The sequence below is a fragment of the Phyllobates terribilis genome, unplaced genomic scaffold (assembly GCF_046119375.1).
Source record: "Phyllobates terribilis strain yellow unplaced genomic scaffold, ASM4611937v1 Scaffold_9__5_contigs__length_417890890, whole genome shotgun sequence".
NCBI classification, from domain to species: Eukaryota; Metazoa; Chordata; class Amphibia; order Anura; family Dendrobatidae; genus Phyllobates; species Phyllobates terribilis.
Window position 1 is genome coordinate 193,232,346 of NW_027362769.1, and position 72,089 is coordinate 193,304,434.

A 72,089-nucleotide genomic window follows, 5' to 3' on the forward strand; every position below is an offset into this window, starting at 1 on the left:
ATCACACAATGTATCACTACTCCCATCATCCCTGACCCCAGAGCTCACAATCTAATCTCCTATCACACAATGTATCACTACTCCCATCATCCCTGACCCCAGAGCTCACAATCTAATCTCCTATCACACAATGTATCACTACTCCCATCATCCCTGACCCCGGAGCTCACAATCTAATCTCCTATCACACAGTGTATCACTACTCCCATCATCCCTGACCCCAGAGCTCACAATCTAATCTCCTATCACACAATGTATCACTACTCCCATCATCCCTGACCCCAGAGCTCACAATCTAATCTCCTATCACACAGTGTATCACTACTCCCATCATCCCTGACCCCAGAGCTCACAATCTAATCTCCTATCACACAATGTATCACTACTCCCATCATCCCTGACCTCGGAGCTCACAATCTAATCTCCTATCACACAATGTATCACTACTCCCATCGTCCCTGACCCCGGAGCTCACAATCTAATCTGCTATCACACAATGTATAACTACTCCCATCGTCCCTGACCCCAGAGCTCACAATCTAATCTGCTATCACACAATGTATCACTACTCCCATCGTCCCTGACCCCAGAGCTCACAATCTAATCTCCTATCACACAATGTATCACTACTCCCATCATCCCTGACCCCAGAGCTCACAATCTAATCTCCTATCACACAATGTATCACTACTCCCATCATCGCTGACCCCAGAGCTCACAATCTAATCTCCTATCACACAGTGTATCACTACTCCCATCGTCCCTGACCCCGGAGCTCACAATCTAATCTGCTATCACACAATGTATCACTACTCCCATCATCCCTGACCCCAGAGCTCACAATCTAATCTCCTATCACACAATGTATCACTACTCCCATCATCCCTGACCCCAGAGCTCACAATCTAATCTGCTATCACACAATGTATCACTACTCCCTTCATCCCTGACCCCAGAGCTCACAATCTAATCTCCTATCACACAATGTATCACTACTCCCATCATCCCTGACCCCAGAGCTCACAATCTAATCTCCTATCACACAATGTATCACTACTCCCATCATCCCTGACCCCAGAGCTCACAATCTAATCTCCTATCACACAATGTATCACTACTCCCATCATCCCTGACCTGGGAGCTCACAATCTAATCTCCTATCACACAATGTATCACTACTCCCATCATCCCTGACCCCAGAGCTCACAATCTAATCTCCTATCACACAATGTATCACTACTCCCATCATCCCTGACCCCAGAGCTCACAATCTAATCTCCTGTCACACAGTGTATCACTACTCCCATCATCCCTGAACTCAGAGCTCACAATCTAATCTCCTATCACACAATGTATCACTACTCCCATCATCCCTGACCCCGGAGCTCACAATCTAATCTCCTATCACACAATGTATCACTACTCCCATCATCCCTGACCCCAGAGCTCACAATCTAATCTCCTATCACACAATGTATCACTACTCCCATCATCCCTGACCCCGGAGCTCACAATCTAATCTCCTATCACACAGTGTATCACTACTCCCATCATCCCTGACCCCAGAGCTCACAATCTAATCTCCTATCACACAATGTATCACTACTCCCATCATCCCTGACCCCAGAGCTCACAATCTAATCTCCTATCACACAGTGTATCACTACTCCCATCATCCCTGACCCCAGAGCTCACAATCTAATCTCCTATCACACAATGTATCACTACTCCCATCATCCCTGACCTCGGAGCTCACAATCTAATCTCCTATCACACAATGTATCACTACTCCCATCGTCCCTGACCCCGGAGCTCACAATCTAATCTGCTATCACACAATGTATAACTACTCCCATCGTCCCTGACCCCAGAGCTCACAATCTAATCTGCTATCACACAATGTATCACTACTCCCATCGTCCCTGACCCCAGAGCTCACAATCTAATCTCCTATCACACAATGTATCACTACTCCCATCATCCCTGACCCCAGAGCTCACAATCTAATCTCCTATCACACAATGTATCACTACTCCCATCATCGCTGACCCCAGAGCTCACAATCTAATCTCCTATCACACAGTGTATCACTACTCCCATCGTCCCTGACCCCGGAGCTCACAATCTAATCTGCTATCACACAATGTATCACTACTCCCATCATCCCTGACCCCAGAGCTCACAATCTAATCTCCTATCACACAATGTATCACTACTCCCATCATCCCTGACCCCAGAGCTCACAATCTAATCTGCTATCACACAATGTATCACTACTCCCATCATCCCTGACCCCAGAGCTCACAATCTAATCTCCTATCACACAATGTATCACTACTCCCATCATCCCTGACCCCAGAGCTCACAATCTAATCTCCTATCACACAATGTATCACTACTCCCATCATCCCTGACCCCAGAGCTCACAATCTAATCTCCTATCACACAATGTATCACTACTCCCATCATCCCTGACCTGGGAGCTCACAATCTAATCTCCTATCACACAATGTATCACTACTCCCATCATCCCTGACCCCAGAGCTCACAATCTAATCTCCTATCACACAATGTATCACTACTCCCATCATCCCTGACCCCAGAGCTCACAATCTAATCTCCTGTCACACAGTGTATCACTACTCCCATCATCCCTGAACTCAGAGCTCACAATCTAATCTCCTATCACACAATGTATCACTACTCCCATCATCCCTGACCCCGGAGCTCACAATCTAATCTCCTATCACACAATGTATCACTACTCCCATCATCCCTGACCCCGGAGCTCACAATCTAATCTCCTATCACACAATGTATCAATACTCCCATCATCCCTGACCCCGGAGCTCACAATCTAATCTCCTATCACACAATGTATCACTACTCCCATCATCCCTGACCCCAGAGCTCACAATCTAATCTCCTATCACACAGTGTATCACTACTCCCATCATCCCTGACCCCAGAGCTCACAATCTAATCTCCTATCACACAATGTATCACTACTCCCATCATCCCTGACCCCAGAGCTCACAATCTAATCTCCTATCACACAATGTATCACTACTCCCATCATCCCTGACCCCAGAGCTCACAATCTAATCTCCTATCACACAGTGTATCACTACTCCCATCATCCCTGACCCCAGAGCTCACAATCTAATCTCCTATCACACAATGTATCACTACTCCCATCATCCCTGACCCCAGAGCTCACAATCTAATCTCCTATCACACAGTGTATCACTACTCCCATCATCCCTGACCCCAGAGCTCACAATCTAATCTCCTATCACACAATGTATCACTACTCCCATCATCCCTGACCTCAGAGCTCACAATCTAATCTCCTATCACACAGTGTATCACTACTACCATCATCCCTGACCCCGGAGCTCACAATCTAATCTCCTATCACACAATGTATCACTACTCCCATCATCCCTGACCCCAGAGCTCACAATCTAATCTCCTATCACACAGTATCACTACTCCCATCATCCCTGACCCCAGAGCTCACAATCTAATCTCCTATCACACAATGTATCACTACTCCCATCATCACTGACCCCGGAGCTCACAATCTAATCTCCTATCACACAATGTATCACTACTCCCATCATCCCTGACCCCGGAGCTCACAATCTAATCTCCTATCACACAATGTATCACTACTCCCATCATCCCTGACCCCAGAGCTTACAATCTAATCTCCTATAACACACTGTATCACTACTCCCATCATCCCTGACCCCAGAGCTCACAATCTAATCTCCTATAACACACTGTATCACTACTCCCATCATCCCTGACCCCAGAGCTCACAATCTAATCTCCTATAACACAATGTATCACTACTCCCATCATCCCTGACCCCGGAGCTCACAATCTAATCTCCTATCACACAATGTATCACTACTCCCATCATCTCTGACACCAGGAGCTCACAATCTAATCTCCTATCACACAATGTATCACTACTCCCATCATCCCTGACCCCGGAGCTCACAATCTAATCTCCTATCACACAGTGTATCACTACTCCCATCATCCCTGACCCCAGAGCTCACAATCTAATGTCCTATCACACAGTGTATCACTACTCCCATCATCCCTGACCCCAGAGCTCACAATCTAATATCCTATCACACAGTGTATCACTACTCCCATCATCCCTGACCCCGGAGCTCACAATCTAATCTCCTATCACACAGTGTATCACTACTCCCATCATCTCTGACCCCGGAGCTCACAATCTAATCTATCACACAGTATCACTACTCCCATCATCCCTGACCCCGGAGCTCACAATCTAATCTCCTATCACACAATGTATCACTACTCCCATCATCTCTGACACCAGGAGCTCACAATCTAATCTCCTATCACACAATGTATCACTACTCCCATCATCCCTGACCCCGGAGCTCACAATCTAATCTCCTATCACACAGTGTATCACTACTCCCATCATCCCTGACCCCAGAGCTCACAATCTAATCTCCTATCACACAGTGTATCACTACTCCCATCATCCCTGACCCCAGAGCTCACAATGTAATCTCCTATCACACAATGTATCACTACTCCCATCATCCCTGACCCCAGAGCTCACAATCTAATCTCCTATCACACAGTGTATCACTACTCCCATCATCCCTGACCCCAGAGCTCACAATCTAATGTCGTATCACTACTCCCATCATCCCTGACCCCGGAGCTTACAATCTAATCTCCTATCACACAATGTATCACTACTTCCATCATCCCTGACCCCAGAGCTCACAATCTAATCTCCTATCACACAGTGTATCACTACTCCCATCATCCCTGACCCCAGAGCTCACAATCTAATCTCCTATCACACAGTGTATCACTACTCCCATCATCCCTGACCCCAGAGCTCACAATGTAATCTCCTATCACACAATGTATCACTACTCCCATCATCCCTGACCCCAGAGCTCACAATCTAATGTCGTATCACTACTCCCATCATCCCTGACCCCGGAGCTTACAATCTAATCTCCTATCACACAATGTATCGCTAATAACATCATCCCTGACCCCAGAGCTCACAATCTAATCTCCTATCACACAATGTATCACTACTCCCATCATCCCTGACCCCGGAGCTCACAATCTAATCTCCTATCACACAGTGTATCACTACTCCCATCATCCCTGACCCCGGAGCTCACACTCTAATCTCCTACCACACTATGTATCACTACTCCCATCATCCCTGACCCCAGAGCTCACAATCTAATCTCCTATCACACAGTGTATCACTACTCCCATCATCCCTGACCCCGGAGCTCACAATCTAATCTCCTATCACACAATGTATCACTACTCCCATCATCTCTGACCCCAGAGCTCACAATCTAATCTCCAACCACACTATGTATCACTACTCCCATCATCCCTGACCCCGGAGCTCACAATCTAATCTTCTATCATACAATGTATCTCTACTCCCATCATCCCTGACCCCAGAGCTCACAATCTAATCTCCTATCACACAATGTATCACTACTCCCATCATCCCTGACCCCAGAGCTCACAATCTAATCTCCTATCACACAATGTATCACTACTCCCATCATCCCTGACCCCGGAGCTCACACTCTAATCTCCTACCACACTATGTATCACTACTCCCATCATCCCTGACCCCAGAGCTCACAATCTAATCTCCTATCACACAATGTATCTCTACTCCCGTCATCCCTGACCCCGGAGCTCACAATCTAATCTCCTACCACACTATGTATCACTACTCCCATCATCCCTGACCCCGGAGCTCACAATCTAATCTCCTACCACACTATGTATCACTACTCCTATCATCCCTGACCCCGGAGCTCACAATCTAATCTCCTACCACACTATGTATCACTACTCCCATCATTCCTGACCCCAGAGCTCACAATATAATCTCCTATCACACAATGTATCTCTACTCCCATCATCCCTGACCCCAGAGCTCACAATCTAATCTCCTATCACACAATGTATCTCTACTCCCATCATCCCTGACCCCGGAGCTCACAATCTAATCTCCTACCACACTATGTATCACTACTCCCATCATCCCTGACCCCAGAGCTCACAATATAATCTCCTATCACACAATGTATCTCTACTCCCATCATCCCTGACCCCGGAGCTCACAATCTAATCTCCTACCACACTATGTATCACTACTCCCACCATCCCTGACCCCAGAGTTCACAATATAATCTCCTATCACACAATGTATCTCTACTCCCATCATCCCTGACCCCGGAGCTCACAATCTAATCTCCTACCACACTATGTATCACTACTCCCATCATCCCTGACCCCAGAGCTCACAATCTAATCTCCTATCACACAATGTATCACTACTCCCATCATCCCTGACCCCGGAGCTCACACTCTAATCTCATACCACACTATGTATCACTACTCCCATCATCCCTGACCCCAGAGCTCACAATCTAATCTCCTATCACACAATGTATCTCTACTCCCATCATCTCTGACCCCAGAGCTCACAATCTAATCTCCTACCACACTATGTATCACTACTCCCATCATCCCTGACCCCAGAGCTCACAATCTAATCTCCTATCACACAATGTATCTCTACTCCCATCATCCCTGACCCCGGAGCTCACAATCTAATCTCTTACCACACTATGTATCACTACTCCCATCATCCCTGACCCCAGAGCTCACAATCTAATCTCCTATAACACAATGTATCACTACTCCCATCATCCCTGACCCCGGAGCTCACAATCTAATCTCCTATCACACAATGTATCACTACTCCCATCATCTCTGACACCAGGAGCTCACAATCTAATCTCCTATCACACAATGTATCACTACTCCCATCATCCCTGACCCCGGAGCTCACAATCTAATCTCCTATCACACAGTGTATCACTACTCCCATCATCCCTGACCCCAGAGCTCACAATCTAATGTCCTATCACACAGTGTATCACTACTCCCATCATCCCTGACCCCAGAGCTCACAATCTAATATCCTATCACACAGTGTATCACTACTCCCATCATCCCTGACCCCGGAGCTCACAATCTAATCTCCTATCACACAGTGTATCACTACTCCCATCATCTCTGACCCCGGAGCTCACAATCTAATCTATCACACAGTATCACTACTCCCATCATCCCTGACCCCGGAGCTCACAATCTAATCTCCTATCACACAATGTATCACTACTCCCATCATCTCTGACACCAGGAGCTCACAATCTAATCTCCTATCACACAATGTATCACTACTCCCATCATCCCTGACCCCGGAGCTCACAATCTAATCTCCTATCACACAGTGTATCACTACTCCCATCATCCCTGACCCCAGAGCTCACAATCTAATCTCCTATCACACAGTGTATCACTACTCCCATCATCCCTGACCCCAGAGCTCACAATGTAATCTCCTATCACACAATGTATCACTACTCCCATCATCCCTGACCCCAGAGCTCACAATCTAATCTCCTATCACACAGTGTATCACTACTCCCATCATCCCTGACCCCAGAGCTCACAATCTAATGTCGTATCACTACTCCCATCATCCCTGACCCCGGAGCTTACAATCTAATCTCCTATCACACAATGTATCACTACTTCCATCATCCCTGACCCCAGAGCTCACAATCTAATCTCCTATCACACAGTGTATCACTACTCCCATCATCCCTGACCCCAGAGCTCACAATCTAATCTCCTATCACACAGTGTATCACTACTCCCATCATCCCTGACCCCAGAGCTCACAATGTAATCTCCTATCACACAATGTATCACTACTCCCATCATCCCTGACCCCAGAGCTCACAATCTAATGTCGTATCACTACTCCCATCATCCCTGACCCCGGAGCTTACAATCTAATCTCCTATCACACAATGTATCGCTAATAACATCATCCCTGACCCCAGAGCTCACAATCTAATCTCCTATCACACAATGTATCACTACTCCCATCATCCCTGACCCCGGAGCTCACAATCTAATCTCCTATCACACAGTGTATCACTACTCCCATCATCCCTGACCCCGGAGCTCACACTCTAATCTCCTACCACACTATGTATCACTACTCCCATCATCCCTGACCCCAGAGCTCACAATCTAATCTCCTATCACACAGTGTATCACTACTCCCATCATCCCTGACCCCGGAGCTCACAATCTAATCTCCTATCACACAATGTATCACTACTCCCATCATCTCTGACCCCAGAGCTCACAATCTAATCTCCAACCACACTATGTATCACTACTCCCATCATCCCTGACCCCGGAGCTCACAATCTAATCTTCTATCATACAATGTATCTCTACTCCCATCATCCCTGACCCCAGAGCTCACAATCTAATCTCCTATCACACAATGTATCACTACTCCCATCATCCCTGACCCCAGAGCTCACAATCTAATCTCCTATCACACAATGTATCACTACTCCCATCATCCCTGACCCCGGAGCTCACACTCTAATCTCCTACCACACTATGTATCACTACTCCCATCATCCCTGACCCCAGAGCTCACAATCTAATCTCCTATCACACAATGTATCTCTACTCCCGTCATCCCTGACCCCGGAGCTCACAATCTAATCTCCTACCACACTATGTATCACTACTCCCATCATCCCTGACCCCGGAGCTCACAATCTAATCTCCTACCACACTATGTATCACTACTCCTATCATCCCTGACCCCGGAGCTCACAATCTAATCTCCTACCACACTATGTATCACTACTCCCATCATTCCTGACCCCAGAGCTCACAATATAATCTCCTATCACACAATGTATCTCTACTCCCATCATCCCTGACCCCAGAGCTCACAATCTAATCTCCTATCACACAATGTATCTCTACTCCCATCATCCCTGACCCCGGAGCTCACAATCTAATCTCCTACCACACTATGTATCACTACTCCCATCATCCCTGACCCCAGAGCTCACAATATAATCTCCTATCACACAATGTATCTCTACTCCCATCATCCCTGACCCCGGAGCTCACAATCTAATCTCCTACCACACTATGTATCACTACTCCCACCATCCCTGACCCCAGAGTTCACAATATAATCTCCTATCACACAATGTATCTCTACTCCCATCATCCCTGACCCCGGAGCTCACAATCTAATCTCCTACCACACTATGTATCACTACTCCCATCATCCCTGACCCCAGAGCTCACAATCTAATCTCCTATCACACAATGTATCACTACTCCCATCATCCCTGACCCCGGAGCTCACACTCTAATCTCATACCACACTATGTATCACTACTCCCATCATCCCTGACCCCAGAGCTCACAATCTAATCTCCTATCACACAATGTATCTCTACTCCCATCATCTCTGACCCCAGAGCTCACAATCTAATCTCCTACCACACTATGTATCACTACTCCCATCATCCCTGACCCCAGAGCTCACAATCTAATCTCCTATCACACAATGTATCTCTACTCCCATCATCCCTGACCCCGGAGCTCACAATCTAATCTCTTACCACACTATGTATCACTACTCCCATCATCCCTGACCCCAGAGCTCACAATATAATCTCCTATCACACAATGTATCTCTACTCCCATCATCCCTGACCCCGGAGCTCACAATCTAATCTCCTACCACACTATGTATCACTACTCCCATCATCCCTGACCCCAGAGCTCACAATCTAATCTCCTATCACACAATGTATCACTACTTCTATCATCCCTGACCCCGGAGCTCACAATCTAATCTCCTACCACACTATGTATCACTACTCCCATCATCCCTGACCCCAGAGCTCACAATCTAATCTCCTATCACACAATGTATCACTACTCCCATCATCCCTGACCTCAGAGCTCACAATCTAATCTCCTATCACACAGTGTATCACTACTCCCATCATCCCTGACCCGGGAGCTCACAATCTAATCTCCTATCACACAATGTATCACTACTCCCATCATCCCTGACCCCAGAGCTCACAATCTAATCTCCTATCACACAATGTATCACTACTCCCATCATCCCTGACCCCGGAGCTCACAATCTTATCTCCTATCACACAATGTATCACTACTCCCATCATCGCTGACCCCAGAGCTCACAATCTAATCTCCTATCACACAATGTATCACTACTCCCATCATCCCTGACCCCAGAGCTCACAATCTAATCTCCTATCACACAGTGTATCACTACTCCCATCATCCCTGACCCCAGAGCTCACAATCTAATCTCCTATCACACAATGTATCACTACTCCCATCATCCCTGACCCCGGAGCTCACAATCTAATCTCCAACCACACTATGTATCACTACTCCCATCATCCCTGACCCCGGAGCTCACAATCTAATCTTCTATCATACAATGTATCTCTACTCCCATCATCCCTGACCCCAGAGCTCACAATCTAATCTCCTATCACACAGTGTATCACTACTCCCATCATCCCTGAACCCAGAGCTCACAATCTAATCTCCTATCACACAATGTATCACTACTCCCATCATCCCTGACCCCGGAGCTCACACTCTAATCTCATACCACACTATGTATCACTACTCCCATCATCCCTGACCCCAGAGCTCACAATCTAATCTTCTATCATACAATGTATCTCTACTCCCATCATCCCTGACCCCAGAGCTCACAATCTAATCTCCTATCACACAGTGTATCACTACTCCCATCATCCCTGACCCCAGAGCTCACAATCTAATCTCCTATCACACAATGTATCACTACTCCCATCATCCCTGACCCCAGAGCTCACAATCTAATCTCCTATCACACAATGTATCACTACTCCCATCATCCCTGACCCCGGAGCTCACACTCTAATCTCATACCACACTATGTATCACTACTCCCATCATCCCTGACCCCAGAGCTCACAATCTAATCTCCTATCACACAATGTATCTCTACTCCCATCATCCCTGACCCCGGAGCTCACAATCTAATCTCCTACCACACTATGTATCACTACTCCCATCATCCCTGACCCCGGAGCTCACAATCTAATCTCCTACCACACTATGTATCACTACTCCCATCATCCCTGACCCCAGAGCTCACAATCTAATCTCCTACCACACTATGTATCACTACTCCCATCATCCCTGACCCCAGAGCTCACAATCTAATCTCCTATCACACAATGTATCACTACTCCTATCATCCCTGACCCCGGAGCTCACAATCTAATCTACCACACTATGTATCACTACTCCCATCATCCCTGACCCCGGAGCTCACAATCTAATCTCCTATCACACAATGTATCACTACTCCCATCATCCCTGACCCCAGAGCTCACAATCTAATCTCCTATCACACAATGTATCACTACTCCCATCATCTCTGACCCCAGAGCTCACAATCTAATCTCCTATCACACAATGTATCACTACTCCCATCATCCCTGACCCCGGAGCTCACAATCTAATCTCCTATTGTAGCACCCCGAGGACTCGGCTGCTACAGGGGTCTTGCACCTCGAACCAGAGGTGCGGTATTCCACTCCCGGGTAAGGATGGAGCGTGGAACAGAGCTCAGTAGGCTGCATACACTACACTCACCCCATTTCCGGGGGACAGATCAACGGTGCTCCCACCAAATAGATGTGCAGGTATGACAGCGTCTGTCCCCGGCTGGAGTGGGGAGGGGGGAGGAACATCCCAGTGGTGTAGGAGCAGAGAGGGGAGGGACTCTGGGCATAGGTAGGAGCCCATTGGGTGCTGGTCACCTGGGCTCGGGTGTCAGAGGGGAGTATAAAAGGTGGGCACCATCTTGGATAGTGAGTCAGTTCAGAGAGGAGCTCAGCCAGAGAGGGCTGACAGGGAGCTGGGGCTCAGTCCGGGCCCAGCTCCAGAGCCAGGCCTGGAGAGGAGGCCTGAGAGAGAGAGAGAGAGAGAAAGAAGAAGAAGGAGAAAAAGGAACACCAGGAAAGGCCCAGAGACGCAAGAAGAGAGGGAACCCTGAGATCCCACGAGTTAACGGGTGAAGGGTTGGCAGAGAAGGGTACCGGATCCCAAACTGGTGGAGGCCAATTATCCTCAGCCAGGAACCGGAGGTCGTGGTCAAGCCTTGGCGCGACCCCTCACCATATCCACCAGGAAGGCATACCATATAGGGTCAGGGAAACCGGGAAAGGTTTCACCACCAGAAGGCCCGAGGGAGCCGGACAAAGGTGGGTCCCTGGTGGGGACGGCCAGTAGGAAGGAAGAGAGGGGAGCCTTGGACCACGCTCCGGAACTGCCTGGGAGTTAGCCGAGTCCCTCACCTGGTGGGCGCAGCACGGCTCGGGTGGTCCTTACTGCGCACAAGTGACCTGATAAAGAACTGTGAGTAAAGCTGTGAAAACTGCAACCGCAAGTCTCAGTGATTCCTTGTTACACCACCACGACCACCAACATTCCTCCCTGCCAAGCCAGCTGCCCTGAGGCTATACCCCTCCCGTTGGGGGTTATACCATCCACGCTGCACCACCGTACCACCGGCCTCAGCGGTCTGCCCTGCAGCGGCGGCTTCATAGCCGCAATCAACGGGTGGCGTAGTCGAACAGAACAACATCTTATGCCAAGCACCGCCACTTAGTTTGACACCCTGGGCACGGACCGGGTCACCGCCACGAGGACTACTACCCCTATCGGACCCGGCTCCGGATATTCCCCGCATGCGCAACGCTGCACAACATGGCCCAGGGGGCGCGTCACTATCACACAATGTATCACTACTCCCATCATCGCTGACCCCAGAGCTCACAATCTAATCTCCTATAACACAATGTATCACTACTCCCATCATCCCTGACCCCGGAGCTCACAATCTAATCTCCTATAACACAATGTATCACTACTCCCATCATCCCTGACCCCAGAGCTCACAATCTAATCTCCTATAACACAATGTATCACTACTCCCATCATCCCTGACCCCGGAGCTCACAATCTAATCTCCTATAACACAATGTATCACTACTCCCATCATCCCTGACCCCAGAGCTCACAATCTAATCTCCTATCACAGAGTGTATCACTACTCCCATCATCCCCCGACCCCGGAGCTCACAATCTAATCTCCTATCACACAATGTATCACTATTCCCATCATCCCTGACCTCAGAGCTCACAATCTAATCTCCTATCACACAATGTATCACTACTCCCATCATCCCTGACCTCGGAGCTCACAGTCTAATCTCGTATCACTACTCCCATCATCCCTGACCCCAGAGCTCACAATCTAATCTCCTATCACACAATGTATCACTACTCCCATCATCCCTGACCCCAGAGCTCACAATCTAATCTCCTATCACACAATGTATCACTACTCCCATCATCCCTGACCCCGGAGCTCACAAAGTATCACTACTTCCATCATCCCTGACCCCGGAGCTCACAATCTAATCTCCTATCACACAGTGTATCACTACTCCCATCATCCCTGACCCCGGAGCTCACAATCTAATCTCCTATCACACAGTGTATCACTACTCCCATCATCCCTGACCCCAGAGCTCACAATCTAATATCCTATCACACAGTGTATCACTACTCCCATCATCCCTGACCCCGGAGCTCACAATCTAATCTCCTATCACACAGTGTATCACTACTCCCATCATCTCTGACCCCGGAGCTCACAATCTAATCTATCACACAGTATCACTACTCCCATCATCCCTGACCCCGGAGCTCACAATCTAATCTCCTATCACACAATGTATCACTACTCCCATCATCTCTGACACCAGGAGCTCACAATCTAATCTCCTATCACACAATGTATCACTACTCCCATCATCCCTGACCCCGGAGCTCACAATCTAATCTCCTATCACACAGTGTATCACTACTCCCATCATCCCTGACCCCAGAGCTCACAATCTAATCTCCTATCACACAGTGTATCACTACTCCCATCATCCCTGACCCCAGAGCTCACAATGTAATCTCCTATCACACAATGTATCACTACTCCCATCATCCCTGACCCCAGAGCTCACAATCTAATCTCCTATCACACAGTGTATCACTACTCCCATCATCCCTGACCCCAGAGCTCACAATCTAATGTCGTATCACTACTCCCATCATCCCTGACCCCGGAGCTTACAATCTAATCTCCTATCACACAATGTATCACTACTTCCATCATCCCTGACCCCAGAGCTCACAATCTAATCTCCTATCACACAGTGTATCACTACTCCCATCATCCCTGACCCCAGAGCTCACAATCTAATCTCCTATCACACAGTGTATCACTACTCCCATCATCCCTGACCCCAGAGCTCACAATGTAATCTCCTATCACACAATGTATCACTACTCCCATCATCCCTGACCCCAGAGCTCACAATCTAATGTCGTATCACTACTCCCATCATCCCTGACCCCGGAGCTTACAATCTAATCTCCTATCACACAATGTATCGCTAATAACATCATCCCTGACCCCAGAGCTCACAATCTAATCTCCTATCACACAATGTATCACTACTCCCATCATCCCTGACCCCGGAGCTCACAATCTAATCTCCTATCACACAGTGTATCACTACTCCCATCATCCCTGACCCCGGAGCTCACACTCTAATCTCCTACCACACTATGTATCACTACTCCCATCATCCCTGACCCCAGAGCTCACAATCTAATCTCCTATCACACAGTGTATCACTACTCCCATCATCCCTGACCCCGGAGCTCACAATCTAATCTCCTATCACACAATGTATCACTACTCCCATCATCTCTGACCCCAGAGCTCACAATCTAATCTCCAACCACACTATGTATCACTACTCCCATCATCCCTGACCCCGGAGCTCACAATCTAATCTTCTATCATACAATGTATCTCTACTCCCATCATCCCTGACCCCAGAGCTCACAATCTAATCTCCTATCACACAATGTATCACTACTCCCATCATCCCTGACCCCAGAGCTCACAATCTAATCTCCTATCACACAATGTATCACTACTCCCATCATCCCTGACCCCGGAGCTCACACTCTAATCTCCTACCACACTATGTATCACTACTCCCATCATCCCTGACCCCAGAGCTCACAATCTAATCTCCTATCACACAATGTATCTCTACTCCCGTCATCCCTGACCCCGGAGCTCACAATCTAATCTCCTACCACACTATGTATCACTACTCCCATCATCCCTGACCCCGGAGCTCACAATCTAATCTCCTACCACACTATGTATCACTACTCCTATCATCCCTGACCCCGGAGCTCACAATCTAATCTCCTACCACACTATGTATCACTACTCCCATCATTCCTGACCCCAGAGCTCACAATATAATCTCCTATCACACAATGTATCTCTACTCCCATCATCCCTGACCCCAGAGCTCACAATCTAATCTCCTATCACACAATGTATCTCTACTCCCATCATCCCTGACCCCGGAGCTCACAATCTAATCTCCTACCACACTATGTATCACTACTCCCATCATCCCTGACCCCAGAGCTCACAATATAATCTCCTATCACACAATGTATCTCTACTCCCATCATCCCTGACCCCGGAGCTCACAATCTAATCTCCTACCACACTATGTATCACTACTCCCACCATCCCTGACCCCAGAGTTCACAATATAATCTCCTATCACACAATGTATCTCTACTCCCATCATCCCTGACCCCGGAGCTCACAATCTAATCTCCTACCACACTATGTATCACTACTCCCATCATCCCTGACCCCAGAGCTCACAATCTAATCTCCTATCACACAATGTATCACTACTCCCATCATCCCTGACCCCGGAGCTCACACTCTAATCTCATACCACACTATGTATCACTACTCCCATCATCCCTGACCCCAGAGCTCACAATCTAATCTCCTATCACACAATGTATCTCTACTCCCATCATCTCTGACCCCAGAGCTCACAATCTAATCTCCTACCACACTATGTATCACTACTCCCATCATCCCTGACCCCAGAGCTCACAATCTAATCTCCTATCACACAATGTATCTCTACTCCCATCATCCCTGACCCCGGAGCTCACAATCTAATCTCTTACCACACTATGTATCACTACTCCCATCATCCCTGACCCCAGAGCTCACAATATAATCTCCTATCACACAATGTATCTCTACTCCCATCATCCCTGACCCCGGAGCTCACAATCTAATCTCCTACCACACTATGTATCACTACTCCCATCATCCCTGACCCCAGAGCTCACAATCTAATCTCCTATCACACAATGTATCACTACTTCTATCATCCCTGACCCCGGAGCTCACAATCTAATCTCCTACCACACTATGTATCACTACTCCCATCATCCCTGACCCCAGAGCTCACAATCTAATCTCCTATCACACAATGTATCACTACTCCCATCATCCCTGACCTCAGAGCTCACAATCTAATCTCCTATCACACAGTGTATCACTACTCCCATCATCCCTGACCCGGGAGCTCACAATCTAATCTCCTATCACACAATGTATCACTACTCCCATCATCCCTGACCCCAGAGCTCACAATCTAATCTCCTATCACACAATGTATCACTACTCCCATCATCCCTGACCCCGGAGCTCACAATCTTATCTCCTATCACACAATGTATCACTACTCCCATCATCGCTGACCCCAGAGCTCACAATCTAATCTCCTATCACACAATGTATCACTACTCCCATCATCCCTGACCCCAGAGCTCACAATCTAATCTCCTATCACACAGTGTATCACTACTCCCATCATCCCTGACCCCAGAGCTCACAATCTAATCTCCTATCACACAATGTATCACTACTCCCATCATCCCTGACCCCGGAGCTCACAATCTAATCTCCAACCACACTATGTATCACTACTCCCATCATCCCTGACCCCGGAGCTCACAATCTAATCTTCTATCATACAATGTATCTCTACTCCCATCATCCCTGACCCCAGAGCTCACAATCTAATCTCCTATCACACAATGTATCACTACTCCCATCATCCCTGACCCCGGAGCTCACACTCTAATCTCATACCACACTATGTATCACTACTCCCATCATCCCTGACCCCAGAGCTCACAATCTAATCTCCTATCACACAATGTATCTCTACTCCCATCATCTCTGACCCCAGAGCTCACAATCTAATCTCCTACCACACTATGTATCACTACTCCCATCATCCCTGACCCCAGAGCTCACAATCTAATCTCCTATCACACAATGTATCTCTACTCCCATCATCCCTGACCCCGGAGCTCACAATCTAATCTCTTACCACACTATGTATCACTACTCCCATCATCCCTGACCCCAGAGCTCACAATATAATCTCCTATCACACAATGTATCTCTACTCCCATCATCCCTGACCCCGGAGCTCACAATCTAATCTCCTACCACACTATGTATCACTACTCCCATCATCCCTGACCCCAGAGCTCACAATCTAATCTCCTATCACACAATGTATCACTACTTCTATCATCCCTGACCCCGGAGCTCACAATCTAATCTCCTACCACACTATGTATCACTACTCCCATCATCCCTGACCCCAGAGCTCACAATCTAATCTCCTATCACACAATGTATCACTACTCCCATCATCCCTGACCTCAGAGCTCACAATCTAATCTCCTATCACACAGTGTATCACTACTCCCATCATCCCTGACCCGGGAGCTCACAATCTAATCTCCTATCACACAATGTATCACTACTCCCATCATCCCTGACCCCAGAGCTCACAATCTAATCTCCTATCACACAATGTATCACTACTCCCATCATCCCTGACCCCGGAGCTCACAATCTTATCTCCTATCACACAATGTATCACTACTCCCATCATCGCTGACCCCAGAGCTCACAATCTAATCTCCTATCACACAATGTATCACTACTCCCATCATCCCTGACCCCAGAGCTCACAATCTAATCTCCTATCACACAGTGTATCACTACTCCCATCATCCCTGACCCCAGAGCTCACAATCTAATCTCCTATCACACAATGTATCACTACTCCCATCATCCCTGACCCCGGAGCTCACAATCTAATCTCCAACCACACTATGTATCACTACTCCCATCATCCCTGACCCCGGAGCTCACAATCTAATCTTCTATCATACAATGTATCTCTACTCCCATCATCCCTGACCCCAGAGCTCACAATCTAATCTCCTATCACACAGTGTATCACTACTCCCATCATCCCTGAACCCAGAGCTCACAATCTAATCTCCTATCACACAATGTATCACTACTCCCATCATCCCTGACCCCGGAGCTCACACTCTAATCTCATACCACACTATGTATCACTACTCCCATCATCCCTGACCCCAGAGCTCACAATCTAATCTTCTATCATACAATGTATCTCTACTCCCATCATCCCTGACCCCAGAGCTCACAATCTAATCTCCTATCACACAGTGTATCACTACTCCCATCATCCCTGACCCCAGAGCTCACAATCTAATCTCCTATCACACAATGTATCACTACTCCCATCATCCCTGACCCCAGAGCTCACAATCTAATCTCCTATCACACAATGTATCACTACTCCCATCATCCCTGACCCCGGAGCTCACACTCTAATCTCATACCACACTATGTATCACTACTCCCATCATCCCTGACCCCAGAGCTCACAATCTAATCTCCTATCACACAATGTATCTCTACTCCCATCATCCCTGACCCCGGAGCTCACAATCTAATCTCCTACCACACTATGTATCACTACTCCCATCATCCCTGACCCCGGAGCTCACAATCTAATCTCCTACCACACTATGTATCACTACTCCCATCATCCCTGACCCCAGAGCTCACAATCTAATCTCGTATCACTACTCCCATCATCCCTGACCCCGGAGCTCACAATCTAATTTCCTATCACACAATGTATCACTACTCCCATCATCCCTGACCCCAGAGCTCACAATCTAATCTCCTATCACACAGTATCACTACTCCCATCAACCCTGACCCCAGAGCTCACAATCTAATCTCCTATCACACAATGTATCACTACTCCTAAAATCCCTGACCCCGGGGCTCAGAATCTAATCTCCTATCACACTGTGTATCACTACTCCCATCATCCCTGACCTCGGAGCTCACAATCTAATCTCCTATCACACAGTGTATCACTACTCCCATCATCCCTGACCTCGGAGCTCACAATCTAATCTCCTATCACACAATGTATCACTACTCCCATCATCCCTGACCCCGGAGCTCACAATCTAATCTCCTATCACACAATGTATCACTACTCCCATCATCCCTGACCACAAGAGCTCACAATCGAATCTCATATCACACAATGTATCACTACTCCCATCATCCCGTTCCCAAGAGCTCACAATCTAATCTCCTATCACACAATGTATCACTACTCCCATTATCCCTGACCCCAGAGCTCACAATCTAATCTCCTATCACACAATGTATCACTACTCCCATCATCACTGACCCCGGAGCTCACAATCTAATCTCCTATCACACAATGTATCACTACTCCCATCATCCCTGACCCCAGAGCTCACAATCTAATCTCCTATCACACAGTGTATCACTACTCCCATCATCCCTGACCCCGGAGCTCACAATCTAATCTCCTATCACACAATGTATCACTACTCCCATCATGCCGATCCCAAGAGCTCACAATCTAATCTCCTATCACACAATGTATCACTACTCCCATCATCCCTGACCCCGGAGCTCACAATCTAATCACCTATCACACAGTGTATCACTACTCCCATCATCTCTGACCACACAGCTCACGATCTAATCTCCTATCACACAATGTATCACTACTCCCATCATCCCTGACCCCGGAGCTCACAATCTAATCTCCTATCACACAATGTATCATTACTCCCATCATCCCTGACCCCAGAGCTCACGATCTTATCTCCTATCACACAATGTATCACTACTCCCATCATCCCTGACCCCAGAGCTCACGATCTTATCTCCTATCACACAATGTATCACTACTCCCATCATCCCTGACCCCGGAGCTCACAATCTAATCTCCTATCACACAATGTATCACTACTCCCAACATCCCTGACCCCAGAGCTCACGATCTTATCTCCTATCACACAATGTATCACTACTCCCATCATCCCTGACCCCGGAGCTCACAATCTAATCTCCTATCACACAATGTATCACTACTTCCATCATCCCTGACCCCGGAGCTCACAATCTAATCACCTATCACACAGTGTATCACTACTCCCATCATCTCTGACCCCACAGCTCACGATCTAATCTCCTATCACACAATGTATCACTACTCCCATCATCCCTGACCCCGGAGCTCACAATCTAATCTCCTATCACACTGTGTATCACTACTCCCATCATCCCTGACCTCGGAGCTCACAATCTAATCTCCTATCACACAATGTATCACTACTCCCATCATCCCTGACCTCGGAGCTCACAATCTAATCTCCTATCACACAATGTATCACTACTCCCATCATCCCTGACCACAAGAGCTCACAATCTAATCTCCTATCACACAATGTATCACTACTCCCATCATCCCTGACCACAAGAGCTCACAATCAAATCTCCTATCACACAGTGTATCACTACTCCCATCATCCCGATCCCAAGAGCTCACAATCTAATCTCCTATCACACAATGTATCACTACTCCCATCATCCCTGACCCCAGATCTCACAATCTAATCTCCTATCACACAATGTATCACTACTCCCATCATCCCTGACCCCGGAGCTCACAATCTAATCTCCTATCACACAGTGTATCACTACTCCCATCATCCCTGACCCCAGAGCTCACAATCTAATCTCCTATCACACAATGTATCACTACTCCCATTATCCCTGACCCCAGAGCTCACGATCTAATCTCCTATCACACAATGTATCACTACTCCCATCATCCCTGACCCCGGAGCTCACAATCTAATCTCCTATCACACAATGTATCACTACTCCCATCATCCCTGACCCCGGAGCTCACAATCTAATCTCGTATCACTACTCCCATCATCCCTGACCCCGGAGCTCACAATCTAATTTCCTATCACACAATGTATCACTACTCCCATCATCCCTGACCCCAGAGCTCACAATCTAATCTCCTATCACACAGTATCACTACTCCCATCATCCCTGACCCCAGAGCTCACAATCTAATCTCCTATCACACAATGTATCACTACTCCTAAAATCCCTGACCCCGGGGCTCACAATCTAATCTCCTATCACACTGTGTATCACTACTCCCATCATCCCTGACCTCGGAGCTCACAATCTAATCTCCTATCACACAGTGTATCACTACTCCCATCATCCCTGACCTCGGAGCTCACAATCTAATCTCCTATCACACAATGTATCACTACTCCCATCATCCCTGACCCCGGAGCTCACAATCTAATCTCCTATCACACAATGTATCACTACTCCCATCATCCCTGACCACAAGAGCTCACAATCGAATCTCATATCACACAATGTATCACTACTCCCATCATCCCGTTCCCAAGAGCTCACAATCTAATCTCCTATCACACAATGTATCACTACTCCCATTATCCCTGACCCCAGAGCTCACAATCTAATCTCCTATCACACAATGTATCACTACTCCCATCATCACTGACCCCGGAGCTCACAATCTAATCTCCTATCACACAATGTATCACTACTCCCATCATCCCTGACCCCAGAGCTCACAATCTAATCTCCTATCACACAGTGTATCACTACTCCCATCATCCCTGACCCCGGAGCTCACAATCTAATCTCCTATCACACAATGTATCACTACTCCCATCATGCCGATCCCAAGAGCTCACAATCTAATCTCCTATCACACAATGTATCACTACTCCCATCATCCCTGACCCCGGAGCTCACAATCTAATCACCTATCACACAGTGTATCACTACTCCCATCATCTCTGACCACACAGCTCACGATCTAATCTCCTATCACACAATGTATCACTACTCCCATCATCCCTGACCCCGGAGCTCACAATCTAATCTCCTATCACACAATGTATCATTACTCCCATCATCCCTGACCCCAGAGCTCACGATCTTATCTCCTATCACACAATGTATCACTACTCCCATCATCCCTGACCCCAGAGCTCACGATCTTATCTCCTATCACACAATGTATCACTACTCCCATCATCCCTGACCCCGGAGCTCACAATCTAATCTCCTATCACACAATGTATCACTACTCCCAACATCCCTGACCCCAGAGCTCACGATCTTATCTCCTATCACACAATGTATCACTACTCCCATCATCCCTGACCCCGGAGCTCACAATCTAATCTCCTATCACACAATGTATCACTACTTCCATCATCCCTGACCCCGGAGCTCACAATCTAATCACCTATCACACAGTGTATCACTACTCCCATCATCTCTGACCCCACAGCTCACGATCTAATCTCCTATCACACAATGTATCACTACTCCCATCATCCCTGACCCCGGAGCTCACAATCTAATCTCCTATCACACTGTGTATCACTACTCCCATCATCCCTGACCTCGGAGCTCACAATCTAATCTCCTATCACACAATGTATCACTACTCCCATCATCCCTGACCTCGGAGCTCACAATCTAATCTCCTATCACACAATGTATCACTACTCCCATCATCCCTGACCACAAGAGCTCACAATCTAATCTCCTATCACACAATGTATCACTACTCCCATCATCCCTGACCACAAGAGCTCACAATCAAATCTCCTATCACACAGTGTATCACTACTCCCATCATCCCGATCCCAAGAGCTCACAATCTAATCTCCTATCACACAATGTATCACTACTCCCATCATCCCTGACCCCAGATCTCACAATCTAATCTCCTATCACACAATGTATCACTACTCCCATCATCCCTGACCCCGGAGCTCACAATCTAATCTCCTATCACACAGTGTATCACTACTCCCATCATCCCTGACCCCAGAGCTCACAATCTAATCTCCTATCACACAATGTATCACTACTCCCATCATCCCTGACCCCAGAGCTCACGATCTAATCTCCTATCACACAATGTATCACTACTCCCATCATCCCTGACCACAAGAGCTCACAATCAAATCTCCTATCACACAGTGTATCACTACTCCCATCATCCCGATCCCAAGAGCTCACAATCTAATCTCCTATCACACAATGTATCACTACTCCCATCATCCCTGACCCCAGAGCTCACAATCTAATCTCCTATCACACAATGTATCACTACTCCCATCATCCCTGACCCCGGAGCTCACAATCTAATCTCCTATCACACAGTGTATCACTACTCCCATCATCCCTGACCCCAGAGCTCACAATCTAATCTCCTATCACACAATGTATCACTACTCCCATCATCCCTGACCCCAGAGCTCACGATCTAATCTCCTATCACACAATGTATCACTACTCCCATCATCCCTGACCCCGGAGCTCACAATCTAATCTCCTATCACACAATGTATCACTACTCTCATCATCCCTGACCCCGGAGCTCACAATCTAATCTCCTATCACACAGTGTATCACTACTTCCATCATCCCTGACCCCGGAGCTCACAATCTAATCACCTATCACACAGTGTATCACTACTCCCATCATCTCTGACCCCACAGCTTACGATCTAATCTCCTATCACACAATGTATCACTACTCCCATCATCCCTGACCCCAGAGCTCACAATCTAATCTCCTATCACACAATGTATCACTACTCCCATCATCCCTGACCCCGGAGCTCACAATCTAATCACCTATCACACAGTGTATCACTACTCCCATCATCCCTGACCCCAGAGCTCACAATCTAATCTCCTATCACACAGTGTATCACTACTCCCATCATCCCTGACCCCAGAGCTCACAATCTAATCTCCTATCACACAGTGTATCACTACTCCCATCATCTCTGACCCCACAGCTCACGATCTAATCTCCTATCACACAATGTATCACTACTCCCATCATCCCTGACCCCAGAGCTCACGATCTAATCTCCTATCACACAGTGTATCACTACTCCCATCATCCCTGACCCCGGAGCTCACAATCTAATCTCCTATCACACAGTGTATCACTACTCCTATCATCCCTGACCCCAGAGCTCACAATCTAATCTCCTATCACACAGTGTATCACTACTCCCATCATCCCTGACCTCAGAGCTCAAAATCTAATCTCCTATCACACAATGTATCACTACTCCCATCATCCCTGACCCCAGAGCTCACAATCTAATCTCCTATCAGACAATGTATCACTACTCCCATCATCCCTGACCCCGGAGCTCACAATCTAATCTCCTATCACACAATGTATCACTACTCCCATCATCCCGATCCCAAGAGCTCACAATCTAATCTCCTATCACACAATGTATCTCTACTCCCATCATCCCTGACCCCAGAGCTCACAATCTAATCACCTATCACACAGTGTATTACTACTCCCATCATCTCTGACCCCACAGCTCACGATCTAATCTCCTATCACACAATGTATCACTACTCCCATCATCCCTGACCCCGGAGCTCACAATCTAATCTCCTATCACACTGTGTATCACTACTCCCATCATCCCTGACCTCGGAGCTCACAATCTAATCTCCTATCACACAATGTATCACTACTCCCATCATTCCTGACCTCGGAGCTCACAATCTAATCTCCTATCACACAATGTATCACTACTCCCATCATCCCTGACCCCGGAGCTCACAATCTAATCTCCTATCACACAATGTATCACTACTCCCATCATCCCTGACCACAAGAGCTCACAATTGAATCTCATATCACACAATGTATCACTACTCCCATCATCCCGATCCCAAGAGCTCACAATCTAATCTCCTATCACACAATGTATCACTACTCCCATCATCCCTGACCCCAGAGCTCACAATCTAATCTCCTATCACACAATGTATCACTACTCCCATCATCCCTGAACCCGGAGCTCATAATCTAATCACCTATCACACAGTGTATCACTACTCCCATCATCTCTGACCCCACAGCTCACGATCTAATCTCCTATCACACAATGTATCACTACTCCCATCATCCCTGACCCCAGAGCTCACGATCTAATCTCCTATCACACAGTGTATCACTACTCCCATCATCCCTGACCCCGGAGCTCACAATCTAATCTCCTATCACACAGTGTATCACTACTCCTATCATCCCTGACCCCAGAGCTCACAATCTAATCTCCTATCACACAGTGTATCACTACTCCCATCATCCCTGACCTCAGAGCTCACAATCTAATCTCCTATCACACAATGTATCACTACTCCCATCATCCCTGACCCCAGAGCTCATAATCTAATCTCCTATCAGACAATGTATCACTACTCCCATCATCCCTGACCCCGGAGCTCACAATCTAATCTCCTATCACACAATGTATCACTACTCCCATCATCCCGATCCCAAGAGCTCACAATCTAATCTCCTATCACACAATGTATCTCTACTCCCATCATCCCTGACCCCAGAGCTCACAATCTAATCACCTATCACACAGTGTATTACTACTCCCATCATCTCTGACCCCACAGCTCACGATCTAATCTCCTATCACACAATGTATCACTACTCCCATCATCCCTGACCCCGGAGCTCACAATCTAATCTCCTATCACACTGTGTATCACTACTCCCATCATCCCTGACCTCGGAGCTCACAATCTAATCTCCTATCACACAATGTATCACTACTCCCATCATTCCTGACCTCGGAGCTCACAATCTAATCTCCTATCACACAATGTATCACTACTCCCATCATCCCTGACCCCGGAGCTCACAATCTAATCTCCTATCACACAATGTATCACTACTCCCATCATCCCTGACCACAAGAGCTCACAATCTAATCTCCTATCACACAATGTATCACTACTCCCATCATCCCTGACCACAAGAGCTCACAATCGAATCTCATATCACACAATGTATCACTACTCCCATCATCCCGATCCCAAGAGCTCACAATCTAATCTCCTATCAGACAATGTATCACTACTCCCATCATCCCTGACCCCGGAGCTCACAATCTAATCTCCTATCACACAATGTATCACTACTCCCATCATCCCGATCCCAAGAGCTCACAATCTAATCTCCTATCACACAATGTATCTCTACTCCCATCATCCCTGACCCCAGAGCTCACAATCTAATCACCTATCACACAGTGTATTACTACTCCCATCATCTCTGACCCCACAGCTCACGATCTAATCTCCTATCACACAATGTATCACTACTCCCATCATCCCTGACCCCGGAGCTCACAATCTAATCTCCTATCACACTGTGTATCACTACTCCCATCATCCCTGACCTCGGAGCTCACAATCTAATCTCCTATCACACAATGTATCACTACTCCCATCATTCCTGACCTCGGAGCTCACAATCTAATCTCCTATCACACAATGTATCACTACTCCCATCATCCCTGACCCCGGAGCTCACAATCTAATCTCCTATCACACAATGTATCACAACTCCCATCATCCCTGACCACAAGAGCTCACAATCTAATCTCCTATCACACAATGTATCACTACTCCCATCATCCCTGACCACAAGAGCTCACAATCGAATCTCATATCACACAATGTATCACTACTCCCATCATCCCGATCCCAAGAGCTCACAATCTAATCTCCTATCACACAATGTATCACTACTCCCATCATCCCTGACCCCAGAGCTCACAATCTAATCTCCTATGACACAATGTATCCCTACTCCCATCATCCCTGACCCCGGAGCTCACAATCTAATCTCCTATCGCACAATGTATCACTACTCCCATCATGCCGATCCCAAGAGCTCACAATCTAATCTCCTATCACACAATGTATCACTACTCCCATCATCCCTGACCCCGGAGCTCACAATCTAATCACCTATCACACAGTGTATCACTACTCCCATCATCTCTGACCCCAGAGCTCACAATCTAATCTCCTATCACACAATGTATCACTACTCTCATCATCCCTGACCCCGGAGCTCACAATCTAATCTCCTATCACACAATGTATCACTACTCTCATCATCCCTGACCCCGGAGCTCACAATCTAATCTCCTATCACACAGTCTATCACTACTCCCATCATCCCTGACCCCAGAGCTCACGATCTAATCTCCTATCACACAATGTATCACTACTCCCATCATCCCTGACCCCGGAGCTCACAATCTAATCTCCTATCACACAATGTATCACTACTCTCATCATCCCTGACCCCGGAGCTCACAATCTAATCTCCTATCACACAATGTATCACTACTTCCATCATCCCTGACCCCAGAGCTCACAATCTAATCTCCTATCACACAGTGTATCACTACTCTCATCATCCCTGACCCCGGAGCTCACAATCTAATCTCCTATCACACAATGTATCACTACTCCCATCATCCCGATCCCAAGAGCTCACAATCTAATCTCCTATCACACAATGTATCTCTACTCCCATCATCCCTGACCCCAGAGCTCACAATCTAATCTCCTATCACACAATGTATCACTACTTCCATCATCCCTGACCCCAGAGCTCACAATCTAATCTCCTATCACACAGTGTATCACTACTCTCATCATCCCTGACCCCGGAGCTCACAATCTAATCACCTATCACACAGTGTATCACTACTCCCATCATCTCTGACCCCACAGCTCACGATCTAATCTCCTATCACACAATGTATCACTACTCCCATCATCCCTGACCCCAGAGCTCACAATCTAATCTCCTATCACACAATGTATCACTACTCCCATCATCCCTGACCCCGGAGCTCACAATCTAATCACCTATCACACAGTGTATCACTACTCCCATCATCTCTGACCCCACAGCTCACGATCTAATCTCCTATCACACAATGTATCACTACTCCCATCATCCTTGACCCCGGAGCTCACAATCTAATCTCCTATCGCACAGTGTATCACTACTCCCATCATCCCTGACCCCAGAGCTCACAATCTAATGTCCTATCACACAATGTATCACTACTCCCATCATCCCTGACCCCAGAGCTCACAATCTAATCTCCTATCACACAGTGTATCACTACTCCCATCATCCCTGACCCCAGAGCTCAAAATCTAATCTCCTATCACACAATGTATCACTACTCCCATCATCCCTGACCCCAGAGCTCACAATCTAATCTCCTATCACACAGTGTATCACTACTCCCATCATCCCTGACCCCAGAGCTCACAATCTAATCTCCTATCACACAGTGTATCACTACTCCCATCATCCCTGACCCCGGAGCTCACAATCTAATCTCCTATCACACAGTGTATCACTACTCCCATCATCTCTGACCCCGGAGCTCACAATCTAATCTCCTATCACACAATGTATCACTACTCCCATCATCCCTGACCCCAGAGCTCGCAATCTATTCTCTTATCACACAATGTATCACTACTCCCATCATCCCTGACCCCAGAGCTCACAATCTAATCTCCTATCACACAATGTATCACTACTCCCATCATCCCTGATCCCAGAGCTCACAATCTAATCTCCTATCACACAATGTATCACTACTCCCATCATCCCTGACCCCAGAGCTCACAATCTAATCTCTTATCACACAATGTAACACTACTCCCATCATCCCTGACCCCAGAGCTCACAATCTAATCTCCTATCACACAATGTATCACTACTCCCATCATCCCTGACCCCAGAGCTCACAATCTAATCTCCTATCACACAATGTATCACTACTCCCATCATCCCTGACCCCAGAGCTTACAATCTAATCTCCTATCACACAATGCATCACTACTCCCATCATCCCTGACCCCAGAGCTCACAATCTAATTTCCTATCACACAGTGTATCACTACTCCCATCATCCCTGACCCCAGAGCTCACAATCTAATCTATCACACAATGTATCACTACTCCCATCATCCCTGACCCCAGAGCTCACAATCTAATCTTCTATCACACAATGTATCACTACTCCCATCATCCCTGACCCCGCAGCTCACAATCTAATCTCCTATCACACAATGTATCACTACTCCCATCATCCCTGACCCCAGAGCTCACAATCTAATCTCCTATCACACAATGTATCACTACTCCCATCATCCCTGACCCCAGAGCTCACAATCTAATCTCCTATCACACAATGTATCACTACTCCCATCATCCCTGACCCCGGAGCTCACAATCTAATCTCCTATCACACAATGTATCACTACTCCCATCATCCCTGACCCCAGAGCTCACAATCTAATCTCCTATCACACAATGTATCACTACTCCCATCATCACTGACCTCAGGAGCTCACAATCTAATCTCCTATCACGCAATGTATCACTACTCCCATCATCCCTGACCCCGGAGCTCACAATCTAATCTCCTATCACACTATGTATCACTACTCCCATCATCCCTGACCCCAGAGCTCACAATCTAATCTCCTATCACACAATGTATCACTACTCCCATCATCCCTGACCCCGGAGCTCACAATCTAATCTCCTATCACACAATGTATCACTACTCCCATCATCACTGAAATCAGGAGCTCACAATCTAATCTCCTATCACACAATGTATCACTACTCCCATCATCCCTGACCCCGGAGCTCACAATCTAATCTCCTATCACACAGTGTATCACTACTCCCATCATCCCTGACCCGGGAGCTCACAATCTAATCTCCTATCACACAATGTATCACTACTCCCATCATCCCTGACCCCAGAGCTCACAATCTAATCTCCTACCACACAATGTATCACTACTCCCATCATCCCTGACCCCGGAGCTCACAATCTAATCTCCTATCACACAGTGTATCACTACTCCCATCATCACTGACCCCAGGAGCTCACAATCTAATCTCCTATCACACAATGTATCACTACTCCCATCATCCATGACCCCGGAGCTCACAATCTAATCTCCTATCACACAGTGTATCACTACTCCCATCATCCCTGACCCCGGAGCTCACAATCTAATCTCCTATCACACAATGTATCACTACTCCCATCATCTCTGACCCCAGAGCTCACAATCTAATGTCCTATCACACAATGTATCACTACTCCCATCATCACTGACCCCAGCAGCTCACAATCTAATCTCCTATCACACAATGTATCACTACTCCCATCATCCCTGACCCCAGAGCTCACAATCTAATCTCCTATCACACAATGTATCACTACTCCCATCGTCCCTGACCCCAGAGCTCACAATCTAAACTCGTATCACTACTCCCATCATCCCTGACCCCAGAGCTCACAATCTAAACTCGTATCACTACTCCCATCATCCCTGACCCCAGAGCTCACAATCTAATCTCGTATCACTACTCCCATCATCCCTGACCCCAGAGCTCACAATCTAATCTCCTATCACACAATGTATCACTACTCCCATCGTCCCTGACCCCAGAGCTCACAATCTAAACTCGTATCACTACTCCCATCATCCCTGACCCCAGAGCTCACAATCTAATCTCGTATCACTACTCCCATCATCCCTGACCCCAGAGCTCACAATCTAATCTCCTATCACACAGTGTATCACTACTCCGATCATCCCTGACCCCGGAGCTCACAATCTAATCTCCTATCACACAATGTATCACTACTCCCATCATCCCGACCGCAGAGCTCACAATCTAGTCTCCTATCAAACAATGTATCACTACTCCCATCATCCTGAACCCCGGAGCTCACAATCTAATCTCCTATCACACAGTGTATCACTACTCCCATCATCCCTGACCCCAGAGCTCACAATCTAATCTCCTATCACACAATGTATCACTACTCCCATCATCCCTGACCCCAGAGCTCACAATCTAATCTCCTATTACACAATGTATCACTACTCCCATCATCCCTGACCCCGTAGCTCACAATCTAATCTCCTATCACACAATGTATCACTACTCCCATCATCCCTGACCCCAGAGCTCACAATCTAATCTCCTATCACACAGTGTATCACTACTCCCATCATCCCTGACCCCAGGAGCTCACAATTTAATCTCCTATCACACAATGTATCACTATTCCCATCATCCCTGACCCCAGAGCTCACAATGTAATATCCTATCACACAATGTATCACTACTCCCATCATCCCTGACCCCAGAGCTCACAATCTAATCTCCTATCACACAGTGTATCACTACTCCCATCATCCCTGACCCCAGGAGCTCACAATCAAATCTCCTATCACACAATGTATCACTACTCCCATCATCCCTGACCCCAGAGCTCACAATCTAATCTCCTATCACACAGTGTATCACTACTCCCATCATCCCTGACCCCAGAGCTCACAATCTAATCTCCTATCACACAGTGTTTCACTACTCCCATCATCCCTGACTCTAGAGCTCACAATCTAATCTCCTATCACACAATGTATCACTACTCCCATCATCCCTGACGCCGGAGCTCACAATCTAATCTCCTATCACACAGTGTATCACTACTCCCATCATCCCTGACCCCGGAGCTCACAATCTAATCTCTTATCACACAGTGTATCACTACTCCCATCATCCCTGACCCCAGAGCTCACAATCTATTCTCCTATCACACAGTATCACTACTCCCATCATCCCTGACCCCAGGAGCTCACAATCTAATCTCCTATCACACAATGTATCACTACTCCCATCATCCCTGACCCCAGAGCTCACAATCTAATCTCCTATCACACAGTATCACTACTCCCATCATCCCTGACCCCAGAGCTCATAATCTAATCTCCTATCACACAGTGTATCACTACTCCCATCATCTCTGACCCCAGAGCTCTTGATCTAATTTCCTATCACACAGTGTATCACTACTCCCATCATCCCTGACCCCAGAGCTCACAATTTAATCTCCTATCACACAATGTATCACTACTTCCATCATCCCTGACCCCAGAGCTCACAATCTAATCTCCTGTCACACAGTGTATCACTACTCTCATCATCCCTGACCCCGGAGCTCACAATCTAATCACCTATCACACAGTGTATCACTACTCCCATCATCTCTGACCCCACAGCTCACGATCTAATCTCCTATCACACAATGTATCACTACTCCCATCATCCCTGACCCCAGAGCTCACAATCTAATCTCCTATCACACAATGTATCACTACTCCCATCATCCCTGACCCCGGAGCTCACAATCTAATCACCTATCACACAGTGTATCACTACTCCCATCATCTCTGACCCCACAGCTCACGATCTAATCTCCTATCACACAATGTATCACTACTCCCATCATCCTTGACCCCGGAGCTCACAATCTAATCTCCTATCGCACAGTGTATCACTACTCCCATCATCCCTGACCCCAGAGCTCACAATCTAATGTCCTATCACACAATGTATCACTACTCCCATCATCCCTGACCCCAGAGCTCACAATCTAATCTCCTATCACACAGTGTATCACTACTCCCATCATCCCTGACCCCAGAGCTCACAATCTAATCTCCTATCACACAATGTATCACTACTCCCATCATCCCTGACCCCAGAGCTCACAATCTAATCTCCTATCACACAGTGTATCACTACTCCCATCATCCCTGACCCCAGAGCTCACAATCTAATCTCCTATCACACAGTGTATCACTACTCCCATCATCCCTGACCCCGGAGCTCACAATCTAATCTCCTATCACACAGTGTATCACTACTCCCATCATCTCTGACCCCGGAGCTCACAATCTAATCTCCTATCACACAATGTATCACTACTCCCATCATCCCTGACCCCAGAGCTCGCAATCTATTCTCTTATCACACAATGTATCACTACTCCCATCATCCCTGACCCCAGAGCTCACAATCTAATCTCCTATCACACAATGTATCACTACTCCCATCATCCCTGATCCCAGAGCTCACAATCTAATCTCCTATCACACAATGTATCACTACTCCCATCATCCCTGACCCCAGAGCTCACAATCTAATCTCTTATCACACAATGTATCACTACTCCCATCATCCCTGACCCCAGAGCTCACAATCTAATCTCCTATCACACAATGTGTCACTACTCCCATCATCCCTGACCCCAAAGCTCACAATCTAATCTCCTATCACACAATGTATCACTACTCCCATCATCCCTGACCCCAGAGCTTACAATCTAATCTCCTATCACACAATGCATCACTACTCCCATCATCCCTGACCCCAGAGCTCACAATCTAATTTCCTATCACACAGTGTATCACTACTCCCATCATCCCTGACCCCAGAGCTCACAATCTAATCTATCACACAATGTATCACTACTCCCATCATCCCTGACCCCAGAGCTCACAATCTAATCTTCTATCACACAATGTATCACTACTCCCATCATCCCTGACCCCGCAGCTCACAATCTAATCTCCTATCACACAATGTATCACTACTCCCATCATCCCTGACCCCAGAGCTCACAATCTAATCTCCTATCACACAATGTATCACTACTCCCATCATCCCTGACCCCAGAGCTCACAATCTAATCTCCTATCACACAATGTATCACTACTCCCATCATCCCTGACCCCGGAGCTCACAATCTAATCTCCTATCACACAATGTATCACTACTCCCATCATCCCTGACCCCAGAGCTCACAATCTAATCTCCTATCACACAATGTATCACTACTCCCATCATCACTGACCTCAGGAGCTCACAATCTAATCTCCTATCACGCAATGTATCACTACTCCCATCATCCCTGACCCCGGAGCTCACAATCTAATCTCCTATCACACTATGTATCACTACTCCCATCATCCCTGACCCCAGAGCTCACAATCTAATCTCCTATCACACAATGTATCACTACTCCCATCATCCCTGACCCCGGAGCTCACAATCTAATCTCCTATCACACAATGTATCACTACTCCCATCATCACTGAAATCAGGAGCTCACAATCTAATCTCCTATCACACAATGTATCACTACTCCCATCATCCCTGACCCCGGAGCTCACAATCTAATCTCCTATCACACAGTGTATCACTACTCCCATCATCCCTGACCCGGGAGCTCACAATCTAATCTCCTATCACACAATGTATCACTACTCCCATCATCCCTGACCCCGGAGCTCACAATCTAATCTCCTATCACACAATGTATCACTACTCCCATCATCCCTGACCCCGGAGCTCACAATCTAATCTCCTATCACACAATGTATCACTACTCCCATCATCACTGACCCCAGGAGCTCACAATCTAATCTCCTATCACACAATGTATCACTACTCCCATCATCACTGACCCCAGGAGCTCACAATCTAATCTCCTATCACACAATGTATCACTACTCCCATCATCCATGACCCCGGAGCTCACAATCTAATCTCCTATCACACAATGTATCACTACTCCCATCATCACTGACCCCAGGAGCTCACAATCTAATCTCCTATCACACAATGTATCACTACTCCCATCATCCATGACCCCGGAGCTCACAATCTAATCTCCTATCACACAGTGTATCACTACTCCCATCATCCATGACCCCGGAGCTCACAATCTAATCTCCTATCACACAATGTATCACTACTCCCATCATCCCTGACCCCGGAGCTCACAATCTAATCTCCTATCACACAATGTATCACTACTCCCATCATCACTGACCCCAGGAGCTCACAATCTAATCTCCTATCACACAATGTATCACTACTCCCATCATCCATGACCCCGGAGCTCACAATCTAATCTCCTATCACACAGTGTATCACTACTCCCATCATCCCTGACCCCGGAGCTCACAATCTAATCTCCTATCACACAATGTATCACTACTCCCATCATCTCTGACCCCAGAGCTCACAATCTAATGTCCTATCACACAATGTATCACTACTCCCATCATCACTGACCCCAGCAGCTCACAATCTAATCTCCTATCACACAATGTATCACTACTCCCATCGTCCCTGACCCCAGAGCTCACAATCTAAACTCGTATCACTACTCCCATCATCCCTGACCCCAGAGCTCACAATCTAATCTCGTATCACTACTCCCATCATCCCTGACCCCAGAGCTCACAATCTAATATCGTATCACTACTCCCATCATCACTGAACCCAGAGCTCATAATCTAATCTCCTATCACACAATGTATCACTACTCCCATCATCCCTGACCCCAGAGCTCACAATCTAATCTCCTATCACACAGTGTATCACTACTCCGATCATCCCTGACCCCGGAGCTCACAATCTAATCTCCTATCACACAATGTATCACTACTCCCATCATCCCGACCGCAGAGCTCACAATCTAGTCTCCTATCAAACAATGTATCACTACTCCCATCATCCTGAACCCCGGAGCTCACAATCTAATCTCCTATCACACAGTGTATCACTACTCCCATCATCCCTGACCCCAGAGCTCACAATCTAATCTCCTATCACACAATGTATCACTACTCCCATCATCCCTGACCCCAGAGCTCACAATCTAATCTCCTATTACACAATGTATCACTACTCCCATCATCCCTGACCCCGTAGCTCACAATCTAATCTCCTATCACACAATGTATCACTACTCCCATCATCCCTGACCCCAGAGCTCACAATCTAATCTCCTATCACACAGTGTATCACTACTCCCATCATCCCTGACCCCAGGAGCTCACAATTTAATCTCCTATCACACAATGTATCACTACTCCCATCATCCCTGACCCCAGAGCTCACAATGTAATATCCTATCACCCAATGTATCACTACTCCCATCATCCCTGACCCCAGAGCTCACAATCTAATCTCCTATCACACAGTGTATCACTACTCCCATCATCCCTGACCCCAGGAGCTCACAATCTAATCTCCTATCACACAATGTATCACTACTCCCATCATCCCTGACCCCAGAGCTCACAATCTAATCTCCTATCACACAGTGTATCACTACTCCCATCATCCCTGACCCCAGAGCTCACAATCTAATCTCCTATCACACAGTGTTTCACTACTCCCATCATCCCTGACTCCAGAGCTCACAATCTAATCTCCTATTAAACAATGTATCACTACTCCCATCATCCCTGACGCCGGAGCTCACAATCTAATCTCCTATCACACAGTGTATCACTACTCCCATCATCCCTGACCCCGGAGCTCACAATCTAATCTCTTATCACACAGTGTATCACTACTCCCATCATCCCTGACCCCAGAGCTCACAATCTATTCTCCTATCACACAGTATCACTACTCCCATCATCCCTGACCCCAGGAGCTCACAATCTAATCTCCTATCACACAATGTATCACTACTCCCATCATCCCTGACCCCGGAGCTCACAATCTAATCACCTATCACACAGTGTATCACTACTCCCATCATCTCTGACCCCACAGCTCACGATCTAATCTCCTATCACACAATGTATCACTACTCCCATCATCCCTGACCCCGGAGCTCACAATCTAATCTCCTATCACACTGTGTATCACTACTCCCATCATCCCTGACCTCGGAGCTCACAATCTAATCTCCTATCACACAATGTATCACTACTCCCATCATCCCTGACCTCGGAGCTCACAATCTAATCTCCTATCACACAATGTATCACTACTCCCATCATCCCTGACCACAAGAGCTCACAATCTAATCTCCTATCACACAATGTATCACTACTCCCATCATCCCTGACCACAAGAGCTCACAATCAAATCTCCTATCACACAGTGTATCACTACTCCCATCATCCCGATCCCAAGAGCTCACAATCTAATCTCCTATCACACAATGTATCACTACTCCCATCATCCCTGACCCCAGATCTCACAATCTAATCTCCTATCACACAATGTATCACTACTCCCATCATCCCTGACCCCGGAGCTCACAATCTAATCTCCTATCACACAGTGTATCACTACTCCCATCATCCCTGACCCCAGAGCTCACAATCTAATCTCCTATCACACAATGTATCACTACTCCCATCATCCCTGACCCCAGAGCTCACGATCTAATCTCCTATCACACAATGTATCACTACTCCCATCATCCCTGACCACAAGAGCTCACAATCAAATCTCCTATCACACAGTGTATCACTACTCCCATCATCCCGATCCCAAGAGCTCACAATCTAATCTCCTATCACACAATGTATCACTACTCCCATCATCCCTGACCCCAGAGCTCACAATCTAATCTCCTATCACACAATGTATCACTACTCCCATCATCCCTGACCCCGGAGCTCACAATCTAATCTCCTATCACACAGTGTATCACTACTCCCATCATCCCTGACCCCAGAGCTCACAATCTAATCTCCTATCACACAATGTATCACTACTCCCATCATCCCTGACCCCAGAGCTCACGATCTAATCTCCTATCACACAATGTATCACTACTCCCATCATCCCTGACCCCGGAGCTCACAATCTAATCTCCTATCACACAATGTATCACTACTCTCATCATCCCTGACCCCGGAGCTCACAATCTAATCTCCTATCACACAGTGTATCACTACTTCCATCATCCCTGACCCCGGAGCTCACAATCTAATCACCTATCACACAGTGTATCACTACTCCCATCATCTCTGACCCCACAGCTTACGATCTAATCTCCTATCACACAATGTATCACTACTCCCATCATCCCTGACCCCAGAGCTCACAATCTAATCTCCTATCACACAATGTATCACTACTCCCATCATCCCTGACCCCGGAGCTCACAATCTAATCACCTATCACACAGTGTATCACTACTCCCATCATCCCTGACCCCAGAGCTCACAATCTAATCTCCTATCACACAGTGTATCACTACTCCCATCATCCCTGACCCCAGAGCTCACAATCTAATCTCCTATCACACAGTGTATCACTACTCCCATCATCTCTGACCCCACAGCTCACGATCTAATCTCCTATCACACAATGTATCACTACTCCCATCATCCCTGACCCCAGAGCTCACGATCTAATCTCCTATCACACAGTGTATCACTACTCCCATCATCCCTGACCCCGGAGCTCACAATCTAATCTCCTATCACACAGTGTATCACTACTCCTATCATCCCTGACCCCAGAGCTCACAATCTAATCTCCTATCACACAGTGTATCACTACTCCCATCATCCCTGACCTCAGAGCTCAAAATCTAATCTCCTATCACACAATGTATCACTACTCCCATCATCCCTGACCCCGGAGCTCACAATCTAATCTCCTATCACACAATGTATCACTACTCCCATCATCCCGATCCCAAGAGCTCACAATCTAATCTCCTATCACACAATGTATCTCTACTCCCATCATCCCTGACCCCAGAGCTCACAATCTAATCACCTATCACACAGTGTATTACTACTCCCATCATCTCTGACCCCACAGCTCACGATCTAATCTCCTATCACACAATGTATCACTACTCCCATCATCCCTGACCCCGGAGCTCACAATCTAATCTCCTATCACACTGTGTATCACTACTCCCATCATCCCTGACCTCGGAGCTCACAATCTAATCTCCTATCACACAATGTATCACTACTCCCATCATTCCTGACCTCGGAGCTCACAATCTAATCTCCTATCACACAATGTATCACTACTCCCATCATCCCTGACCCCGGAGCTCACAATCTAATCTCCTATCACACAATGTATCACTACTCCCATCATCCCTGACCACAAGAGCTCACAATCTAATCTCCTATCACACAATGTATCACTACTCCCATCATCCCTGACCACAAGAGCTCACAATTGAATCTCATATCACACAATGTATCACTACTCCCATCATCCCGATCCCAAGAGCTCACAATCTAATCTCCTATCACACAATGTATCACTACTCCCATCATCCCTGACCCCAGAGCTCACAATCTAATCTCCTATCACACAATGTATCACTACTCCCATCATCCCTGAACCCGGAGCTCATAATCTAATCACCTATCACACAGTGTATCACTACTCCCATCATCTCTGACCCCACAGCTCACGATCTAATCTCCTATCACACAATGTATCACTACTCCCATCATCCCTGACCCCAGAGCTCACGATCTAATCTCCTATCACACAGTGTATCACTACTCCCATCATCCCTGACCCCGGAGCTCACAATCTAATCTCCTATCACACAGTGTATCACTACTCCTATCATCCCTGACCCCAGAGCTCACAATCTAATCTCCTATCACACAGTGTATCACTACTCCCATCATCCCTGACCTCAGAGCTCACAATCTAATCTCCTATCACACAATGTATCACTACTCCCATCATCCCTGACCCCAGAGCTCATAATCTAATCTCCTATCAGACAATGTATCACTACTCCCATCATCCCTGACCCCGGAGCTCACAATCTAATCTCCTATCACACAATGTATCACTACTCCCATCATCCCGATCCCAAGAGCTCACAATCTAATCTCCTATCACACAATGTATCTCTACTCCCATCATCCCTGACCCCAGAGCTCACAATCTAATCACCTATCACACAGTGTATTACTACTCCCATCATCTCTGACCCCACAGCTCACGATCTAATCTCCTATCACACAATGTATCACTACTCCCATCATCCCTGACCCCGGAGCTCACAATCTAATCTCCTATCACACTGTGTATCACTACTCCCATCATCCCTGACCTCGGAGCTCACAATCTAATCTCCTATCACACAATGTATCACTACTCCCATCATTCCTGACCTCGGAGCTCACAATCTAATCTCCTATCACACAATGTATCACTACTCCCATCATCCCTGACCCCGGAGCTCACAATCTAATCTCCTATCACACAATGTATCACTACTCCCATCATCCCTGACCACAAGAGCTCACAATCTAATCTCCTATCACACAATGTATCACTACTCCCATCATCCCTGACCACAAGAGCTCACAATCGAATCTCATATCACACAATGTATCACTACTCCCATCATCCCGATCCCAAGAGCTCACAATCTAATCTCCTATCAGACAATGTATCACTACTCCCATCATCCCTGACCCCGGAGCTCACAATCTAATCTCCTATCACACAATGTATCACTACTCCCATCATCCCGATCCCAAGAGCTCACAATCTAATCTCCTATCACACAATGTATCTCTACTCCCATCATCCCTGACCCCAGAGCTCACAATCTAATCACCTATCACACAGTGTATTACTACTCCCATCATCTCTGACCCCACAGCTCACGATCTAATCTCCTATCACACAATGTATCACTACTCCCATCATCCCTGACCCCGGAGCTCACAATCTAATCTCCTATCACACTGTGTATCACTACTCCCATCATCCCTGACCTCGGAGCTCACAATCTAATCTCCTATCACACAATGTATCACTACTCCCATCATTCCTGACCTCGGAGCTCACAATCTAATCTCCTATCACACAATGTATCACTACTCCCATCATCCCTGACCCCGGAGCTCACAATCTAATCTCCTATCACACAATGTATCACAACTCCCATCATCCCTGACCACAAGAGCTCACAATCTAATCTCCTATCACACAATGTATCACTACTCCCATCATCCCTGACCACAAGAGCTCACAATCGAATCTCATATCACACAATGTATCACTACTCCCATCATCCCGATCCCAAGAGCTCACAATCTAATCTCCTATCACACAATGTATCACTACTCCCATCATCCCTGACCCCAGAGCTCACAATCTAATCTCCTATGACACAATGTATCCCTACTCCCATCATCCCTGACCCCGGAGCTCACAATCTAATCTCCTATCGCACAATGTATCACTACTCCCATCATGCCGATCCCAAGAGCTCACAATCTAATCTCCTATCACACAATGTATCACTACTCCCATCATCCCTGACCCCGGAGCTCACAATCTAATCACCTATCACACAGTGTATCACTACTCCCATCATCTCTGACCCCAGAGCTCACAATCTAATCTCCTATCACACAATGTATCACTACTCTCATCATCCCTGACCCCGGAGCTCACAATCTAATCTCCTATCACACAATGTATCACTACTCTCATCATCCCTGACCCCAGAGCTCACAATCTAATCTCCTATCACATCACACAGTCTATCACTACTCCCATCATCCCTGACCCCAGAGCTCACGATCTAATCTCCTATCACACAATGTATCACTACTCCCATCATCCCTGACCCCGGAGCTCACAATCTAATCTCCTATCACACAATGTATCACTACTCTCATCATCCCTGACCCCGGAGCTCACAATCTAATCTCCTATCACACAATGTATCACTACTTCCATCATCCCTGACCCCAGAGCTCACAATCTAATCTCCTATCACACAGTGTATCACTACTCTCATCATCCCTGACCCCGGAGCTCACAATCTAATCTCCTATCACACAATGTATCACTACTCCCATCATCCCGATCCCAAGAGCTCACAATCTAATCTCCTATCACACAATGTATCTCTACTCCCATCATCCCTGACCCCAGAGCTCACAATCTAATCTCCTATCACACAATGTATCACTACTTCCATCATCCCTGACCCCAGAGCTCACAATCTAATCTCCTATCACACAGTGTATCACTACTCTCATCATCCCTGACCCCGGAGCTCACAATCTAATCACCTATCACACAGTGTATCACTACTCCCATCATCTCTGACCCCACAGCTCACGATCTAATCTCCTATCACACAATGTATCACTACTCCCATCATCCCTGACCCCAGAGCTCACAATCTAATCTCCTATCACACAATGTATCACTACTCCCATCATCCCTGACCCCGGAGCTCACAATCTAATCACCTATCACACAGTGTATCACTACTCCCATCATCTCTGACCCCACAGCTCACGATCTAATCTCCTATCACACAATGTATCACTACTCCCATCATCCTTGACCCCGGAGCTCACAATCTAATCTCCTATCGCACAGTGTATCACTACTCCCATCATCCCTGACCCCAGAGCTCACAATCTAATGTCCTATCACACAATGTATCACTACTCCCATCATCCCTGACCCCAGAGCTCACAATCTAATCTCCTATCACACAGTGTATCACTACTCCCATCATCCCTGACCCCAGAGCTCACAATCTAATCTCCTATCACACAATGTATCACTACTCCCATCATCCCTGACCCCAGAGCTCACAATCTAATCTCCTATCACACAGTGTATCACTACTCCCATCATCCCTGACCCCAGAGCTCACAATCTAATCTCCTATCACACAGTGTATCACTACTCCCATCATCCCTGACCCCGGAGCTCACAATCTAATCTCCTATCACACAGTGTATCACTACTCCCATCATCTCTGACCCCGGAGCTCACAATCTAATCTCCTATCACACAATGTATCACTACTCCCATCATCCCTGACCCCAGAGCTCGCAATCTATTCTCTTATCACACAATGTATCACTACTCCCATCATCCCTGACCCCAGAGCTCACAATCTAATCTCCTATCACACAATGTATCACTACTCCCATCATCCCTGATCCCAGAGCTCACAATCTAATCTCCTATCACACAATGTATCACTACTCCCATCATCCCTGACCCCAGAGCTCACAATCTAATCTCTTATCACACAATGTAACACTACTCCCATCATCCCTGACCCCAGAGCTCACAATCTAATCTCCTATCACACAATGTATCACTACTCCCATCATCCCTGACCCCAGAGCTCACAATCTAATCTCCTATCACACAATGTATCACTACTCCCATCATCCCTGACCCCAGAGCTTACAATCTAATCTCCTATCACACAATGCATCACTACTCCCATCATCCCTGACCCCAGAGCTCACAATCTAATTTCCTATCACACAGTGTATCACTACTCCCATCATCCCTGACCCCAGAGCTCACAATCTAATCTATCACACAATGTATCACTACTCCCATCATCCCTGACCCCAGAGCTCACAATCTAATCTTCTATCACACAATGTATCACTACTCCCATCATCCCTGACCCCGCAGCTCACAATCTAATCTCCTATCACACAATGTATCACTACTCCCATCATCCCTGACCCCAGAGCTCACAATCTAATCTCCTATCACACAATGTATCACTACTCCCATCATCCCTGACCCCAGAGCTCACAATCTAATCTCCTATCACACAATGTATCACTACTCCCATCATCCCTGACCCCGGAGCTCACAATCTAATCTCCTATCACACAATGTATCACTACTCCCATCATCCCTGACCCCAGAGCTCACAATCTAATCTCCTATCACACAATGTATCACTACTCCCATCATCACTGACCTCAGGAGCTCACAATCTAATCTCCTATCACGCAATGTATCACTACTCCCATCATCCCTGACCCCGGAGCTCACAATCTAATCTCCTATCACACTATGTATCACTACTCCCATCATCCCTGACCCCAGAGCTCACAATCTAATCTCCTATCACACAATGTATCACTACTCCCATCATCCCTGACCCCGGAGCTCACAATCTAATCTCCTATCACACAATGTATCACTACTCCCATCATCACTGAAATCAGGAGCTCACAATCTAATCTCCTATCACACAATGTATCACTACTCCCATCATCCCTGACCCCGGAGCTCACAATCTAATCTCCTATCACACAGTGTATCACTACTCCCATCATCCCTGACCCGGGAGCTCACAATCTAATCTCCTATCACACAATGTATCACTACTCCCATCATCCCTGACCCCAGAGCTCACAATCTAATCTCCTATCACACAATGTATCACTACTCCCATCATCCCTGACCCCGGAGCTCACAATCTAATCTCCTATCACACAATGTATCACTACTCCCATCATCACTGACCCCAGGAGCTCACAATCTAATCTCCTATCACACAATGTATCACTACTCCCATCATCCATGACCCCGGAGCTCACAATCTAATCTCCTATCACACAGTGTATCACTACTCCCATCATCCCTGACCCCGGAGCTCACAATCTAATCTCCTATCACACAATGTATCACTACTCCCATCATCTCTGACCCCAGAGCTCACAATCTAATGTCCTATCACACAATGTATCACAACTCCCATCATCACTGACCCCAGCAGCTCACAATCTAATCTCCTATCACACAATGTATCACTACTCCCATCATCCCTGACCCCAGAGCTCACAATCTAATCTCCTATCACACAATGTATCACTACTCCCATCGTCCCTGACCCCAGAGCTCACAATCTAAACTCGTATCACTACTCCCATCATCCCTGACCCCAGAGCTCACAATCTAAACTCGTATCACTACTCCCATCATCCCTGACCCCAGAGCTCACAATCTAATCTCGTATCACTACTCCCATCATCCCTGACCCCAGAGCTCACAATCTAATCTCCTATCACACAATGTATCACTACTCCCATCGTCCCTGACCCCAGAGCTCACAATCTAAACTCGTATCACTACTCCCATCATCCCTGACCCCAGAGCTCACAATCTAATCTCGTATCACTACTCCCATCATCCCTGACCCCAGAGCTCACAATCTAATCTCCTATCACACAGTGTATCACTACTCCGATCATCCCTGACCCCGGAGCTCACAATCTAATCTCCTATCACACAATGTATCACTACTCCCATCATCCCGACCGCAGAGCTCACAATCTAGTCTCCTATCAAACAATGTATCACTACTCCCATCATCCTGAACCCCGGAGCTCACAATCTAATCTCCTATCACACAGTGTATCACTACTCCCATCATCCCTGACCCCAGAGCTCACAATCTAATCTCCTATCACACAATGTATCACTACTCCCATCATCCCTGACCCCAGAGCTCACAATCTAATCTCCTATTACACAATGTATCACTACTCCCATCATCCCTGACCCCGTAGCTCACAATCTAATCTCCTATCACACAATGTATCACTACTCCCATCATCCCTGACCCCAGAGCTCACAATCTAATCTCCTATCACACAGTGTATCACTACTCCCATCATCCCTGACCCCAGGAGCTCACAATTTAATCTCCTATCACACAATGTATCACTATTCCCATCATCCCTGACCCCAGAGCTCACAATGTAATATCCTATCACACAATGTATCACTACTCCCATCATCCCTGACCCCAGAGCTCACAATCTAATCTCCTATCACACAGTGTATCACTACTCCCATCATCCCTGACCCCAGGAGCTCACAATCAAATCTCCTATCACACAATGTATCACTACTCCCATCATCCCTGACCCCAGAGCTCACAATCTAATCTCCTATCACACAGTGTATCACTACTCCCATCATCCCTGACCCCAGAGCTCACAATCTAATCTCCTATCACACAGTGTTTCACTACTCCCATCATCCCTGACTCCAGAGCTCACAATCTAATCTCCTATCACACAATGTATCACTACTCCCATCATCCCTGACGCCGGAGCTCACAATCTAATCTCCTATCACACAGTGTATCACTACTCCCATCATCCCTGACCCCGGAGCTCACAATCTAATCTCTTATCACACAGTGTATCACTACTCCCATCATCCCTGACCCCAGAGCTCACAATCTATTCTCCTATCACACAGTATCACTACTCCCATCATCCCTGACCCCAGGAGCTCACAATCTAATCTCCTATCACACAATGTATCACTACTCCCATCATCCCTGACCCCAGAGCTCACAATCTAATCTCCTATCACACAGTATCACTACTCCCATCATCCCTGACCCCAGAGCTCATAATCTAATCTCCTATCACACAGTGTATCACTACTCCCATCATCTCTGACCCCAGAGCTCTTGATCTAATTTCCTATCACACAGTGTATCACTACTCCCATCATCCCTGACCCCAGAGCTCACAATTTAATCTCCTATCACACAATGTATCACTACTTCCATCATCCCTGACCCCAGAGCTCACAATCTAATCTCCTGTCACACAGTGTATCACTACTCTCATCATCCCTGACCCCGGAGCTCACAATCTAATCACCTATCACACAGTGTATCACTACTCCCATCATCTCTGACCCCACAGCTCACGATCTAATCTCCTATCACACAATGTATCACTACTCCCATCATCCCTGACCCCAGAGCTCACAATCTAATCTCCTATCACACAATGTATCACTACTCCCATCATCCCTGACCCCGGAGCTCACAATCTAATCACCTATCACACAGTGTATCACTACTCCCATCATCTCTGACCCCACAGCTCACGATCTAATCTCCTATCACACAATGTATCACTACTCCCATCATCCTTGACCCCGGAGCTCACAATCTAATCTCCTATCGCACAGTGTATCACTACTCCCATCATCCCTGACCCCAGAGCTCACAATCTAATGTCCTATCACACAATGTATCACTACTCCCATCATCCCTGACCCCAGAGCTCACAATCTAATCTCCTATCACACAGTGTATCACTACTCCCATCATCCCTGACCCCAGAGCTCACAATCTAATCTCCTATCACACAATGTATCACTACTCCCATCATCCCTGACCCCAGAGCTCACAATCTAATCTCCTATCACACAGTGTATCACTACTCCCATCATCCCTGACCCCAGAGCTCACAATCTAATCTCCTATCACACAGTGTATCACTACTCCCATCATCCCTGACCCCGAAGCTCACAATCTAATCTATCACACAGTGTATCACTACTCCCATCATCTCTGACCCCGAAGCTCACAATCTAATCTCCTATCACACAATGTATCACTACTCCCATCATCCCTGACCCCAGAGCTCGCAATCTATTCTCTTATCACACAATGTATCACTACTCCCATCATCCCTGACCCCAGAGCTCACAATCTAATCTCCTATCACACAATGTATCACTACTCCCATCATCCCTGATCCCAGAGCTCACAATCTAATCTCCTATCACACAATGTATCACTACTCCCATCATCCCTGACCCCAGAGCTCACAATCTAATCTCTTATCACACAATGTATCACTACTCCCATCATCCCTGACCCCAGAGCTCACAATCTAATCTCCTATCACACAATGTGTCACTACTCCCATCATCCCTGACCCCAAAGCTCACAATCTAATCTCCTATCACACAATGTATCACTACTCCCATCATCCCTGACCCCAGAGCTTACAATCTAATCTCCTATCACACAATGCATCACTACTCCCATCATCCCTGACCCCAGAGCTCACAATCTAATTTCCTATCACACAGTGTATCACTACTCCCATCATCCCTGACCCCAGAGCTCACAATCTAATCTATCACACAATGTATCACTACTCCCATCATCCCTGACCCCAGAGCTCACAATCTAATCTTCTATCACACAATGTATCACTACTCCCATCATCCCTGACCCCGGAGCTCACAATCTAATCTCCTATCACACAATGTATCACTACTCCCATCATCCCTGACCCCAGAGCTCACAATCTAATCTCCTATCACACAATGTATCACTACTCCCATCATCCCTGACCCCAGAGCTCACAATCTAATCTCCTATCACACAATGTATCACTACTCCCATCATCCCTGACCCCGGAGCTCACAATCTAATCTCCTATCACACAATGTATCACTACTCCCATCATCCCTGACCCCAGAGCTCACAATCTAATCTCCTATCACACAATGTATCACTACTCCCATCATCCCTGACCCCAGAGCTCACAATCTAATCTCCTATCACACAATGTATCACTACTCCCATCATCCCTGACCCCGGAGCTCACAATCTAATCTCCTATCACACAATGTATCACTACTCCCATCATCCCTGACCCCAGAGCTCACAATCTAATCTCCTATCACACAATGTATCACTACTCCCATCATCACTGACCTCAGGAGCTCACAATCTAATCTCCTATCACGCAATGTATCACTACTCCCATCATCCCTGACCCCGGAGCTCACAATCTAATCTCCTATCACACTATGTATCACTACTCCCATCATCCCTGACCCCAGAGCTCACAATCTAATCTCCTATCACACAATGTATCACTACTCCCATCATCCCTGACCCCGGAGCTCACAATCTAATCTCCTATCACACAATGTATCACTACTCCCATCATCACTGAAATCAGGAGCTCACAATCTAATCTCCTATCACACAATGTATCACTACTCCCATCATCCCTGACCCCGGAGCTCACAATCTAATCTCCTATCACACAGTGTATCACTACTCCCATCATCCCTGACCCGGGAGCTCACAATCTAATCTCCTATCACACAATGTATCACTACTCCCATCATCCCTGACCCCAGAGCTCACAATCTAATCTCCTATCACACAATGTATCACTACTCCCATCATCCCTGACCCCGGAGCTCACAATCTAATCTCCTATCACACAATGTATCACTACTCCCATCATCACTGACCCCAGGAGCTCACAATCTAATCTCCTATCACACAATGTATCACTACTCCCATCATCCATGACCCCGGAGCTCACAATCTAATCTCCTATCACACAGTGTATCACTACTCCCATCATCCCTGACCCCGGAGCTCACAATCTAATCTCCTATCACACAATGTATCACTACTCCCATCATCTCTGACCCCAGAGCTCACAATCTAATGTCCTATCACACAATGTATCACTACTCCCATCATCACTGACCCCAGCAGCTCACAATCTAATCTCCTATCACACAATGTATCACTACTCCCATCGTCCCTGACCCCAGAGCTCACAATCTAAACTCGTATCACTACTCCCATCATCCCTGACCCCAGAGCTCACAATCTAATCTCGTATCACTACTCCCATCATCCCTGACCCCAGAGCTCACAATCTAATATCGTATCACTACTCCCATCATCACTGAACCCAGAGCTCATAATCTAATCTCCTATCACACAATGTATCACTACTCCCATCATCCCTGACCCCAGAGCTCACAATCTAATCTCCTATCACACAGTGTATCACTACTCCGATCATCCCTGACCCCGGAGCTCACAATCTAATCTCCTATCACACAATGTATCACTACTCCCATCATCCCGACCGCAGAGCTCACAATCTAGTCTCCTATCAAACAATGTATCACTACTCCCATCATCCTGAACCCCGGAGCTCACAATCTAATCTCCTATCACACAGTGTATCACTACTCCCATCATCCCTGACCCCAGAGCTCACAATCTAATCTCCTATCACACAATGTATCACTACTCCCATCATCCCTGACCCCAGAGCTCACAATCTAATCTCCTATTACACAATGTATCACTACTCCCATCATCCCTGACCCCGTAGCTCACAATCTAATCTCCTATCACACAATGTATCACTACTCCCATCATCCCTGACCCCAGAGCTCACAATCTAATCTCCTATCACACAGTGTATCACTACTCCCATCATCCCTGACCCCAGGAGCTCACAATTTAATCTCCTATCACACAATGTATCACTACTCCCATCATCCCTGACCCCAGAGCTCACAATGTAATATCCTATCACACAATGTATCACTACTCCCATCATCCCTGACCCCAGAGCTCACAATCTAATCTCCTATCACACAGTGTATCACTACTCCCATCATCCCTGACCCCAGGAGCTCACAATCTAATCTCCTATCACACAATGTATCACTACTCCCATCATCCCTGACCCCAGAGCTCACAATCTAATCTCCTATCACACAGTGTATCACTACTCCCATCATCCCTGACCCCAGAGCTCACAATCTAATCTCCTATCACACAGTGTTTCACTACTCCCATCATCCCTGACCCCGGAGCTCACAATCTAATCTCCTATTAAACAATGTATCACTACTCCCATCATCCCTGACGCCGGAGCTCACAATCTAATCTCCTATCACACAGTGTATCACTACTCCCATCATCCCTGACCCCGGAGCTCACAATCTAATCTCTTATCACACAGTGTATCACTACTCCCATCATCCCTGACCCCAGAGCTCACAATCTATTCTCCTATCACACAGTATCACTACTCCCATCATCCCTGACCCCAGGAGCTCACAATCTAATCTCCTATCACACAATGTATCACTACTCCCATCATCCCTGACCCCAGAGCTCACAATCTAATCTCCTATCACACAGTATCACTACTCCCATCATCCCTGACCCCAGAGCTCACAAACTAATCTCCTATCACACAGTGTATCACTACTCCCATCATCTCTGACCCCAGAGCTCTTGATCTAATTTCCTATCACACAGTGTATCACTACTCCCATCATCCCTGACCCCAGAGCTCACAATTTAATCTCCTATCACACAATGTATCACTACTCCAATCATCCTGACCCCAGAGCTCACAATCTAATCTCCTATCACACAATGTATCACTACTCCCATCATCTCTGACCCCAGAGCTCACAATCTAATCTCCTATCACACAGTGTATCACTACTCCCATCATCTCTGACCCCAGAGCTCTTGATCTAATTTCCTATCACACAGTGTATCACTACTCCAATCATCCTGACCCCAGAGCTCACAATCTAATCTCCTATCACACAATGTATCACTACTCCCATCATCCCTGACCCCAGAGCTCACAATCTAATCTCCTATCACACAATGTATCACTACTTCCATCATCCCTGACCCCAGAGCTCACAATCTAATCTCCTATCACACAGTGTATCACTACTCCCATCATCCCTGACCCCAGAGCTCACAATCTAATCTCATATCACACAATATATCACGACTCCCATCATCCCTGACCCCAGAGCTCACAATCTAATCTCCTATCACACAGTGTATCACTACTCCCATCATCCTGACCCCAGAGCTCACAATCTAATCTCCTATCACACAGTGTATCACTACTCCCATCATCCCTGACCCCATAGCTCACAATCTAATCTCCTATCACACAGTGTATCACTACTCCCATCATCTCTGACCCCAGAGCTCACAATCTAATCTCCTATCACACAATGTATTACTACTCCCATCATCCTGACCCCAGAGCTCACAATCTAATCTGCTATCACACAATGTATCAGTACTCCAGTCATCCTGACCCCAGAGCTCACAATCTAATCTCCTATCACACAATGTATCACTACTCCCATCATCTCTGACCCCAGAGCTCACAATCTAATCTCCTATCACACAGTGTATCACTACTCCCATCATCTCTGACCCCAGAGCTCTTGATCTAATCTCCTATCACACAGTGTATCACTACTCCCATCATCCCTGACCCCAGAGCTCACAATCTAATCTCCTATCACACAATGTATCACTACTCCCATCATCCCTGACCCCAGAGCTCACAATCTAATCTCCTATCACACAGTGTATCACTACTCCCATCATCCCTGACCCCAGAGCTCACAATCTAATCTCCTATCACACAATGTATCACTACTCCCATCATCCCTGACCCCAGAGCTCACAATCTAATCTCCTATCACACAGTGTATCACTACTCCCATCATCTCTGACCCCAGAGATCACAATCTAATGTCCTATCACACAATGTATCACTACTTCCATCATCCCTGACCCCGGAGCTCACAATCTAATCTCCTATCACACAATGTATCACTACTCCCATCATCCCTGACCCCAGAGCTCACAATCTAATCTCCTATCACACAATGCATCACTACTCCCATCATCCCTGACCCCAGAGCTCACAATCTAATCTCCTATCACACAGTGTATCACTACTCCCATCATCCCTGACCCCAGAACTCACAATCTAATCTCCTATCACACAGTGTATCACTACTCCCATCATCCCTGACCCCAGAACTCACAATCTAATCTCCTATCACACAATGCATCACTACTCCCATCATCCCTGACCCCAGAGCTCACAATCTAATCTCCTATCACACAGTGTATCACTACTCCCATCATCCCTGACCACAGAGCTCACAATCTAATCTCCTATCACACAGTGTATCACTACTCCCATCATCCCTGACCCCAGAACTCACAATCTAATCTCCTATCACACAATGCATCACTACTCCCATCATCCCTGACCCCAGAGCTCACAATCTAATCTCCTATCACACAGTGTATCACTACTCCCATCATCCCTGACCCCAGAGCTCACAATCTAATCTCATATCACACAATATATCACTACTCCCATCATCCCTGACCCCAGAGCTCACAATCTAATCTCCTATCACACAGTGTATCACTACTCCCATCATCCTGACCCCAGAGCTCACAATCTAATCTCCTATCACACAGTGTATCACTACTCCCATCATCTCTGACCGCAGAGCTCACAATCTAATCTCCTATCACACAATGTATTACTACTCCCATCATCCTGACCCCAGAGCTCACAATCTAATCTCCTATCACACAATGTATCACTACTCCAGTCATCCTGACCCCAGAGCTCACAATCTAATCTCCTATCACACAATGTATCACTACTCCCATCATCTCTGACCCCAGAGCTCACAATCTAATCTCCTATCACACAGTGTATCACTACTCCCATCATCTCTGACCCCAGAGCTCTTGATCTAATCTCCTATCACACAGTGTATCACTACTCCCATCATCCCTGACCCCAGAGCTCACAATCTAATCTCCTATCACACAATGTATCACTACTCCCATCATCCCTGACCCCAGAGCTCACAATCTAATCTCCTATCACACAGTGTATCACTACTCCCATCATCCCTGACCCCAGAGCTCACAATCTAATCTCCTATCACACAATGTATCACTACTCCCTTCATCCCTGACCCCAGAGCTCACAATCTAATCTCCTATCACACAGTGTATCACTACTCCCATCATCCCTGACCCCAGAGCTCACAATCTAATCTCCTATCACACAGTGTATCACTAATCCCATCATCTCTGACCCCAGAGCTCACAATCTAATGTCCTATCACACAATGTATCACTACTTCCATCATCCCTGACCCCAGAGCTCACAATCTAATCTCCTATCACACAGTGTATCACTACTCCCATCATCCCTGACCCCAGAACTCACAATCTAATCTCCTATCACACAATGTATCACTACTCCCATCATCCCTGACCCCAGAGCTCACAATCTAATCTCCTATCACACAGTGTATCACTACTCCCATCATTCCTGACCCCGGAGCTCACAATCTAATCTCCTATCACACAGTGTATCACTACTCCCATCATCACTGACCCCAGAGCTCACAATCTAATCTCCTATCACACAATGTATCACTATTCCCATCATCCCTGACCCCAGAGCTCACAATCTAATCTACTATCACACAATGTATCACTACTCCCATCATCTCTGACCCCAGAGCTCAAAATCTAATGTCCTATCACACAATGTATCACTACTCCCATCATCCCTGACCCCAGAGCTCACAATCTAATCTCCTACACACAGTGTATCACTACTCCCATTATCCCTGACCCCAGAGCTCACAATCTAATCTCCTATCACACAGTGTATCACTACTCCCATCATCCCTGACCCCTGAGCTCACAATCTAATCTACTATCACACAATGTATCACTACTCCCATCATCCCTGACCCCAGAGCTCACAATCTAATCTCCTATCACACAGTGTATCACTACTCCCATCATCTCTGACCCCAGAGCTCACAATCTAATGTCCTATCACACAATGTATCACTACTCCCATCATCTCTGACCCCAGAGCTCACAATCTAATCTCCTACACACAGTGTATCACTACTCCCATCATCTCTGACCCCAGAGCTCACAATCTAATCTCCTATCACACAATGTATCACTACTCCCATCATCCCTGACCCCGGAGCTCACAATCTAATCTCCTATCACACAGTATATCACTACTCCCATCATCCCTGAACCCAGAGCTCACAATCTAATCTCCTATCACACAGTGTATCACTACTCCCATCATCCCTGACCCCAGAGCTCACAATCTAATCTCCTATCACACAGCGTATCACTACTCCCATCATCCCTGACCCCGGAGCTCACAATCTAATCTCCTATCACACAGCGTATCACTACTCCCATCATCCCTGACCAAGGAGCTCACAATCTAATCTCCTATCACACAATGTATCACCACTCCCATCATCCCTGACCCCAGAGCTCACAATCTAATCTCCTATCACACAATGTATCACTACTCCCATCATCCCTGACCCCAGAGCTCACAAACTAATCTCCTATCACACAGTGTATCACTACTCCCATCATCTCTGACCCCAGAGCTCTTGATCTAATTTCCTATCACACAGTGTATCACTACTCCCATCATCCCTGACACCAGAGCTCACAATTTAATCTCCTATCACACAATGTATCACTACTCCAATCATCCTGACCCCAGAGCTCACAATCTAATCTCCTATCACACAATGTATCACTACTCCCATCATCTCTGACCCCAGAGCTCACAATCTAATCTCCTATCACACAGTGTATCACTACTCCCATCATCTCTGACCCCAGAGCTCTTGATCTAATTTCCTATCACACAGTGTATCACTACTCCAATCATCCTGACCCCAGAGCTCACAATCTAATCTCCTATCACACAATGTATCACTACTCCCATCATCCCTGACCCCAGAGCTCACAATCTAATCTCCTATCACACAATGTATCACTACTTCCATCATCCCTGACCCCAGAGCTCACAATCTAATCTCCTATCACACAGTGTATCACTACTCCCATCATCCCTGACCCCAGAGCTCACAATCTAATCTCATATCACACAATATATCACGACTCCCATCATCCCTGACCCCAGAGCTCACAATCTAATCTCCTATCACACAGTGTATCACTACTCCCATCATCCTGACCCCAGAGCTCACAATCTAATCTCCTATCACACAGTGTATCACTACTCCCATCATCCCTGACCCCATAGCTCACAATCTAATCTCCTATCACACAGTGTATCACTACTCCCATCATCTCTGACCCCAGAGCTCACAATCTAATCTCCTATCACACAATGTATTACTACTCCCATCATCCTGACCCCAGAGCTCACAATCTAATCTCCTATCACACAATGTATCACTACTCCAGTCATCCTGACCCCAGAGCTCACAATCTAATCTCCTATCACACAATGTATCACTACTCCCATCATCTCTGACCCCAGAGCTCACAATCTAATCTCCTATCACACAGTGTATCACTACTCCCATCATCTCTGACCCCAGAGCTCTTGATCTAATCTCCTATCACACAGTGTATCACTACTCCCATCATCCCTGACCCCAGAGCTCACAATCTAATCTCCTATCACACAATGTATCACTACTCCCATCATCCCTGACGCCAGAGCTCACAATCTAATCTCCTATCACACAGTGTATCACTACTCCCATCATCCCTGACCCCAGAGCTCACAATCTAATCTCCTATCACACAATGTATCACTACTCCCATCATCCCTGACCCCAGAGCTCACAATCTAATCTCCTATCACACAGTGTATCACTACTCCCATCATCTCTGACCCCAGAGATCACAATCTAATGTCCTATCACACAATGTATCACTACTTCCATCATCCCTGACCCCGGAGCTCACAATCTAATCTCCTATCACACAATGTATCACTACTCCCATCATCCCTGACCCCAGAGCTCACAATCTAATCTCCTATCACACAATGCATCACTACTCCCATCATCCCTGACCCCAGAGCTCACAATCTAATCTCCTATCACACAGTGTATCACTACTCCCATCATCCCTGACCCCAGAACTCACAATCTAATCTCCTATCACACAGTGTATCACTACTCCCATCATCCCTGACCCCAGAACTCACAATCTAATCTCCTATCACACAATGCATCACTACTCCCATCATCCCTGACCCCAGAGCTCACAATCTAATCTCCTATCACACAGTGTATCACTACTCCCATCATCCCTGACCACAGAGCTCACAATCTAATCTCCTATCACACAGTGTATCACTACTCCCATCATCCCTGACCCCAGAACTCACAATCTAATCTCCTATCACACAATGCATCACTACTCCCATCATCCCTGACCCCAGAGCTCACAATCTAATCTCCTATCACACAGTGTATCACTACTCCCATCATCCCTGACCCCAGAGCTCACAATCTAATCTCATATCACACAATATATCACTACTCCCATCATCCCTGACCCCAGAGCTCACAATCTAATCTCCTATCACACAGTGTATCACTACTCCCATCATCCTGACCCCAGAGCTCACAATCTAATCTCCTATCACACAGTGTATCACTACTCCCATCATCTCTGACCGCAGAGCTCACAATCTAATCTCCTATCACACAATGTATTACTACTCCCATCATCCTGACCCCAGAGCTCACAATCTAATCTCCTATCACACAATGTATCACTACTCCAGTCATCCTGACCCCAGAGCTCACAATCTAATCTCCTATCACACAATGTATCACTACTCCCATCATCTCTGACCCCAGAGCTCACAATCTAATCTCCTATCACACAGTGTATCACTACTCCCATCATCTCTTACCCCAGAGCTCTTGATCTAATCTCCTATCACACAGTGTATCACTACTCCCATCATCCCTGACCCCAGAGCTCACAATCTAATCATATATCACACAATGTATCACTACTCCCATCATCCCTGACCCCAGAGCTCACAATCTAATCTCCTATCACACAGTGTATCACAACTCCCATCATCCCTGACCCCAGAGCTCACAATCTAATCTCCTATCACACAATGTATCACTACTCCCTTCATCCCTGACCCCAGAGCTCACAATCTAATCTCCTATCACACAGTGTATCACTACTCCCATCATCCCTGACCCCAGAGCTCACAATCTAATCTCCTATCACACAGTGTATCACTAATCCCATCATCTCTGACCCCAGAGCTCACAATCTAATGTCCTATCACACAATGTATCACTACTTCCATCATCCCTGACCCCAGAGCTCACAATCTAATCTCCTATCACACAGTGTATCACTACTCCCATCATCCCTGACCCCAGAACTCACAATCTAATCTCCTATCACACAATGTATCACTACTCCCATCATCCCTGACCCCAGAGCTCACAATCTAATCTCCTATCACACAGTGTATCACTACTCCCATCATTCCTGACCCCGGAGCTCACAATCTAATCTCCTATCACACAGGGTATCACTACTCCCATCATCACTGACCCCAGCGCTCACAATCTAATCTCCTATCACACAATGTATCACTATTCCCATCATCCCTGACCCCAGAGCTCACAATCTAATCTACTATCACACAATGTATCACTACTCCCATCATCTCTGACCCCAGAGCTCAAAATCTAATGTCCTATCACACAATGTATCACTACTCCCATCATCCCTGACCCCAGAGCTCACAATCTAATCTCCTATCACACAGTGTATCACTACTCCCATCATCCCTGACCCCTGAGCTCACAATCTAATCTCCTATCACACAGTGTATCACTACTCCCATCATCCCTGACCCCTGAGCTCACAATCTAATCTACTATCACACAGTGTATCACTACTCCCATCATCCCTGACCCCAGAGCTCACAATCTAATCTCCTATCACACAATGTATCACTACTCCCATCATCTCTGACCCCAGAGCTCAAAATCTAATGTCCTATCACACAATGTATCACTACTCCCATCATCCCTGACCCCAGAGCTCACAATCTAATCTCCTATCACACAGTGTATCACTACTCCCATTATCCCTGACCCCAGAGCTCACAATCTAATCTCCTATCACACAGTGTATCACTACTCCCATCATCCCTGACCCCTGAGCTCACAATCTAATCTACTATCACACAATGTATCACTACTCCCATCATCCCTGACCCCAGAGCTCACAATCTAATCTCCTATCACACAGTGTATCACTACTCCCATCATCTCTGACCCCAGAGCTCACAATCTAATGTCCTATCACACAATGTATCACTACTCCCATCATCTCTGACCCCAGAGCTCACAATCTAATCTCCTACACACAGTGTATCACTACTCCCATCATCTCTGACCCCAGAGCTCACAATCTAATCTCCTATCACACAATGTATCACTACTCCCATCATCCCTGACCCCGGAGCTCACAATCTAATCTCCTATCACACAGTATATCACTACTCCCATCATCCCTGAACCCAGAGCTCACAATCTAATCTCCTATCACACAGTGTATCACTACTCCCATCATCCCTGACCCCAGAGCTCACAATCTAATCTCCTATCACACAGCGTATCACTACTCCCATCATCCCTGACCCCGGAGCTCACAATCTAATCTCCTATCACACAGCGTATCACTACTCCCATCATCCCTGACCAAGGAGCTCACAATCTAATCTCCTATCACACAATGTATCACCACTCCCATCATCCCTGACCCCAGAGCTCACAATCTAATCTCCTATCACACAATGTATCACTACTCCCATCATCCCTGACCCCAGAGCTCACAATCTAATCTCCTATCACACAGTGTATCGCTACTCCCATCATCTCTGACCCCGGAGCTCACAATCTAATCTCCTATCACACAATGTATCACTACTCCCATCATCTCTGACCGCAGAGCTCACAATCTAATCTCCTATCACACAGTGTATCACTACTCCCATCATCTCTGTCCCCAGAGCTCTTGATCTAATCTCCTATCACACAGTGTATCACTACTCCCATCATCCCTGACCCCAGAGCTCACAATCTAATCTCCTATCACACAATGTATCACTACTCCCATCATCCCTGACCCCAGAGCTCACAATCTAATCTCCTATCACACAGTGTATCACTACTCCCATCATCTCTGACCCCAGAACTCACAATCTAATGTCCTATCACACAATGTATCACTACTTCCATCATCCCTGACCCCAGAGCTCACAATCTAATCTCCTATCACACAGTGTATCACTACTCCCATCATCCCTGACCCCAGAGCTCACAATCTAATCTCCTATCACACAGTGTATCACTACTCCCATCATCTCTGACCCCAGAGCTCACAATCTAATGTCCTATCACACAATGTATCACTACTCCCATCATCCCTGACCCCAGAGCTCACAATCTAATCTCCTATCACACAGTGTATCAATACTCCCATCATCTCTGACCCCAGTGCTCACAATCTAATGTCCTATCACACAATGTATCACTACTCCCATCATCCCTGACCCCAGAGCTCACAATCTAATCTCCAATCACACAGTGTATCACTACTCCCATCATCCCTGACCCCAGAGCTCACAATCTAATGTCCTATCACACAATGTATCACTACTCCCATCATCCCTGACCCCAGAGCTCACAATCTAATGTCCTATCACACAGTGTATCACTACTCCCATCATCCCTGACCCCAGAGCTCACAATCTAATGTCCTATCACACAATGTATCACTACTCCCATCATCCCTGACCCCAGAGCTCACAATCTAATCTCCTATCACACAATGTATCCCTACTCCCATCATCCCTGACCCCAGAGCTCACAATCTAATCTCCTATCACACAATGTATCACTACTCCCATCATCCCTGACCCCAGAGCTCACAATCTAATCTCCTATCACACAGTGTATCACTACTCCCATCATCCCTGACCCCAGAGCTCACAATCTAATCTCCTATCACACAATGTATCACTACTCCCATCATCCCTGACCCCAGAGCTCACAATCTAATCTCCTATCAGACAGTGTATCAATACTCCCATCATCTCTGACCCCAGAGCTCACAATCTAATCTCCTATCACACAATGTATCACTACTCCCATCATCCCTGACCCCAGAGCTCACAATCTAATCTCCTATCACACAATGTATCACTACTCCCATCATTCCTGACCCCGGAGCTCACAATCTAATCTCTTATCACACAGTGTATCACTACTCTCATCATCTCTGACCCCAGAGCTCACAATCTAATCTCCTATCACACAATGTATCACTACTCCCATCATCCCTGACCCCGGAGCTCACAATCTAATCTCCTATCACACAATGTATCACTAGTCCCATCATCCCTGACCCCAGAGCTCACAATCTAATCTCCTATCACACAACGTATCACTACTCCCATCATCCCTGACCCCGGAGCTCACAATCTAATCTCCTATCACACAACGTATCACTACTCCCATCATCCCTGACCAAGGAGCTCACAATCTAATCTCCTATCACACAATGTATCACCACTCCCATCATCCCTGACCCCAGAGCTCACAATCTAATCTCCTATCACACAATGTATCACTACTCCCATCATCCCTGACCCCAGAGCTCACAATCTAATCTCCTATCACACAGTGTATCGCTACTCCCATCATCTCTGACCCCGGAGCTCACAATCTAATCTCCTATCACACAACGTATCACTACTCCCATCATTCCTGACCCCTGAGCTCACAATCTAATCTCCTATCACACAATGTATCACTACTCCCATCATCCCTGGCCCTGGAGCTCACAATCTAATCTCCTATCACACAGTGTATCACTACTCCCATCATCCCTGACCCCAGAGCTCACAATCTAATCTCCTATCACACAATGTATCACTACTCCCATCATCCCTGACCCCAGAGCTCACAATCTAATCTCCTATCACACAATGCATCACTACTCCCATCATCCCTGACCCCGAAGCTCACAATCTAATCTCCTATCACACAGTGTATCACTACTCCCATCATCCCTGACCCCGGAGCTCACAATCTAATCTCCTATCACACAGTGTATCACTTCTCCCATCATCCCTGACCCCGGAGCTCACAATCTAATCTCCTATCACACAGTGTATCACTACTCCCATCATCCCTGACCCCAGAACTCACAATCTAATCTCCTATCACACAGTGTATCACTACTCCCATCATCCCTGACCCCAGAACTCACAATCTAATCTCCTATCACACAGTGTATCACTACTCCCATCATCCCTGACCCCAGAGCTCACAATCTAATCTCCTATCACACAGTGTATCACTACTCCCATCATCCCTGACCCCAGAGCTCACAATCTAATCTCCTATCACACAATGAATCACTACTCCCATCATCCTTGACCCCAGAGCTCACAATCTAATCTCCTATCACACAATGTATCACTACTCCCATCATCCCTGACCCCAGAGCTCACAATCTAATCTCCTATCACACAATCTATCACTACTCCCATCATCCCTGACCCCAGAGCTCAGAATCTAATCTCCTATCACACAATGTATCACTATTCCCATCATCCTTGACCCCAGAGCTCACAATCTAATCTCCTATCACACAATGTATCACTACTCCCATCATCCCTGACCCCAGAGCTCACAATCTAATCTCCTATCACACAATGTATCACTACTCCCATCATCCCTGACCCCAGAGCTCACAATCTAATCTCCTATCAGACAGTGTATCAATACTCCCATCATCTCTGACCCCAGAGCTCACAATCTAATCTCCTATCACACAATGTATCACTACTCCCATCATCCCTGACCCCAGAGCTCACAATCTAATCTCCTATCACACATTGTATCACTACTCCCATCATTCCTGACCCCGGAGCTCACAATCTAATCTCCTATCACACAGTGTATCACTACTCTCACCATCTCTGACCCCAGAGCTCACAATCTAATCTCCTATCACACAATGTATCGCTACTCCCATCATCCGTGACCCCAGAGCTCACAATCTAATCTCCTATCACACAATGTATCACTACTCCCATCATCCCTGACCCCAGAGCTCACAATCTAATCTCCTATCACACAGTGTATCACTACTTCCATCATCCCTGACCCCAGAGCTCACAATCTAATCTCCTATCACACAATGTATCACTACTCCCATCATCCCTGACCCCAGAGCTCACAATCTAATCTCCTATCAGACAGTGTATCAATACTCCCATCATCTCTGACCCCAGAGCTCACAATCTAATCTCCTATCACACAATGTATCACTACTCCCATCATCCCTGACCCCAGAGCTCACAATCTAATCTCCTATCACACAATGTATCACTACTCCCATCATTCCTGACCCCGGAGCTCACAATCTAATCTCCTATCACACAGTGTATCACTACTCCCATCATCCCTGACCCCGGAGCTCACAATCTAATCTCCTATCACACAATGTATCACTACTCCCATCATCCCTGACCCCAGAGCTCACAATCTAATCTCCAATCACACAGTGTATCACTACTCCCATCATCCCTGACCCCGGAGCTCACAATCTAATCTCCTATCACACAATGTATCGCTACTCCCATCATCCCTGACCCCGGAGCTCACAATCTAATCTCCTATCACACAGTATCACTACTCCTATCATCCCTGACCACAGAGCTCACAATCTAATCTCCTATCACACAGTGTATCACTACTCCCATCATCCCTGACCCCGGAGCTCACAATCTAATCTCCTATCACACAATATATCACTACTCCCATCATCCCTGACCCCAGAGCTCACAATCTAATCTCCTATCACACAGTGTATCACTACTCCCATCATCCCTGACCCCAGAGCTCACAATCTAATCTTCTATCACAAAATGTATCACTACTCCCATCATCCCTGACCCCAGAGCTCACAATCTAATCTCCTATCACACAGTGTATCACTACTCCCATCATCCCTGTCCCCAGAGCTCACAATCTAATCTTCTATCACACAATGTATCACTACTCCCATCATCCCTGACCCCAGAGCTCACAATCTAATCTCCTATCACACAATGTATCACTACTCCCATCATCCCTGACCCCGGAGCTCACAATCTAATCTCCTATCACACAATGTATCACTACTCCCATCATCCCTGACCCCGGAGCTCACAATCTAATATCCTATCACACAATGTATCACTACTCCCATCATCCCTGACCCCAGGAGCTCACAATTTAATCTCCTATCACACAATGTATCACTACTCCCATCATCCCTGACCCCAGAGCTCACAATCTAATCTCTTATCACACAGTGTATCACTACTCCCATCATCCCTGACCCCAGAGCTCACAATCTAATCTCCTATCACACAGTATCACTACTCCCATCATCCCTGACCCCAGGAGCTCACAATCTAATCTCCTATCACACAATGTATCACTACTCCCATCATCCCTGACCCCAGAGCTCACAATTTAATCTCCTATCACACAATGTATCACTACTCCCATCATCCCTGACCCCGGAGCTCACAATCTAATCTTCTATCACACAGTGTATCACTACTCATCATCCCTGACCCCAGAGCTCACAATCTAATCTCCTATCACACAATGTATCACTACTCCCATCATCCCTGACCCCGGAGCTCACAATCTAATCTCCTATCACACAATGTATCACTACTCCCATCATCCCTGAACTCAGAGCTCACAATCTAATCTCCTATCACACAGTGTATCACTACTCCCATCATCCCTGACCCAGGAGCTCACAATCTAATCTCCTATCACACAATGTATCACTACTCCCATCATCCCTGACCCCAGAGCTCACAATCTAATCTCCTATCACACAATGTATCACTACTCCCATCATCCCTGATCCCAGAGCTCACAATCTAATCTCCTATCACACAATGTATCACTACTCCCATCATCCCTGACTACGGAGCTCACAATCTAATCTCCTATCACACAATGTATCTCTACTCCCATCATCCCTGACCCCAGAGCTCACAATCTAATCTCATATCACACAATATATCACTACTCCCATCATCCCTGACTCCGGAGCTCACAATCTAATCTCCTATCACACAATGTATCACTACTCCCATCATCCCTGACCCCAGAGCTCACAATCTAATCTCCTATCACACAGTGTATCACTACTCCCATCATCCCTGACCCCAGAGCTCACAATCTAATCTCCTATCACACAGTGTATCACTACTCCCATCATCCTGACCCCAGAGCTCACAATCTAATCTCCTATCACACAGTGTATCACTACTCCCATCATCCCTGACCCCGGAGCTCACAATCTAATCTCCTATCACACAGTGTATCACTACTCCCATCATCCCTGACCCCAGAGCTCACAATCTAATCTCCTATCACACAATGTATCACTACTCCCATCATCCCTGACCCCGGAGCTCACAATCTAATCTCCTATCACACAATGTATCACTACTCCCATCATCCCTGACCCCATAGCTCACAATCTAATCTCCTATCACACATTGTATCACTACTCCCATCATCTCTGACCCCAGAGCTCACAATCTAATCTCCTATCACACAATGTATCACTACTCCCATCATCCTGACCCCAGAGCTCACAATCTAATCTCCTATCACACAATGTATCACTACTCCCATCATCCCTGACCCCAGAGCTCACAATCTAATCTCCTATCACACAATGTATCACTACTCCCATCATCCCTGACCCCAGAGCTCACAATCTAATCTCCTATCACACAGTGTATCACTACTCCCATCATCTCTGACCCCAGAGCTCACAATCTAATCTCCTATCACACAATGTATCACTACTCCCATCATCCCTGACCCCAGAGCTCACAATCTAATCTCCTATCACACAGTGTATCACTACTCCCATCATCCCTGACCCCAGAGCTCACAATCTAATCTCCTATCACACAGTGTATCACTACTCCCATCATCCCTGACCCCAGAGCTCACAATCTAATCTCCTATCACACAATGTATCACTACTCCCATCATCCCTGACCCCAGAGCTCACAATCTAATCTCCTATCACACAGTGTATCACTACTCCCATCATCTCTGACCCCAGAGCTCACAATCTAATGTCCTATCACACAATGTATCACTACTCCCATCATCCCTGACCCCAGAGCTCACAATCTAATCTCCTATCACACAGTGTATCACTACTCCCATCATCCCTGACCCCAGAGCTCACAATCTAATCTCCTATCACACAGTGTATCACTACTCCCATCATCCCTGACCCCAGAGCTCACAATCTAATCTCCTATCACACAATGTATCACTACTCCCATCATCCCTGACCCCGGAGCTCACAATCTAATCTCCTATCACACAGTGTATCACTACTCCCATCATCCCTGACCCCGGAGCTCACAATCTAATCTCCTATCACACAGTGTATCACTACTCCCATCATCCCTGACCCCAGAGCTCACAATCTAATCTCCTATCACACAATGTATCACTACTCCCATCATCCTTGACCCCAGAGCTCACAATATAATCTCCTATCACACAATGTATCACTACTCCCATCATCCCTGACCCCAGAGCTCACAATCTAATCTCCTATCACACAATGTATCACTACTCCCATCATCCTTGACCCCAGAGCTCACAATCTAATCTCCTATCACACAGTGTATCACTACTCCCATCATCCCTGACCCCTGAGCTCACAATCTAATCTCCTGTCACAAAATGTATCACTACTCCCATCATCCCTCACCCCGGAGCTCACAATCTAATCTCCTATCACACAATGTATCACTACTCCCATCATCCCTGACCCCAGAGCTCACAATCTAATCTCCTATCACACAGTGTATCACTACTCCCATCATCCCTGACCCCAGAGCTCACAATCTAATCTCCTATCACACAGTGTATCACTACTCCCATCATCCCTGACCCCAGAGCTCACAATCTAATCTCCTATCACACAATGTATCACTACTCCCATCATCCCTGACCCCAGAGCTCACAATCTAATCTCCTATCACACAGTGTATCACTACTCCCATCATCCCAGACCCCAGAGCTCACAATCTAATCTCCTATCACACAGTGTATCACTACTCCCATCATCCCTGACCCCAGAGCTCACAATCTAATCTCCTATCACACAGTGTATCACTACTCCCATCATCCCTGACCCCTGAGCTCACAATCTAATCTCCTATCACACAGTGTATCACTACTCCCATCATCCCACACCCCAGAGCTCACAATCTAATCTCCTATCACACAATGTATCGCTACTCCCATCATCCCTGACCCCGGAGCTCACAATCTAATCTCCTATCACACAATGTATCGCTACTCCCATCATCCCTGACCCCAGAGCTCACAATCTAATCTCCTATCACACAATGTATCACTACTCCCATCATCCCTGACCCCAGAGCTCACAATCTAATCTCCTATCACACAGTGTATCACTATTCCCATCATCCCTGATCCCAGAGCTCACAATCTAATCTCCTATCACACAATGTATCACTACTCCCATCATCCCTGACCCCAGAGCTCACAATCGAATCTCCTATCACACAATGTATCACTACTCCCATCATCCCTGACCCCAGAGCTCACAATCTAATCTCCTATCACACAATGTATCACTACTCCCATCATCCCTGACCCCGGAGCTCACAATCTAATCTCCTATCACACAATGTATCACTACTCCCATCATCCCTGACCCTAGAGCTCACAATCTAATCTCCTATCACACAATGTATCACTACTCCCATCATCCCTGACCCCAGAGCTCACAATCTAATCTCCTGTCACACAGTGTATCACTATTCCCATCATCCCTGATCCCAGAGCTCACAATCTAATCTCCTATCACACAGTGTATCACTACTCCCATCATCCCAGACCCCAGAGCTCACAATCTAATCTCCTATCACACAATGTATCGCTACTCCCATCATCCCTGACCCCGGAGCTCACAATCTAATCTCCTATCACACAATGTATCGCTACTCCCGTCATCCCTGACCCCGGAGCTCACAATCTAATCTCCTATCACACAATGTATCACTACTCCCATCATCCCTGACCCCAGAGCTCACAATCTAATCTCCTATCACACAGTGTATCACTACTCCCATCATCCCTGACCCCGGAGCTCACAATCTAATCTCCTATCACACAATGTATCACTACTCCCATCATCCCTGACCCCAGAGCTCACAATCTAATCTCCTATCACACAATGTATCACTACTCCCATCATCCCTGACCCCAGAGCTCACAATCTAATCTCCTATCACACAGTGTATCACTACTCCCATCATCCCTGACCCCAGAGCTCACAATCTAATCTCCTATCACACAGTGTATCACTACTCCCATCATCCCTGACCCCAGAGCTCACAATCTAATCTCCTATCACACAATGTATCACTACTTCCATCATCCCTGACCCCAGAGCTCACAATCTAATCTCCTATCACACAATGTATCACTACTCCCATCATCCTGACCCCAGAGCTCACAATCTAATCTCCTATCACACAATGTATGTAACGGGTCTGGGAGGCGGAACCTCTGAGCTACTATACAAGGGGGCGGTCCTTGTAAGGGAGCGGGTGGCGACCAGGGAAGACGGGCAGGCGGTCACAGCAGGTGACCGGGACAGTCTCTGGGTGAACGGGCTGGAGGTCACGGCAAGTGACCGGGGCAGTCTCTGGATGAACGGGCAGATGGTCACAGCAAGTGACCGGGGCAGTCTCTAGGTAAAGGGTAGGTACGACCTGTGGCAGCTGAAGATAGACGTGAGCTCCCAGGTGAGCAGGCGAGAGTCTCTGGATGAACGGGTGGTCACAGCATGTGACGGCGGAGCCTCCAGGAAGACCAACAGACAGGCGGCAGATGAGCGCTCCCAGGTGAGCGAGCAGGAGTCACTGGACAGGCAGGTGGTCACAGCACGTGACGGCGGAGCCTCCAGGTAGACTAGCAGACAGGCAGCAGGTGTGTGCTCCCAGGTGAGCGGGCAAGCTGGTCCATAGACAGACTGACAGGAGTTGGAAGGCAGACCGTCGGACCTCGGGCAAGCAGGCAGGTGGCTGATGTGCGCTCCCAGGTGACCGGGCAAGCTGGTCCATAGACAGACTGACAGGAGTTGGAAGGCAGACCGTCGGACCTCGGGCAAGCAGGCAGGTGGCTGATGTGCGCTCCCAGGTGAGCGGGCAGGCTGGTCCTTAGACAGACTGACAGGAGTAGTAAGGCAGACCGTCGGACCTCAGACTAGCAGGCAGGTAGCAGATAATCAGGCAGGAATCTGGCAGGAATCTGGCAGGTAACTGGCAACGGGACCTGAGGGCTGAAGCAGAGTAGTGAACAGTGCAACAACATTGCTCGGGCACCTCCATTTTGGAGGAGGTGCCTTATATATGGTGAAGTCCTCCGGCCATTGGCCGGGGACTCCTTAGGACGGCGCGCGCGGCCCCTTTAAGAGGGAGGGAGAGCGCGCGCGCGCGCCCTAAGCACAATGGCCGGGAAGGAGCGCGCGCTGCCAGCAGAGCGGGATGAGGACGCCGGGCACGGAGCAGGGAGGTGAGGGGAACAGCGTCCCTGCCTAGCAGAGGGCAGGGACGCCGGCGCTACAGTACCCCCCCCTTTAGGCCCCCCCTTTTTTAGGCCAGACAGAAATTTAGCTAGGATGAGAGGGGCATGGATGTTCTCCCGGGGCTCCCACGTTCTCTCCTCAGGACCAAACCCCTTCCAATCTACTAGAAAAAAGGTCTTTCCTCTTACCCTTTTGGCGGCAAGAATGTTCTCTACCTCAAACTCGTCCTCAGCAGAAACCGGAGCAGGAGGCATACCTGTAGACTTGGAAAAAGAGTTAAGTACCACAGGTTTGAGGAGAGATACATGGAAGGAGTTAGGGATCCGTAAGTTGGCCGGGAGTTTCAATTTATAGGCCACCGGGTTGATCTGACTGATGACCTCCAGAGGGCCGATGAACCGAGGCCCTAACTTGTAAGAAGGTATCTTGAGTCGGACATATTTAGATGAGAGCCAGACTTTATCTCCGGGACGAAATTGTGGAGGATCCAGGCGTTTTTTGTCAGCGTGTCTTTTCATCCGTTCGGACAACTGAAGGAGTGCGGATCGGGTACTCTCCCAAATGGAGGAAAATTTGCTAACGAGAGATTCCGCAGCCGGGTTGTCCACAGAGGTGGAGATAGGAAAAGGAATCCGAGGATGCTGACCGAAGACTACAAAAAACGGGGATTTGGAGGAGGATTCGTTATCGTGATTGTTATAAGAGAACTCGGCCCATGGCAGGAGATCCACCCAGTCAGAATGGTGGGCATTAACGAAGTGCCGGAGGTAACTGGTCAGGTTCTGATTGATCCGCTCCACTTGACCATTGGACTGTGGGTGGTAAGCGGAAGAGAAGTCCAGGGTGACATCTAGCAGTTTACAAGTGGCTCTCCAGAAGCGTGAGGTGAACTGTACCCCACGATCCGACACGATGTGGAGGGGCAGGCCATGAAGACGAAAGATGTGATGAATAAAGTCTTTAGCTAGCTAGGGTGCAGACGGGAGGCCTGGCAGGGGAACGAAATGAGCCATCTTGGAGAAGCGGTCAGCGACCACCCAAATGACCGTACAACCGGCAGAGACTGGGAGGTCTGTTATAAAGTCCATTGCTATATGCTGCCAGGGGGCAGCAGGTACTGGGAGCGGAAGGAGGCGACCGGCTGGCAGATGTCTCGGAACCTTGTTGCGGGCGCAGGACACACAGGCAGAAACAAAGTCTATTACGTCCTTGTGCAGGGTAGGCCACCAGTAGTGCCGGGTAATAAGCTGGAGGGTCTTTTTCTGACCGGCATGGCCAGCTAGTTTAGACGAGTGACCCCAGTGAAGGATCTTCTCCCGATCAGGTACTGATACGAACGTCTTTCCGGGAGGGAGACGATGTAGACTCACGGGAGCCACCTGCATTACTCTGGCGGGATCGATGATGTGTTTCGGATCTTCCTCGAGATCAGACACCAGAAAGGATCGAGACAAGGCGTCCGCTTTGACGTTTTTGTCAGCCGGGCGAAAATGAAGAACAAAATCAAAGCGAGCAAAAAACAAGGACCACCGGGCTTGGCGCGGGTTAAGTCTCTGGGCATGCTGGAGGTAAGCCAAGTTCTTGTGGTCAGTGTAAATTATTACCGGGTGAAGAGCCCCCTCGAGCAGGTAACGCCACTCCTCCAATGCCAGTTTGATGGCCAATAACTCTCGGTCTCCTATGGAATAATTGCGCTCTGAGGAGGAGAAGAGTTTAGAGAAGAAGCCGCAAGTTACCATCCTCCCGGAAGATGATTTTTGAGTAAGTACCGCTCCGGCTCCAGAGGAGGAGGCGTCAACTTCCAGGAAGAACTGCTTGTTGCCGTCCGGGCGATGCAGCACCGGGGCGGAAGAGAAGGCCTGTTTTAAGGAAAGAAAGGCCTCCTCTGCTTCGGGCGGCCACTCTTTGGGATTAGTACCTTTACGGGTGAGCGCGGAAATTGGGGCAGTCCGGGAAGAGAAGTGTGGTATGAAGAGGCGGTAGTAGTTGGCGAAGCCCAGGAACCGCTGAATGGCCTTCAACCCCTCCGGTCGAGGCCATTTCTCGATGGCAGACAGTTTCTCTGGATCCATTCGTAGGCCGGTCTGAGAAATAATATAGCCCAAAAACGGAAGCGAGGTCTGCTCAAAGAGGCACTTCTCATATTTAGCGAAGAGGTGATTCTGCCTGAGCCTGAGCAGGACCTGACGAACGTCCCTCCGGTGAGTCTGGAGATCTGGAGAGAAGACCAAGATGTCGTCCAGGTACACCACTACGCAGGAGTAGAGAAGGTCCCGGAAGATGTCATTGACCAACTCTTGAAAGACGGCAGGAGCGTTACAGAGACCAAAGGGCATTACCAGATATTCATAGTGGCCGTCCCGGGTGTTGAATGCCGTCTTCCATTCATCCCCCTGACGGATACGAACCAGGTTGTACGCCCCACGGAGGTCCAGTTTGGTGAAGATTCTAGCCCCTCTCAGACGATCAAATAACTCCGGAATGAGCGGAAGGGGGTACTTATTCTTCACCGTGATCTGGTTAAGGCCTCTATAGTCTATACAGGGACGGAGAGAGCCATCCTTCTTTTTTACGAAGAAGAAGCCTGCTCCCGCCGGGGAGGTAGATTTCCGGATGAATCCCCTGGCCAGATTCTCCTCAATATATTCGGACATCGACCGGGTCTCAGCAGCGGATAATGGATAAATACGCCCACGGGGAGGAGTAGTACCGGGTAACAAGTCGATAGGGCAGTCGTATGGTCTATGAGGGGGTAGTGTCTCTGCTTCCTTTTTATTAAAGACATCAGCATAAGACCAATAAGGAATCGGAAGTCCAGGTAGATTAGCTGGGGTAGGAGAAGGACGGATGGGATGGACGGGAACCAGACAGGTCTTATGGCAGTCCTGTCCCCAGCGAAGGACTTCTCCGGTCTGCCAGTCAAGCACGGGTGCATGTCTCTGGAGCCAAGGTAGACCTAGCAGGAGGGCGTGAGAGAGTCCAGGCAGAACATGAAAGGAGATACTCTCAGAATGCAGCATTCCCACCTGCAGAGTAATGGATTCGGTGATGAGTTGGATGGGGCGTGGTAAGAGACCCCCATCCACGGCAGCAACAGACAAGGGTACAGCCAGAGGTTTGGTGGGGATGCGGTATTTCTCTACCAGGGACTGTGAAATAAGATTCCCGGCTGCTCCAGAGTCCAGTTGGGCTAGTTCGAAATAACGGTTCTCCCTGCAGACGATTGAAACTGACAGCAGCAGAGATGGAGAGGATTTATTCTTGTCTAGGTCGACCTCTCTGAGCGAACCTAGACACAGGCGTTTCCCGACCTCTCTGGGCAGGCACGGATCCGGTGCTCCTTACTGCCACAGTAGAAGCAGCTCCCCTCGGCACGGCGTAAGTCCTGACGGGTTTTGACCATCTTGGTCTGGTCGACCTGCATAGGCTCA